The sequence below is a fragment of the Sprattus sprattus genome (assembly GCF_963457725.1).
Source record: "Sprattus sprattus genome assembly, chromosome: 3".
Taxonomy (NCBI): Eukaryota; Metazoa; Chordata; class Actinopteri; order Clupeiformes; family Clupeidae; genus Sprattus; species Sprattus sprattus.
In genome coordinates, this window is record NC_137922.1 from 38,035,991 (window position 1) to 38,093,490 (window position 57,500).

Here is a 57,500-nt window from a genome sequence, read left to right on the forward strand (position 1 = left end):
AGGCGAGGCCTCATGGGTGCAGAACATCGGAGATTCTCACAATCTCACGATCTCATCTTTACTTCCCTGTTCTTTAGATACTTGCTGTTCAACAAATTGTGAGAGTAGGGTGTGCCGTTGTTTATCTGTGTGCTCCATGCCTTTGAGGGTTTAATGATTTTGTGTTACAGCAGCACTTACTGGTAAACCACCACCCTAAAAAACATAAGGTTATGGGCTTGACTCTCATTGAGTACAGGGCTGTGAACCTCACCTTTACTGTGCTTGGGTAAAATCAGCTGCTCAATGAATAAAAGTGTATTTCAAGATACTACAGCAAAACAGAAAAACAAAGAGTAGATGTGGTCTTTTGATTAGATTAGATTAGATTCAACTTTATTGTCATTATACAGAGTACAAGTACTGAGATAACGAAATGCAGTTTAGCATCTAACCAGTAAGTGCAAATAGCAATAAAAGTGCAGAGTATGTGTAAATGTAGGGTGGACTAAGTGAATAAATATGATATGTACAGTAAGAGTTAGAATATGACACAGAAATGTAATATTGTAATATAAACAGAAATTAAATAGCAGCAATTGAGCTAAGAGTGAGGTATGATAAGTATATAAAGTGCAGGTGAAAGTAAACTGATGGTAACAAGTGAAATCAAGAGAATGAGGTAGTAAAGTACAATCTATACAGGTAATACAGTGAAGTGGATACAGTTTTAAAAAGACATTAAGGTGCAAATGTTCAATGGCTGGAGGAGGGTGTGTGGCAGTCAAGCCAGGTATAGGGGGGGAGGAATGAGGTGTAGTGCAAATGTTCAGTGGCTGGAGGAGGGTGTGTGGCAGTCAAGCCAGGGGGGAGGAGTGAAGTTAAGTATAGTGCAAATGTTCAATGGCTAGAGGAGGGTGAGTGGCAGTCAGCCAGGGTGGGGGGGGGGGGGGGGGAAGTAGGTATAGTGCAAAGTTCAGTTGTTGGAGGGGGGGGGGGAGAACAGTGACAGGGGGAGGTGTGAGAAGGGGTGGGGGGGCTACCCCCGTGGAGCAGAGTTCAGCAGGGTGACAGCCGCAGGGATGAAGCTGTTCTTAAACCTGCTGGTACGGGAACGGAGGACCCTGTAGCGCCTCCCAGTTGAGTTGCTAAGGCAGTTGTTTCGCTTGTAAACCCACCGGGGCTCTGTCAGGATTGTGCCTTTTGTCTTGTGCTTTTACTTTGTATCCTTTCTGTGCTCTTGTGTTACTTCCTGTGTTAAGTCCTTTGGGCTTCCTTGTTCCTGCCATGTGCTCCAGTGATTATCCTTGCCTTGTGTCCCTGTTCTGTGTACCTGTATCTCCACTCCTCACCTGTTCCCAATTATTAGTCTGCTTAATTCCCTTGTTAAGTTCACCTGTGTCTTATTTTCTGTTTCCCCCTCTGCAATTTAAGTTCAGTCTGTCCTGTGTACCCTGTTGGTAGTTTAATGTCTGGTAGGAGATTCAGAGTTATGTTTGTCTGTGAATGCCTGTTTCACTTCTCTGTCCTATTTCTGTGCTTTCCCTGTTTGGATTCTTTAGTTCGAATCTTCTGTGAATAAATCCTGAGTTATTAGTTTGCATCTGGTCTGCAATTGGGTCTTTCCTGCCATACCCTGACAGGTTCAGGAGGTGTGCCCATGATCTATATTCCATGCTGACTGCATGGGCTGAGTCAGCAGGTTGAAGGAGAAGGAGAAGGCCAGCCATGCTTGCTATCATACATCTCCGGCGTCTCACAATTAATGATGAGATCGCTCACTGTCAGCTACTGTGTGCTCACCATTGTTCTCTCTCTCTCTTTGGCTCTTTTTCTCTCTCTGTCTCTCCCTTTCTCTCTCTCTCCTCTACTGCTTCTCCTCCTCCCTTTGTTGATCTTTGTTTCTTTATTTTTCAATATCTCTATCTCACACTTACTTTTCCGTCTCTCTCTCTCTCTCTCTTTAACTCTGCCTTTAACTGTCCCTTTCACTCTTTCCCTGTTTCCCACGCTTACTTTTCTCTATCATTATTTTCTGTCTCCCTTTCTCTCTCTCTCTCTCTCTTCTTCTCATTGCCTCTGTCTGTCTCCCTCTCTCCCTCTCAGATGTGCGTAACCCCTTCAGTGTGAGTGTGTTTGAGGGCCACGTGTACTGGAGCACGCAGGAGAAGGGTGAGGTGTTCCGCCAAGAGAAGTTCGGCAAGGGCCCCAAGAGCCTCCTGTTCACAGCAGGCCCCTGGCTCACCCAAGTCAGCGTCTACCAGCAGCAGAGATACAACGGCATCAACAGTGAGTGCGCACGCTGAAGACCAGTGGATTAAGAGTCAAAACACGTATACTCTCCGGTAGTTACTCTACCGGTGTTACATCTGTTTCAAAAACGAATCTACACTACCATTGAAAAGTTTGGGGTCTCTTAGAAATGTCCTTGTTTTCCATGAAAACGTATGTGAAATTAGTTTGAATAGGAAATATAGTCATTGACATGGTTAGAAATAATGATTTTTGTGTGATTGTGTCCTTTAGACTAAAATCCTGTATTGACGTTTTCATGGAAAACATGGACCTTTCTAAATTACCCCAAACTTTTGAACTGCCAGTGGACCAGATCATTACTGGCCCAGCAGAGGATCACCTGATGATGCTTTAGATTAGCTGTAACTCTGGCTGCACACGGATGGGCCTCTGATAATCACTGTAATGAATCTTCTAGAAAACACTGACCTTAGGATACATTGATTCCTGTCTTCTCTTCTCTCTCTCCCTCTTTCTCTCCCTCTTTCTGTATCCTCCTCTTTCTTTCTCTTCCTCTCTCTCTGTTACCCAGTGAAAACCCCCTGTAAGGGTGTGTGTAGTCACCTGTGTCTGCTAAGGCCAGGGGGATACACCTGCGCCTGCCCAGAGGGGACCAACTTCAGCCCTGGCAGCAGCACAGTGTGTGATGCCGGTAAGACGCCTCCATTAGACTCAGAAACGCACAACGAAACTTCTTATCCGCACATAATGTATATATACTTGAGGTATCAAGTGGCTATATTTGAGAGCAGACAGGAACATTTGGATCTTTTCTTGCCAATAGAGATATTTCCAAAGGAAATGTCTTGAGATGTGTGAACTTTTGATAAAATGGCGGTGGAATTACAGATACTGTGATAGTGCTGTGGCGGCTGGGTGTGTCTGTGTGCGTATATGTATATTTTTTGGGTGCATATATATGTGTGTGTGTGTGTGTGTGTGTGTGTGTCTTTTTACCACATCTGCAGTCGTTTTTTGTAAGCATGTGATTTGTGTGTGTATTTGTGTGTGTGAATGTGACAGGCTTTGACCCTCCCCCCACCATGCCTCCTCCATGTCTCTGTCAGAATGGAGGAACCTGCTACTTTGACGACAACAAGGCCCTCTGCAAGTATGGCTGTTCCCATAAATGCCTGTCCACAATATCACAGACCATGACTGTCTGAATGTGTCTGTCTATGACTGTCTGTATGAACAACTCATTTTCAGTATAGCCAAACAAGTGAGCAGTAAGTACTGGATATTATTATACAATATACATTATGTATATACAACTTATTTTCAGTATAGCCAAACAAGTTGGCTATTAGCACTGGATATTATTTCATGTGTAATGCTGATGTCATATCCAGCAATTTAAATGGAACTTTTTTTGTACTAAAAAGACATAAACACAGCTTTAACTAACTGGTTTCTTCATATAGGACGTTGTAAGGAGACAAAGACAGACACAGTCCTTATCTTTGGATGATCATGATGCCGTTGTCTTCAAACATTCAGAGTGTTTTTACAATAAATGTTTAGATGTATTCATAGGTTTCAGAAAAAGACAGGGGGGGGGGGGGAGTACTTATAAAACAACACCAATGTGAAGATGGATGAACAGATGGATTGAGGGAATAGTGAATCGATGGCTAGATGAGTAGACAGACGGTGGATGTTTGGCCAGAGAGATTGATCTTTTCTTTGACATCTGGGTGGGTGTGGCTGTGTGTGGGTGGATGCAAGCAAACAGATGAACAGATGGGGGGGATGTATGGCACTGATAGAACTAAAAACCGAATGTACGTACAGTATGTGTAGATTGTTGGACAGATTAATTAGAACGTTTAGATTACAAAGAATGGATAAGTACATTTATTGATGGATGGATGGATACATGGGAGATAGATAAAGAGATGAATACATTAATTGGATGGAGGGACTGATTATATCGATGGATGGATAAATGAACTGGATGGATGGATAGTTTGACAGAGTGCCGTCACTATGGCTGAGTATGTGCCCTGACTGCCATACCAACGAGCCGGGAGGTGGACTGAAAGGCTACATGCAGATGTGAGATGTGTGTGTGTGTGTAGTGTTGTCTGAGAGGTGTGTATGTATGTGTAGTGTTGTCTGAGAGGTGTGTGTGTGTGTGTGTATTGTTGTCTGAGGGGTGTGTATGTGTGTGTGCTGTGTTGCAGATGTCCGATCGAGTGGGAGGGAGATAACTGCGAAAGGAATATCTTTGGCATAACAGCCTCAGGTGAGCAAAGTTGTCATGGAAACCATCGAATTATACACAAATATCGTTTGCCACAGTCCCCTCACATGATCTCTCTCTCTCTATCTCTTTTTCTCTCTCTTTTCTCTCTCTATCTGCCTCTTTCCCCCCTCTCTCTCTATCTCTTTGTCTTACACTCTCTCCTTGCTTCTGTCTCTCTCTCTCTCTCTCTCTCTCTCTCTCTCTCTCTAGCTGTTGCCTTAGCTCTTGGGGTAACAGCAGTAGTTGCCATTTTCCTGAGCGGACTGGTCTTTGCCGCTCACAAAAAGGCCAAGATTATAGAGATGATGCACAGCGTCAACATACCAACCCTCACTATGCCCAACTTCAGGTGAGACACAGGAGAACGACAGAAAAGACTGAACAGCTGAGTGCAAGTACATTGAACCTAGACGTTCTCAATGCATTCAGTTGTATACTGTACTCATAGCCAGTTAGCAAGTCAATCTCATCTAAACTATGAGAATCAGATCTAAAGTTGTGTTAGCTTTGATTGTCAACCCAAAATGTGGGGTCAATGCTGGATTGTAGACCAACTTATGGCTCTGGGGCCGTATTCACAAAGAATCTTAGGGCTAAAAGTAGCTCATAAGTGGCGAATTTAGGAGAAACTCCTAAAAATAATGGGCGTGTCAGTCTTAAATGTAGGACTCCTAATTTTTTTTACTAAGAGCAATTCACAAAATATTTTATCCCTAAAAGTAGCACCTAAGTCTAGGACAGCTTAAAACTCCTCATGAGGACTCCTAAATCACTAAGACCTATTCACAAAATATCGTAAGATGGCTGCAGCCGACTTGGAATTGATAAAAGACATTGCTTAAACCGTGAAGGTATTAATATTGTCGTAGAATTAGCGCGGGATGCAATGACGCCTTTAAACAACGATGTGTCCCGAAGTAAAATGTTTGGAAACATAAAGATAACCTATTTGGCTTCGGGAAAACGCAAATGACGACACTGGGAATCATAAGTCAGCCGTTTAATTCATCAAACTATCAACGCACTGTAGACCCCACATCATCCAACAGTTTATCCAGTTGCCTTTGGACAATAGCCAATTACACAAGATCAAAGTAAATTCCATGGCGATCGCAGGAATGTCCAGTGACGGGACACACATTACAATAATTCGTCCACCGTGGCCTGGATGTACCGATGACTCGTACATTTCAACGGAGAGCGGTCGCAGGTTTTTGAGAACTTACCAGCTGGATGCCGCTGGGGTGACAGTGGCTATTGGTCCTGGGACCAGTAGGCTTTCGCCTAGGCTACGGTTCACGTTCGTTTCGCTTTGATCAATTAAGATTGGAGGGCTTGAAGGGCCGTATGTGCTGATATTTGAAGTGGTCAAGGGCTGGAAATATAATATCCTAACAGTTTGCTGGGTGCTTTAATTATTACTGCCTTGATTACATGCAATTGCCATATTTTATATTGATCGCTTTATATTTCTCTTAACGTGCTAAGTGTCATTCCCGTTGGATGCACAAACTTGTCATCATGCGTGTGCATTCTGCTAACTGCACTGTCCATAACTATTTAATATGACTTAATTTGAAGCCTAGGTTATTCTCTTATTTTCAGTCGATATAGTGGGATTGTTAGAGAGACGTCACGAATGAGTTTTTAATGAGAGAGCCTGTCAACAACCAATCACCGTCCTCACCCCTTCTAAACTCGTGCATGAGAAGCGACGTCATCCATAGCAACAGAGTTTTTATCTTAAGCTTAGGAGTTGGTATTATCCTTAGTATGAGTAGGTCTCAGAGCCGTTGTGAATCACTTTTAAGAAATTACTCCTACGTAAAAGGTTTTAGCGCGAGTTAGGAGCACTCCTAGTGGTAAGATAAAAGGCTTTGTGAATACGGCCCCTGATTTATTTACATTTGGAAAGAGATTTTCATTCCGGGAGAGTCGGAGCCCCTCTTGCTTTATTAATGGAGGTTCCCTCCCCACTGTCCTCATAAGCCCAGGGAGATGGGCCATTTGGCCTGAGGGTAGAGCTTGCCGTCTGCACTGAAGAGTAAACACATTGAGTTGTTGGGAATTGTAAGCAAAGTGATGAATGTGTCCTTGTTGTTTTCAGGAGGTCGGCTCCTAGTCGGTTTGGTGAGGAAGGAGAGGAGCCACGCTCAGGCCCCAAAGTGGTCAGTGTCACCTCCACTGAGTTACACAAAGTTACCAATAAACACATTGACCGAGTAAGCTATTGACATTGACTAAGCAAATCTGCATTAGGGCTTAGCAACCTGGTATCCAGTTAATCAGAACCAAGCAATACCACCTGACATCCATAGAGTCAGTTAGCACTAAGCACCACTCATCCAGTTAGTCAGCACTAGGCAACACCGCATCCACATAATAGGTTAGCTATTAGCAACACCGCATCCACATATTAGGTTAGCTGTAAGCAGTACTGCATCCACATAGTCATTACTAGGCAACAAGGCATCCACATAATTATCCACATGAAAATACAGTTAATTCCAAGAAACATTGTATCCACATAATCAGTCGGTACTTAGCAACCATAGCAGCTTTGATCCTCTAACCACTTGTATACACCTCACCTCTCCCTCTTATCCTAAACCCGCCACAGGAGCCCTGTGCCTCTGTCGAAGTGGGTGACATGGGGAACAATTTTGAGAATCCTGCCTACCATTCGGAGAATGAAGGTGGAAGCTCCGCCCCCAGTGCTGTTGCCACGGCGATCCCCACCTACAGTCTTCCCCAGGCATGCGTGTGAAATGTTTCTAATGCCACAGTACACCATGATGGCACATGCTGCCTTTATTTTGTGATCCTTTCAATAATGATTGTAAGAATAAGTGAATTGCCAATGGGCCATAATTGATTCTTTTGTATGTCTAGGATAACATTGAGAATCCAGTCTACGCCACTGACAACAACATAATTGCTGAGCTGACATCACCTGACAGTTTGTCTCCCATGCCTGCCAACGGCAGTGCCATACATGCCAACGGCAAAGCAGTCCCTGTCAATACATTGTCTACTGAGGTAGGGATTTATACACGGCAGATATGACGGTTGGGAGTCAATACATTTATAAAAAAGTGTAAACGCATTAAAGTGTATTAAAATGCAAATTCATTAAAGTGAATATTCATCACATTTACTGGTGTGTTTTCCAGCCTGCCTTTGAGAACCCAGCTTACTCCTCAGACCAAGAGTGGACACCACAGGAGACCAGCAGTGGGGCCCAGAAGGGAGAGGAGGTGAAGGAGAAGGAGGAAGAGGAGGAGGAGGAGGAGGAGGAGGTAGGCAGACAGACAGAATTTATTTTCCTCAAGTCGGTCAGTCCTCAAGCAGCTCTGGGATGAAGACTTTCAAAAACTGGGAGAAGTAGACAGATGGGGGGCCCAAAAGAAAGTAACTGATGAGAGGAAGGGAGGGAAAAAAGGAGCGAGAGAGAGGGAACGGTAGTTTCAGTGGTTGTATGTGGGTCAGAGCGAGAGAGAGGGAAAGAAAGATGGAGGGATATTTTATCAGCCAAGTACATTTTTTGCCAAACTCCTTCATCCTCCAAAATAAGCGTTCCCTGCTGAGCGTATTCTAATCCAGAGTTGGAGTTACCTAACTGTCTCTCTCTCTCTCTATCTCTCTCTCTCTGTGCTGTACTGTTCGTTACTGTACTGCACCACACCGCAACTTACATCTGGGTGGCTACAATTCCCTCATCTGACTCATTATATTACAGCAGAAACTGTTCTTTCTTGCCCACATTTCTCACCCCCCCTCCTCTCTCTCATTCCCCCTAACTTTTCTCACTATCTATCCTCTTTTTACCTTTTCACCCTTTATCCCTCTCTCCTCTCTCTTTCCTGTCTCCCTCTTTCTTTCTCACTTTATATATACGTCCTCTCCTCCTCTCCCTTTCTCTATCTATGCATCCTCTCGATTTCTCCCTCCCTCCTTTCTTTCTCTCCCACTCCATTTCTCTCTATCTACCTTCTCTTTTGTGCTCTCTATTTCCCTCTCTCTCTCTCTCTCTCTCTCTCTCTCTCTCTCTGCAGGATCTCGATGTTCCCCGGCCTGAAGAGGATTCTGATGCAGTGTTCTCTAACCCCATGTACACAGTGAGTCGTAAAAATAAAACTCAAAAGAGAATGGCCATGTAACACCACCTCAGGGTCGTGCTTACCTGTAGTCACACACTCACTCTCTCTCTCTCACACACACACACACGCACACACAGACACAAACGAAAACTATTCAAACACATACACTTCATATTGTTCACCTGCTTCTATATTAATTATGTGTGTTTAAATTGCCCTCTCATTCACTCATCTACTCCCTCCTTAAGAGCAGTAGTGCCCTTCAGAAGAGCTAAGTGCACACGGGATCCATTTAGAACCTTTCCAGCCCTTCCTGGGTGATGGAGAGGTGTGATGGATGGATGGGATTGTTGGGGGGGGGACCTTGCAGGCATGCAGAGGTGCGGAGGGGACACAGGGCGGGGGGAGCTGGTGGAGGGTGCTCTGTGCAAAGGGAGTAAATAAGAAAGCACAATGACCTTGCCGTGTCCTTGAAGGTGTGGCGCTTAGCAGCTTCCCGTTGCTTTAGGCTGACTGAAGCTGAATCACGACGCAGAATCCCAGAGGGACACAACAGTGCCATGTTTTTTAATGAGCTTTTATCTTTTCCAAATTAAAATTACATTAGCATACCTGACTTTCTAATAAGCTCCAGTCACAGTGCAGATGACAGTGCCTAAAACATTCTCATGCTCTTTCATGAAATAAATCAAATAAAAAATCCCATTGAAAGTGGGATGTTTGTTCATCAAATACTGGATAAGTGGCTCACTGAGGTTCATTACCAGCAACAGCCTTTGTCATGAAAGATTTTAAAATTTTCATTAAACCTGACAAGCAAACAGAAGGTTAAATGTGAGCTTAAATAATTGGAATGATAATTAGGTTTGATGTGAGCAAACGTATCTTAGGCTAGAGACTAGTTCAGTAATGCTAAGTATATGTGCACTGATGAAATCCACATCAGATAGCTACCCCCAGAAGACAGAGCAGTCAAATATAGTTTAATCTCTGAGACAAATATAGTTTAATCCGAGTCTTTCTAGTTTACCACTGTCTAGAAAAAAAGTTTGACTGCAGAAACTGCAAAAACAGACTAATCCGTCTGGGCGTGCTGTCTTAAACTGTGGCGATAAATAAAACAATTCTGCCAAGGTGTGAATTTTGGAAATAGATGTGGCGCCATATTAGTCTCTGGCAGGGAAAATGTATATGTGCCAATCATAAACCATCAATGCCAAAATCTGATTTATTTATCTGGCAAATAAATATCACGTTTCCTTTATTGGAAGAGTTTCACATTGTGCCTACATATTTCTGTATTATCAAGGAAGCAGGAGCTAATCTATGTTATGTTTAATGCTGTAAATATATCTCGGATATCATCTGAGTGAACACATCCTGGTAGACTTTAAAAAGAATAAAAATGCTTTTTTTTAAAGGTTGAACCCCTTTAAAGACCTGGAAGAGGCAGTCTAATTTGTCTGGCTTGAATTAAATGTCAGGACTAAACGAATGTCATCCATTATGTAAAAACACAATAATGACTTATTGTTATTTTTGTTCATATGTTGTAATGTAGACTAAGGCCACATGAGCAGATTTTGAGTACACCGAACAGTCCCAACATTACCAAAATAATTCCAAGTAAAAAACTTGCAAAGATTACAATTTTAATCGTATTAATGTCGAATGCCATAGATACCTGAGACGAACCTAACATGCTGTCACAGAAGATGCTCAAGTCGCATCACCACACCGTGCATATCCTTTTGTAGATGATTCAATTGAATGTGTATCACATGTTTTGCATGTTTTGACATTTGACATGCTAGGCCTAAATAAATGTAATGTGTGCATATATGGAACAGGCTATAATGATCTCGACAAAAAAAGTTGTCAGGGAAACTATAGGCTAACAGCAATAACAGGCTCAGCATTCACATACCCCAATTAACAAAAAGCTGTCAACTCGAAGCAATGTGGCCTGGGCATTTTAAAGCATGTTTATAATGCCATCTTCTTACATAGGAATCTCGTGAGCTTAAAGGGATTGGTCGACAGTACTACTGGTCATCTTTAACTAAACCTTGATTAACCTGGGCCTGACTCTGCCCACTTAGTGCCCATGACCACACCTTTGCCTCTCTCTCTTCAGTGTTTCGTTTTTTCCCCCGGCCGTTTTCGCTGTCAATCTAGGGCCAGTAGTGTCTTTGTTTGTCTATGCGGCGTATCGCGCTCAGACTATGCGGTGTGGTTTGACGGCTCTGTGTTCTTTGGGCGATAAAACTAGAGCCGTGACAGGAAGCTAAAACATTTATCACCTCGGCATCCTCATCACCTCATCAGACCTAATAAACTCCCAGAGCGCACCTCTCCAGACTTCTGATGAGTCTCCCATGATGATGTCGTAGGGCCTTGAAAAACCTCTGAGAGCCTTTGAAGTAGCTCTGCCCATCTGTCCTCCTCACAATGTCAGTGACACTTCTCACACACACACATATTTATACACTGACACTGACACACACACACACACACACTTATTTATACACTGACACTAACACACACACACACATCCTTAACATAAATCTCAGCCTGTCCATAGGAATAGTGTCCGCTAGCCATTCCACTCGGGCTGTTAGCCATAGCTTAGCCACACAATGCCAGTCACTCAGTGTAACAGACATTTATTGTAAAGCAAAATTCATTGGGTTGCAGTGTAACCCAGGAGCTTTCATATCATCACACCTTCATCTATCTGTCTGTCTGTCTGTTTGTTTTTTCAAACAGAACCAAGTGCACCTACCCATCCCTGAAGATTCCTCCATTTAAATGGAGCCAGTAGACCTCATCAGCAGCACACACACACATGCCACGGCAGACGGTTACTACACCTGACGTGCCAAAATTCACACCTCCGACAACTGTTTATGCCATTCCTCTCGTGGTGGTTTGCTTCCCTGTTGCAGAGGCTCACCTCACACTACAAGTACAGTGTGGTGTTTGTAGAGACAGACATATCAACATGCTGCTCACTGTGGGGTGTGAAGAAGGAATGTGATGTTTTCTACTGTATGTGTGCCAAATGTATTGATTTTCAATCAAATTTCTATTCTTTCACTGATCACTTTATGTAATATAATGGAAATATGAAAAATATTCCTGTATTTAGAGTTAAATAAAATGTAGTTCTGGTAATCTGGTATTTTTTGGGAAGTCAAAGCACAGATATTTCTTTCTTTCTTTTCACTACCTCTCTCTCTCTCTCTCTCTCCCTCTCTATCTCGGCTCAATCATAGACTTACACAGTTCTGTGTTGTGAGGGTCTTTTGTCAGTGTGCTGTACAGTTAATGGATGCAAGACTTCATAAGAAAGAGCTTTGAGGGTTATTGACCCGTCCAGCCAAACATTCATCACTGTGGCATGACCCCAATACACACACACACACTCTCCCCCTCTCCTTTTCTCTCTCTAACTCTCCTTCTCTCTCTGCTTCCCTCTCTCTCACACACTCACACACATACATACATACACACACACAGGTCTACTGGAACTCCCTCTCCTTCTCTCCCTCTATCGTTCTCTCTCACTCTTTCTCACACTCTCTCTCACACACACACACAAACACAAACGTATACATACACACACCCAAAGCAAGCAAGCTAGTCCCAGTCGTGACCTGAACTCCCTCCCTCTCCTTCTCTCCCTCTGTCTTTCTCTCTCTCTCTCTCACACACACACACACACATATACATACACACCCACAGAGCAATCATGCTAGACCCAGTGACCTGAACTCCCTCACTCTCCTTCTCTCTTTCTCTCTCTCTCTCCATCACTCAGCTGTGATGATGATGGCAGCAGTGCAGTTATGCTCCTGTGTGAAGTCATTAAAGGGAACTGGTTTACTAGTGTAGCGAGAGAGCCACAAAAAGAACAAGGATTAAAGCCGCCCAAGACATACATACACGCACACACACTCACACTCCCTTTCCTTCGCTCACATACAAACAATCAGATGGACACACACACTATCTCTATCTATTTCTCTCTCTCTCCCTCTATCTCTGACACACATGCACACACACACTCTTCCTCTCTCACACATACACACACACACGCATATACACACACATTCTATCTATCTCTGTCAGGCACACACACACACACACACACACACTTTATCTCTCTCAGGCACACACACTCACTCGATCTCTCTCTCAGGCGCACACACACACACTCTAACACACACTCACATACACACACACTCTATCGCTCTCTCTCAGGCACATACACATACACTGCTCTTTCCCCTCCCCTCACCCCGTCTCATTATGTCTCGGCTCTCTCCGTGATTGAGGTTAAGCAGGGCACAGAAAGATGAAGGAGGGAGCGGGATGAGTGAGAGACAGAGAGAGATGGAGGAGAAGAGGGATGATTGACAGCCATTTGATGGAGGGATTGCAAAGGCAGAGACTGGAGAGATGGAGAGAGAGGGTGGGTTTCAGGGAATGACAAATGGGGGTCTTTTAATAGTAACTACCCCCAACACACCAGCACAAGCACATAGCAGGTCTGACAAGCCACCGTAGGCATCACTAGTGTGGAGAGAGAGAGAGAGGGGGGGGGAGGGGGGGGGTGGTGGAGGACCCAAGGGGGAGGGGAAAGATGGCAAGGGAGGACTGAAGATTGTGTGTGTGTGTGTGAGAGGGAGAGAGAGAGAGGGAGGGAGGGACGGACGGAGAGAGGGAGGAGGGAAGGGGGAGTAGCAACAGCAGTAGAGTGAGCTTCCACGACAAGCTCACACTGAACCAGACACACACCCACACGCTCGCTCTCCCTCTCTCTCTCACACACACACACACACATTCAGACACTGAACGGTGCAACAGAAGGGGAGGGGGGTCTTCCATCACCGGAGGAAATACCCTCACACACACCACACTCACACACATGCACATTCAAGGTAAGGCATCGGTGTGGGCGTTTTCCCTTTTGTGCGGACATAATCCCCTCCATAGACGCAGACACAGCAGGAGGGAAAGAAGGGGATATTAACAGGATCAGCGAGTGGCTCTTTTTTCGTGGCATGGGTTCAGGATTGTCGCCGGAACGCTAACCAAACCTCCGCCGCTGGAATGCTGATTGTTGAGGTAGTGTTGAGGCTTGGAACGCTCCCCTGCTCGTTTCTTTTCAACACTAAATGATGCTCTGCCGGTCGTCTTAGTCTAGTGATTAGTGTGTGTGTGAAAGGATTTACAGTGACAAAGATAATGTGTTTGTTTCTTTATAATAGCTGTGTGAAATGTGTTCTGCTAGAGTTCGAGTGTGTTTTGTGTTTACAGCAGCAGGTACATTCATGTGTGTACAGGTTCAGGGGTGTGTATTCATTGAGATGAGAGTATTCATTTGCATGCAAAGTGAACTGCTGTTTCAAATTAAATGTGTAGTTGTGTGTTTATTCTTTGTACTATTAGTCTTTTTCTGTGTGTAAATGACCATACATTTTATTATTTGTGTGTGTGTATGTTTAGTACTTGTGCACAGAAGCATGAGTTTGTGGGTGTGTGTGAGTACAGTGGCGCTTTTATGTGAGTATCATCACGTGTACACAAGCTTGTTCATCAGTTGTGGGTTCCCTGTCTGGCTGGAGGTTAGCCGGATTTCTGTATGTGTGATCCAGAACCATTGGCCTCTGTGGCGCAAGCAGGGACTACTCGTGGGACCGGGAATTGATTGAGCTTATCAGTGCAGAGGTCTGATCAGTGTAGGCTACAAAAGAGATGAGTAATGGATGCAGAACAAGCAGCCAGGTCTCGAGGGAGGGTTCCTGGTCTGTTAATATGCCCAAGGCCACTTGCTCTTGAAACAGCATGAAGCATGTTTGTGCCAGTTTACGCAGACAGACACAAAGACATCCAAACAAATGCAGATCTTACATACACATGCATATCCAGATACCAATGCACAGATATTTGGAATCACATTTTTACAGACATTCTGAAAATACATTCTCAGGCTAGCATGTACTGCAAACATGCACACATACACAAAAACACAAAATCTACACTACATGCATGCTTTAAAAAAATATACACATATACATACACACACAAAAATACAAAGTGCTCTACACACAAGCAAGTGCACTCACACTCACAAAATTCACTACAGTCATGCAACTGCATGCATACTAACACACACACACAAGATAATGGCGTATGGCGAGTATGTTTACCACACACACACACACACAAGATGAAATTGTAATGACGAGTGTGTTTACCACTTGGGCACTAAGGGATGCATTCATACACACACTCACACATACACACACACACACACGCAAAAGATGAAATTGTAATAGTGAGTATGTTTACCACACACACACACACACACACACACATAAAATGAAATTGTCATGGCGAGTGTGTTTACCACTTGGGCACTAAGGGACAGATGGTGGCAGACGGGTCTCAGGGTGACCTTGTGGCCTTACGGGCATCACAATCAGGACGGGATGAGTCATTGGACGCAGGCTGGCATTGTGTGTGTGTGTGTGTGTGTGTGTGTGTCTGTGTGTGATCATGTATGTTGTTCGTGACAGAGATACACTGGCAGACCAGATTATGGCTTGTATTAACTGTGCTGAGCCGTCCGGTAGGTTTCTGAACTCAGACACTCAGTAGTATGCTCATAGCTGGGCTAGGAGGGTGGATGAAGATGGCTACCTTACAGATAACACACACACATACACACATCTGTTGCTCTTGTGCTAGGCTATTCAGAAGGTGGATGAGGATGGCTACCTCACAGATCACACACACACACACACACACACACACACACACACACACACACACCTCTGGTGCGGTTGTCTGCCCATGGAAGACTGGAAGGGTGGATTCACCCATGAGGGTGTTGGAAGCAGACTGTCTTTCTTGTGCGTCTGTGTCGTGTAATTGCCTGAGGTACTGGATGTGGTATGTGTGTGTTTGTATGTCAGTGAGTGCACTGTGTGAGTGTGTATGTGTGTGTTTGTGTATGTGTGTGTGTGTGTGTGTGTGTGTGTGTGTGTGTGTTTGTTTGTGTTTTTAGATTTTTGTTTTTGTGTGTGAGAGAGAGAGAGTTGCTATTTTCCTCTTCTAGGCCGCAAGGTGAAGCACGAAAAGTGCTTTAGAAAATGAATCCCGTTCCACTCACTGGCATCTACACAATCTTTAGCTTATAAAAAAGAACGAGTCGTGGTTAGTTACCAAAAAAAAGTTCGTCGCTGATTTTCCAGTCGATTGTCTATATGGCTTTGTTTTATGCAGAACTAGAGACTTCAGAGCGTAATAAGATTTTTGTCGGGAGCCGTGCCACGGTTCGACACGTGATCATGCTACACCAATGAGAAGGCTGCTTTTTGACAACAGAATGGAAAAATGGCGGCTCCCGTGCGGTTAGAAACATCGTTAAAGATAGAGGAAAACACTTGAACATCCTCAAAATTGGGCTAAATTAATTCTATTTAGTGCTGTATACATAGCCGCGTCCAAGAAGAACAATGAAGCAAATATACGATAATGTTATTTTTATGTTAAGTCATTTAGATCAAGTTTGACATACATGGGCATACACATTACTGACGATCTTACATGGACTGTGAACACCCAGCACACCGAAAAAATCAAGGCAAAGACTGTACTTCCTACGTCAGCTAAGGTGATCTTAACTAAGAGAAATCATAGGCTTAGATGATACACAAACAATTCCATGCAACATTGTAAGAAGTCATTACAGAAATACAATAATCATCCCAACTTTAGAAATCCAGCGAGGGGGTTGACTTTTCCTCATTGATCTGGAGCACTCACACCTTATTGTAAGCCCTGTCAGACCCTTGTTTGTAATTGTGATTAACATTAAATAAGGGTTAAATACATTATATCAGTAAGACACAGCACAAAATACAGTAGTAATAAGGATAAGTGCAACGGCCCAGTGGTTGAGAAACACTGCACTAGGACATCAAGTCTGACATGCCATCAGCGGTTGCGCAGTGAAGAAAAGCCATGTAAATGCTTGAATTCTGAAGTGTGAAGTTTGCCCTTCTCAAATGCATATGTTGATACTCATGCCAATGTGGAAAAACTTCTAAACAAGCTGGGTCTTTAAAACGTCACCTGATAGTACATGGCAGGGAAGGTCCACATAAATGTGCCTGACCTTTTATATGTTTACAATATGTAAAGGCATTTTCACTGGCATTTTCATATGCAAAAACATACTATGTGGGAAAACATTTACAAGGTCTTCAACTCTGTTTGTGTGTGTGTGTGTGTGTGTGGAAGAGAAGACTGGAGAGAAGCATCGTGAAGGTGCCCAGTGTGTGCACACTCACACTCACACACATGCACATCATATAGGCTGTAAGGTGAACCCTGTTTCCGTTTCAACCCGCTACACTGTCTGGCATCTACAGATGTGGCAGTCATTGCTGTAAGTGTGCAGACAGATTTGCCATGCACTTTATATGTTTTCACAGGGACTGGCAACAGGACATGTATCATTGACATTACCAAGGTGTCATCAGCTCTTGGAACCAGTGTTCAGCCTTGATCGGAATTCAAACATTTTCTGGGTGTGACTCCACAAGTGCCTTTAATGGCAAAGGGAAAAAAAAGAAATGTTCTGTTGCATGTAAGAAAGATGAGTACCTAAAGGCTTTTAAAAGTTTAGGTACTAACTTAAACTTGGAGCAGTCAACATTTGCATTTCTTTGCCAGTATGTATGCCACTTATATGATCAGTCGGCTGCTGATAATGTAAATAAAGCTAGGTTCAAGGCTTTCTGTATGACATCATCAGCCTTGCCAGAATTATCCATTCCCCCTACCACTGATGCCCTCCATCAGCACTGCAAAAGGGCAAACTACCAGGCTGCAATAATGAGGTCCTGTCTCAAACATAATATAAGTGCTCCATCACCTGCTGGATATGGTTGGCAAATAGAGGATGAGAAACTTGCACGTCACCTGGATGACTAGAAATCCGGCCCCGGACAGTGTTTTGCATGTGATACACTGTGGCTGCAAAGGTGCCTGTGAGACAGACAGATGTTTTTCTGCAGGATTGTGTTGCATAGTTGACCTATGTCGTTGCTGTAGGAAATGGAAGGTAACTGTCCTGACACTGACACTAACAGTGAGGACTGAGTGTCCCTAATCTGTTACTTCTTATTCAGTTTTGTACAGTTTTATATATCATATTTCATGTTTCATAAAGAGTGTTTTTATGGTTCATTAGTGTTGTTTTCATTTGTGGAAGAATGAATGAATGAATGAACAAACAGATGGTCATTGGTATTTACAATTACTGCCTTTTATTGATACATGGAGGTTTATTTGTCACATACATAAAAATACTACTGTTTTTTCTGTGCGAGTGTGAAGAAAGAAAGATCAAAAAAATATTTTTCATAAATAGCAAGAGGGAGTTTAAAGAGCAGTGTGTGAAAAAAGGTGTAATTGATGTTTTATAGTCATTGTGTGTGTTCAGGATAAGGAATGCTTGAGGAAAGAAGCTCCTCCTCAGTCTCTGTTCTGGTCTTGTAGCAGCAGAGAAGTTTGCCTGACCTCAGTGTTTTGAAAAGTCCATGGTCAGGATGTTAGGAATCCTTTACAATACCTTGGGCGCTGGTAGGTAGGTCTTTTCTTGTAGGTCTCCTGCAGAATATGGAGAGATGCTCTGATGATTCGGTGCTGCAGTCACAGGCTGTACAGTTCCCATACCAAGTGATGCTGTCAGGACACACAGCTGATGGTGCTGAACTTCCTCAGCTGATGTAGGAAGTACAGTCTTTGCCTTGATTTCTTCGGTGGGTGTTCACAGTCCATGTAAGATCCACAGGTATTCCCATGTATGTTAAACTTGATGTAAATGACTTAACATAAAAATAACATTATCGTATATTTGCCTCATTGTTATTCTTGGACGCGGCTATCTATACAGCAATAATTAGAATTCATTTAGCCCACTTTTGAGGATGTTCGGATGTTTTCCTCTATCTTTAACGATGTTTCTAACCACACGGGAGCCGCCATTTTTCCATTCTGTTGACAAATGCAGCCTTCTCATTGGTGTAGCATGATCACGTGTCGAACCGTGGCACGGCTCCCGACAAAAATCTTATTACGCTCTGAAGTCTCTAGTTCTGCATAAAACAAAGCCATATAGACAATCGACTGGAAAATCAGCGACGAACTTTTTTTTGGTAACTAACCACGACTCGTTCTTTTTTATAAGCTAAAGATTGTGTAGATGCCAGTGAGTGGAACGGGCTGAAACGAAAACCGTGTTCACCTTACGGCCTATTCTTCAAACACACCTTTTTGCTATCCTCTGGAGATATACACAGAGGGGTAGAGAGAGCACTAAGAAACATATTGGAGTGAGACAAGGAGAGAGAGAGAAAGAAAAAAGAGAGTGAAAGAGAGAGTGTCTAGGCCACATGGATCAGAGAGGTGGTTCCTAAAGATTGTATCCTTCTGCAGCTCAGCCATCGCTAGTAGAGGTGGTTGATGCTGCCGTTGCTAAGCCCTCCCGGGGTCTGCTGTAGCGTTTGTTTGTGTCTGATTGATTTCATACTTGGAGGTCAACTGGAGCAATTTGGTCAAACCTGTAGACAGAGAGAGTGAAGGAGAAAAAGAGTATTATGTGGAAAAGGGAGAGGAAGAGAGAGAGAGAAAGAGTATATGTGAAAGAGGGAGGGAGAGATAGAGCAAGAGTATATGTGACAGAGGGAGAGAGAAAATGACTTTATGTGAGATAGAGAGAGTGAGAGAGAGAAAGAACATATGTGTGTGTGTGTGTGTGTGTGAGAGAGAGAGAGAGAGAGAGAGAGAGAGAGAGAGAGAGAGAGAGAGAGGGTGTGCACATGTGTATGTACGTATGTGTGAGCGTGCTTGTGTGTGTGTTTGTGCACATTTGAGATGGAGGCATTTAGGGATTTGAAGTGACTGTTGTTTTGGCTGCATTCCTCCATTACCTGTTTCTTATAAAACTCAGTGCTTGGTATGTGATTAGAAGCCTTGTGGCTTCCCTGCTGTTCCCTTGAAACACGGCTTCATTCCCTCATTGATTTGTTGTAGTGTTCACTGCAAGCTCATTGTGTGAGTTCGCAACACACACATTAATGTTAAAAAGGGCTAATGCTTTAGCAGGTTAGCTGTGGTTTGTTTTCTCTATTAAACACGTCATGATTCTTTAGTTGACAAAGATTTTTATGGAACAGAACTTCATTTGAGTGCAATTTTGTCTGTGTGTGTGTGTGTGTTGTGTGTGTGTGTGTGTGTGTGTGTGTGTGTGTGTGTGTGTGTGTGTGTGTGTGTGTGTGTGTGTGCGTGCGTGCGTGCGTGCGTGCGTGCGTGCGTGCGTGCGTGCGTGCGTGCGTGCGTGCGTGTGTGTGTGTGTGTGTGTATTCGGTGGTCATACATTTGCTGATTTCTCCTTATAAAACCAGTGGTGCTTGTAAGCCACTTTTTCCATCCATTCTCCATAGATGCTCCAAGACTTATACTCATTACAACTCTGGCCAGTATGTACAGCATACACTCTGCTAGGATAACCCTTCATTTCATACCCCATGTTAGCCAACACACCGGGGGACTTGTACACAGTGACTCAGAGCAGATAGATCACAGTTTCATACTGAGGAGAAGTGACCACCATTACTTACCAGTAGAGAATAAATATGCTAGGGAACTATAATAAATTACATAGTATTTGCATATAGTACATACAGTATCTCTTTTTATAGTACGTCTCTCTTTTTCAAGTAGCCACTGGGGTTTGTTAATTTAAAGACCTCCAAGAATGGAGGTTTTTTGTTATGATTCCTTGTTTAGTTGTTGTTTTTTTGTTCAATTTTATAGAGACAAAAATGATCTCAGACTACAGTGGTTCATGCGTATTTCTGTCTGTCAATGTGTGTGATGTAATAATTATTTTCTTTAAGTGATTTGAAATTGGCTTTGTATTCAGAGTGGATCTATTTTGCTGGGCAGATTACCCTGCCATATCAGTGCCTGGGAGCTTGGCCCTTGAATGTGTTTGACTGCGCACAGGCAGCTGTGAGGATGATGCGGTATCGACTGGCGTTGCCGTGGGGACAGCACTCAGCTGGAGTCTTTCTTGACTTAAGTAATCAGATTGCCCGACTTCACACGTCTGACGGCTGTAGATGTTCCAGAGGAGGCTTTAGAGATGAACAGATGTGGTTGGGCTGGTTGGGCTGAGAGCTCACAGCAGCTGATTCATAGACTGGCAGCACGATGCTGACATGGAGACTGGGGTGCCGACACAAGCACACAGCCCTCCTGCAGCTAAAGGCTTCTATGCCTGTACCCCTATAAACCCTGTGGGGATGACCATGCATTGAAGTTGCAGACACCTACGACTCCAATTACTTTCGTAATACATTGAGGCCTCCCACAGCAGCAGATTTATAGACCGGCGGTTTGAGGCCAGGGATATGGAAGGAGGACAGCACTTCTGCAGCTAAGGGTCTGAAGCTCTATGGCCATTGCTACATTTCTGTGTTATCAAAGAAACCACACACAGTGTGGAGTATGGAGCTACCCATATCAACTATGACTCCTTTATCAACTGGTAAACATGGGCAAATTTGTTTTGCAAATGGAGATTATGCATCGAGGAAATATTTTGCAATCGATTCATCTCCATGAAATACAGTATACATCTATTTCCATCCATATGTGATGCATCTGTACACGTAGATCAACCATCATTACAAGGGATAACGCACAGATATGACTCGAATAGAGGCTGTGTCTGTACAACACAGAGAAGAGAAGAATAAGCATGTGGTGGTAACCTGAAATATATTATCCGCTACAATATTACTCATCTGAACCAATGCCCCACATGACTGCTAGGCAGATGCTGACACAGTGCTAAGTATGCCTATTTAGCATATGCTTTTATCCACAGTGACTCATATTATCTTTAGTATGTGAACTACCTGGGAAGCAATTGCACGACACCAGTTGTAATAAAAACTCATCTGACCAATTGATGCAATTTGAAAAGGAATTTGTCGATTTGATTGACAGGTGTTATGTTGTGGGTGATTGCAGATTTGATTGACAGGTGTTGTATGATTGGTGACTTGCAGATTTGGCCGTTCACTCCCGGAAGGATCATTTTTGGCAAAGGCTGTTTTAGTTTTAATGGCTCTTGAATGAGGTTGATTGCTGAGATCGATGGAGCTGGATGTAGATTGATTGCTTGTGGCTTCAGCCGCTAATGATTTTTCATGAGGGACTCAGGACTTTACCCTCTCTAGATCTGTGTGTGTGTGTGTGTGTGTGTGTGTGTGTGTGTGTGTGTGTGTGTGTGTGTGTGTGTGTGTGTGTGTGTGTGTGTGTGTGTGTGTGTGTGTGTGTGTGTGTGTGTGTGTGTGTGTGTGTGTGTGTGTGTGTGTGTGTGAGTCTCTCGAGGACTGTGCTGTCCGTGCGTGCTTGGATGTGTGATCGTGACTATCTACCTCTTGACACAGCTGGATATGTAAAGACCGCCCCACCTCACCCCCCCCCCCCCCCCCCCCTCTCTCTCTCTCTCTCTCTCGCTCTCGCTCTCTCTCTCTCTCTCTCTCTCTCTCTCTCTCTCTCGCTCTCTCTCTCATGCAGTGCTAAATGAGCTGACCCACGGATCCAGGAAAAGGAGAAAACGAGAGGGGCAGAGAGAAAGGGAGAGGGAAAGAAAGAACTACAAGCCCTGTTCCTGTCTTTCTTAAATTTGAAAATCAGAAGCGATGCCTGTCCTCTCTCCAACCACAGGTAAGATCCTGCACACCGACATCTCTTAAAGTCTTAAACACCTTTCTCCAATATAACTTGTCCCTCCTTTTGAGCCCATAACAAGTACATTGTGTGTATTTACATTCTCTTTACCTGACTGTCCCTAATACAGAGGTCCGTGACCTTTTTACTTTTTGATTCAGTAGTGTTGATAATTTTACTCTTTGATTCAGTAGTATTGGTCAATTTACTCTTTGATTCAGTGGTGTTGGTCATTTTACTTTTTGATTCAGTAGTGTTGGTCATTTTACTTTTTGATTCAGTGTCGTTGGTTAGCCTGGAAAGCAAGACTAAGCATGTCTTACCTCCTAAAGTGCTGAATATCTATCAGTGAACACAAACACCTCTTCTTGGTGGATGACTGCGCCAAACAGGCCACATCAATAAGAAAGCAATTCCTTTCTGTCCTGTTGTTAGCGAAATAAAATGATTGATTCCAACAAATGACTTCAAACCACAGCTTACAGAAAAGCAGATTTCAATATTGTGTTAGTACCAGTAAATTGTCTGTGCCCTGTATCATGTTATTGCTGACACTGCCATCAGTTTGAGGAGGATTCATTACTTGAAGACACAAAAATCAATCAGTTTCGGTGAGACTTAGCCTACTGTACTGTTTGCCCAATGCAGGTGAGACTTAGCCTACTATACTGTTATACCAGTGCAGATGACACTGCACTGAATGTCTTTTCATCTCCTGCGGGTTCAAGGTTTGTGAATAACGAGGTGTGGAGAGAGAAATAAATACCATTAATTACTTAATACCATTAATGGTAGGCTTGTATTTGGACGGTGATGTAGGCTGATTGGATTTTGTTGTTTTTTGTGTCCTGCAGGGCTCCATGAGCTGTTGGCTCTGCTCACCTCCACGCTACACCCAGATGCCAACCAGAAAGAGGACCTGGTCTTCCTCAAGGAAGTCTTCAGCGAGAGGAGTCTGGGTTTCCTGATGAAGGTACGTTGAGAAACTTCTTGTCCCCAAATCTATCCACAGCCCTCTTACTCACAGGGTTGATAAGAATTTAGATCTCATACTGTCGTAAATTGCACTGCAGAAAGGCTACACTGGTGTTTTTTTTTTTTTTACTTTAAATGGATACATTATGATGTTTCTTGCATTATTTTCAATGCGCTTTTTTTTTTACTGATTATTTCCAATGTTTTTTCTAATGTTGGACAAAAGACTAAACACTGCAAGGCTACTAAAGGCACTAAAAGGCTAAACATCACACATATATCTATAACTGTTAGTCGTGCGGGTCGAAGAAGGTTGCTAGGTATGCTAAACTTTTGTATTTCTGTAGTACAACTGGTAGAAATAGTTTATATTAAGACCAAGGTCATGGGTTCAATACCTAAGGAGCACAAATACTGATCTGTACTGTGTTGTAAGTGACATTAGATTCAAGTGTCTGCTAAATAAAGGTGAATGAATTGTCCTCCCAGGATGGTCTGAATGTTAAAGCGGTGCTTGTTGTAACCATAGACATATTTATATTTAGGTTGTAACCAGCAGATGTGTTTGTCTTGTGTTGTGTAGATCCATGAGAGGCTGAGGTTATATCAGCGTCAGAGTCCAACACCTGTGCTCCACAGCGCCTCCTGTCTGGCTGAAGATGTAAGTGTAACAGCTTTCCCACTTTTACACCACAACCAGGGACTTTCTGTTTCAACAGCTCAATGGGTTCTATCTGTTCGACTGCAAAGAGCTGGACAAACCTATCTCTTGGAACTTTTCTAGCGTTGGCCCCAAACCATCATCAACCTGGAGAAATTAGAAATATTTAAAAATTCCAAAGCTAGATGGAGAAAAGAGAATGATGTTATTATGCTGATACATTTTATTATGCTGATATGCTTTTCCCTGTACAAATACTGTTAAAGAGTATGAAACAAAGCTATTTGTGATCCCTTTCACTCCACTGAGAAATACTGGTATAAGGATGTGGTACACAATCAGATCTCTTTTTCATTAGCTTTTCAGATTTTGAGAGTCTTTGAGATTAGTTCAGAACCAAAGTTCCGGGCCTCTTTTAGTAAGGGTGCCTCCAATCGACAGAAATAAAGAACCTTTTTTATAAGCGCGCTAGGAACATCTCCTGGCCAGCTCCCTCCAACCACCCCCAAGTGTTTCATCATCTGAACCAATAGGAATATTGATCCTATATTGATCCTGGTGGAGCAGTCAGAAATTAACCTCTGGCTTACGACTCTGGAGCCAGTCACAGGAAATACCTCATTGGCCCTCAGATAGAAGTCAAACATGTTGCTGAATTTATCGCTTAATAAGCCTGTCCAGATTCAACATCATTCTGCTGATTTATTCTTTATCCATTTCGTCTGAATCAATCAGCACACGGCCATCTGGGAAAGTAAGCATCTGGGACCATAAAGGTGCTTGGCTATTCGTCTAGGGCACCACGGCACAACCAATGCTGGGCACTTTTGGAGGGATAGGGAGAAAAACACAAGCTAGTGCCGTTAACATATGCTCTTCTAGTCTTACACCAGAACACTAGGGGGAGATGCTGTGTGTTGGCTAGGGCCCCTTTAGTTTTATGACTGCTTTGATGATGATGAAGGTTGCTGCTAAAGAAGAATATGATGAAGATTGTTGTTGTTGTTGAAGATGATGATGATGATGATTGTGCTGTTATTATTGTTATTGTTCCTGATGATGATGGTGTTGATGGTTGTGGTTGTGGTATTGTACCTAACCCATGATGATCCTGTGATTGACAGGTGGTGGATGAGCTGCAGGCAGGGGCGTTGGCTGGAGATGAGCGGGAGCTGTTTCTCCTGCTGACTGCCCCTCATGTGAAGGTATGACTGCAGTCTCACTGTCTCTCTCTCTCGCCTCTCTCTCTCTCTTGCTCTCTGTCTCTTTCCCTCTCTCTCTCTCTCTCTCTCTCTCTCTTTCTCTATCTCTCTATATCTCTCTCTTTCTCTCTCTCTCTATACAATGCCTGACAAAAGTCATGTCACTTATCCAAGTTGTAGGAACAACAGATAATAACTTGACTTGTAGTTGATCAATTGGAATCAGAAATGGCTCATATGAAAGGCAAAGGCCTCTAGATTATGCTTATTATACCAACATAAAGTTGTGTATCATTAATTGAGTTTTATCATGTAATAAGGACAGACAGGTCAGATTGGGTTTGGACAAAAGTCTTGTCGCATACACAAAAATATTTTTTTAATTTCGAATTTTACTTTGATAACACAAGAATGCTACAATAGCATCAGAGCATAAAGTCATGGTGCCCTGGGGAAAAAAAACAATATCATATATGACTCAGATGAGCTTGGAGGACTGCATCCATACTGCATCCACTTTGATGTGGAGGCCGAAATATGAGAAGAAGCGCCATCCTGCTGAAGAATTTGCCGTCTCCTGTGGTTTGGAATGTAATCGCCATCAAGAATCCCTTGATATTTCAGGCTGCTGATGTTGCCATCCTCTCTGCAGATCTTTTGCACACCCCCATACAAACCATGATTTTTCCTCCACCAAACTTGACTGAATCTTGGGTCCATGCGGGTTCCAACAGGTCTTCTGCAGTATTCGTAGCGATCGTAATGCAGTTTAATGGATGATTCATCAGAAAAAAAATCAACCTTCTGACACTTTTCCACTGTCTATCGTTTTGGCAAAAAAATGGTTTGGGGTTACAACCAGTATGGGTGTGCAGAGTGGATGGCAACATCAACAGCCTGAAGTATCAAGAGATTATTGCTGCCTATTACATCCCAAACCACAAGAGAATGTAAATTCTTCAGCAGGATGACGCTCCTTCTCATACTTCAGCCTCCACATCAAAGTTCCTGAAACCAAAGAAAGTCAAGGTGCTCCGGGATTGGCCAGCCCATCACCAGACAAGAACATTATTGAGCATGTCTGAAGTAGGATGAAGGAGGAGGCTTGGAAGATGAAACCAGTCCTGCAAGACTGCTTTCTTTGCCATTCCATACTTCATCAATTAGTTATTTGAGTAATTGCCGAGACATATGGATGCAGTCCTCCAAGCTCATGGGAGTCATACACAATATTATTTGTTTTTTCCAAGGCACCATGACTTTATGCTCTGATGTTATTGTAGCATTTTTGTGTTATCAAAGTAAAATTAAAAATTAAAAAAAATATTTTTGTGTATGCGACGAGACTTTTGTCCAAACCCAATCTGACCTGTCTGTCCTTATTACATGATAAAACTCAATTAATGATACACAACTTTATGTTGGTATAATAAGCATAATCTAAAGGCCTTCGCCTTTCATAGAAGCCATTTCTGATTCCAATTGATCAACTACAAGTCAAGTTATCATCTGTTGTGCCTACAACTTGGATAGGTGACAAGACTTTTGTCAGGCACTGTATATAAAGCTCTCTTCATAACTCAAACACACAAAGCACAGACATATAAGCAGGGTACACCCCCCTCTGTTTAAAACATATATATACTATATAGTAAAGCCCTTACCATGAGACCAGTCTATAGTGCAAACAACAATAACATAAATAATAACATCAAAGATGGAGTGACCCCGCGGCTGTGATGAACCTGGTTCCATTGGCTTGTCTCACTGCTTTTCAGAGTGTCAACAAGCACAAATAGTCAAAGATGCTGTTTAACACATTAGTGAGTAGAATAGGGCTGATTCCTGTTTGCTGCTCCAAGTGTTTAAAGTCAATGGTTGGAATATCTGACATCTGCTGTAACCAAATCGGAAAGATTGATAAATACTAGTTGCTGTCTAGTGAGCTACCTGGTTAACAGTTTGTGGAGGACAAAAATAAAGCACTCTTTTGATCATTCAGTTCAGCCAACAGTGCAGAAAATATATTTTAATAATCACATAAACAAACAGCTGGATAGAGCTTACAATGCACCTGGCCTTTATGTTCTCTGTTTAATCCAGCAGATGCTTTAACAACTAAAAAGCTTAAATAGCCCCCTGTAGTTCATGATTGATTTTCATGGGGACAAAAAACGCCATTTTAAAAACACCCCCCCCTCTGATTCCTTCACAAATCGCACCCCGGCTGTAACAATGTTGTGTGCAAGCCTTCAGCCTGACACACACACACAAAAACACACACACACACACACACACACACAAAAACACACACACACACACTGGTTCTATAAGGAGAAATCAGCAAATGTATGACCATCGAATACACACACACACACACACACACACACACACACACACACACACACACACACACACACACACACACACACACACACACACACACACACACACACACACACTCAAGCACCACTGGTTTTATAAGGAGAAATCAGCAAATGTATGACAATCGAATACACACACACACACACACACACACACACACACACACACACACACACACACACAAACACACACACACACACACACACACACACACACACACAAGCACCACTGGTTCTATAAGGAGAAATCAGCAAATGTATGACCATCGAATAGACACACACACACACACACACACACACACACACACACACACACACACACACACACACACACACACACACACACTCAAGCACCACTGGTTTTATAAGGAGAAATCAGCAAATGTATGACAATCGAATACACACACACACACACACACACACACACACACACACACACACACACAGAGCACACACACACACAAAGCACAGACAAACATGCACCCGTGTACTCTCTTATCAGTTCCAGGCAGACAAATAAGCACACGCCACTTTACATTCATTACTCCACTGATAATTAATTTCACCAAAAGCGTTTTATTGAAAAGACATGAGCACAGTTAAACATGGAGACCCAGACAATCCTGTTTGATAGTGGTAATTATGTAAGCCCAAGATCAATTACTCCAAATCAGACACACACACACACACACACACACACACACACACACACACACACACACACACACACACACACACACACACACAGACACACACACACACACACACACACACACATACACACACACACACACACACACACACACACACAGAGAGATAGAGACAGGGAGAAAGAGGGAGGGAGAGAGAGAATGCACTAAACAGAAATGCCATCAGATGACATTTTTTATAGCCTCACTTCATCACATTTACTCTCTTATTCTCTGAACCCTCAGGCAAGTCTTTCTCTCACTTACTTCTTCTCCCTTTCTTTCCTCCCATCCTTTCCTGTTTACCTCTCGGTCTGTAACTCACCACTGTCCTGACTGTCCTCCTCACCCTCTACTTTCCCCTTAATGAAAAAATGTCAACACGCACACACACACACACACACACACACACACACACACACACACACACACACACACACACACACACACACACACACACACACACACACACACACACACATACACACACGCACGCACACACACGTACACACAAACACACACACACACACACGTAAACACACACACACACACACCACTTTTACACACTTTCTTTGCATTTGCCTCATCTCCGTTTCTTTTCCATAAACAATATCAGCTTTACGGTACTCTCTCCTTGCATCCATCATGCACCATATCTCCTTTTGCCTTTAACCAAAAAGCAATATCATTATGTCGTCTCTCCCTCTCTTCCACTCTCTCTCTCCCTCTCTCTTTCTTTCTCTCTCTCTCTTTCTCTCTCTCTCTCTCTATCTCTCCCTCTCTCTCTTTCTCTCTGTCCCTCTCTCCCTCTCTGCCTTTGCTTAAAACAGATATAAAACATCTAATATAGTCAGATGACATTTTTGTGGCCCCTCTTCCTAACGCTTACACTACATCTCTGTACCGTAAGGCAATTCTGTCTCACACTGTTTCATAACACATTTATTTGCCTTCCTTTCTATCAATCCCTCCTTTATCTCTTTCGGTCTTAACTATACCTCTCTTTCTCTCAATGCACCCTCTGAGAAAAACTGTCAACATGGTAGATTTCTCTCTCTCCCCCTCTCTCTGTCGGTCTCTATCTGTATCTTTGCAAAAGCACTAGCAGCATGTCATGTCTCACTTTGCCCCTGTCTCTGCAACTCTTTCTTTCTGCAAGCTTGTCACATCTCACTTTGTTAGCTGCCTCTCCCTTTCTCTATCCCTCCCTCTCTTTTGCCCTCTCTCTCTCTCATCTTCCCCTTTCTCTCTCTCTCTTTCTCTATCTATCTATCTATATATCCCCTCTTTCCCTCCCGCTCCCCCTGCCCTACGGTTCTCTCTCTGTCAGCACATCACATCTCACTCACTCCTCGTCTCTCTCCTCCTCACCCCTGCAGGCGGTCCTGGCTGTGCATGACACGGTGGCCCAGAAGAACTTTGACCCGGTCCTGCCCCCCGTGCCGGAGGACCTTGACGACGAGCTGGAGGAAGAGTCTGTGAAGATTGTGCGACTGGTGAAGAACAAGGAGCCCCTCGTGAGTCAAAAGACAGAAAATATGACTCACAGACCCAACACACACACCTTACATAACCTGCTGTACATCCACACCCACAGTAGATAGAGTTACACTTTTAAAGTGTATATTTCGTTATATAAGTGTTTATGTCATTTACATAGTGTTCCTCTTATGTAAGAATATGTTCTTATAAAAGATGCCCTTAAAGCTAAGGTGAGAGTTTAGGAAAGGCTAGTCATACGTAACATGTATTTACATCGGAAATAGATCGTATTATTATTGTATGCGAATAACTGGGTACATTGCACCTTAGGCTGTTTTAAATAAAGCACCAGAATCATTAAAAATCATTGATGATCTTAACCTTCATTGATTGAATTGTTTTGCCTGTGTATGTGTATGTGTTGGCTGCATGGTGGTTTTGCGTACATCCATAATATAATATGTGTGTGGCATGTCAAATGTGATTTAACTAAAAGCCTTGGCTTTGAGCCCGAAGGTGTTGAAAGCGTGAAGCTGAATTGGAACCATTTATCTGAATCTGTGTGTCTATAAAGATACTTCTACTTGGGAATTGTAAAGATTGTGAAAGTTTGTGTGTATGTGTGTGTGTGTGTGTGTGTGTGTGTGTGTGTGTGTGTGTGTGTGTGTGTGTGTGTGTGTGTGTGTGTGTGTGTGTGTGTGTGTGTGTGTGTGTAGGGCGCCACTATTCGTAGGGATGACATGACGGGTGCTGTAGTGGTGGCCAGGATCATGAGAGGAGGGGCAGCTGACCGTAGTGGTAAGTTTGTGTTCAAGCAGGCACACACACACACACACACACACACACACACACACACACAATGTAATTCCAATTGAGCTGATCGAAAAGAAACAATGATGTTACTTGGTTTTGAAACAGTGCACACACACATACACACACACACGCATACGCACATTAACACACACACACACACGTACATGCACATAAACAGAAACCCAAAATTCAGTCTGACCACTCAGTCATCTAAATTAAAATGCCACAATTAACTCCTTGCCTGTCTGTCAGTGAATCAGTGAATCCCTAATCCCTGGTCATTCCACTGGAAACAAGGCTAAATTAAAAGTAGTGTTTACATCTGACAGCATGGAGGAGGTATAGCAAACCTCCGCTCTGGAATGCCTCATGAGTTGCGTCAAAAACATGTGAATTCTGAGTGCTGGAATGACTTTAATGATGGAGTAGCCAAAATATTAAACAAAATCCAGAGATTATGTCCAGACCCATGATTACATGTTACAGATTACAGAACTGAGAAAAGATGTTGCTATGGAAATTATGCTCATCTGGATGAAACAGGATTTGTTCCGTGGGTGTATTCTGCATGCATGGGAAAACGTGTGTGTGAATGCTTGTGTGTGTTTTCCAGCTTTTGTTTGTATTCATTCTCTGATCAGTTTATATGCATTTAGAATATGCGTGTGTGTGTGTGCCTGTTCAGATAAGTATGTAAGAAGATTTACCTTTCCATGTATTATTGCAATGTAATCATCTGATTACTGTTTCTGCGTGTGTGTGTGTGGGCGTGTGTGCGTGCATGCGTGTTTGTGTGTGTGTGTGTGTGTGCATGCACGCGTGTGCGCGCGCGCGCGTGTGTGTGTGTGTGCGTGTGTTTATATGATCACACAGGTCTCGTGCATGTAGGGGATGAGCTTAGGGAGGTGAATGGAAACCTCATCATCCACAAACGACCGGATGAGATCAGCCAGCTATTGGTAAGTACTTACACACTACCTCCCCTTCTACCAGTATAAGTATATATTGCATTTACAGTATAGGACAGTATTGCCATCAAAAACATTTAATATACTTTTAAGCTGACCAATTCAAACTGACCAATGGACTTTCATGATCTTTAAAAACTTCTTGTTTTAATTCTGCATTTGCCAATTAATGTAAATGTGTAGTCCCAGTCTCAGGGTTCCATTACACTGAAGATCATCCCAGCCATTAAGGAGGAAGACAATCCTAATGAAAGCAAGGTGTGTGTCTTGCTCAGGTTTCCGAAAAAATGAAAATATAAAGATGTTCACCCGGCCTTTAGATGTACATGTAAATAAATTATATTAATCTGATGTATTATGTAAGGGATAATATGTCTGCCAGTCAGTATAGAAAAATAAGTCCCAATGGGACAAACTCTGCTACGCGTCGGGTTCTTTTTCGTCCTGAAGGGATTTATTTTTTGCACTAAATAATTTTTTTGCCGTTTTGTGGCTTCTGCTAAGAAAAATGTCTTCACGCAAAAAAACAACTTTAAAGTTTCAGGTGTTTGTTGCGTAGAAACCCATTACTTGCTGACTTCAAGTTACAATGACTTTCCGTTTAGTTAAATGAACATACTACTTGCAGAATGATATGAAATTTGTGAATTAGAAGCACAAAACTAGTTGCCAATGAGAATACATTTTCGCAGCGGTCAATGTAAGAAATATCAGACCTCTGAACGTTGGGGTGGCCCATACAAATCAGCGTAACTTTTTCGAACATTCTGAGGAGCCGTATAATAAAAATAAATATCAGACCTTCGAACGTTGTGATAGCCTGTTCAATTCAATGTAACTTTTTGCAACATTCTGAGGAACCATATAATTATAATAAAATAAAGTGTATGTATAAATAAATAATGAGAGAATGAAACAAAGTTTACAATAATAATGTAACAATACAACAAAAAATATCTAAAATGCTCCTGTTCTTGCACCAGGTCTATCTGAGGTCCCTGTTCGACTACATCCCATTCGAGGACAAGGCCACTCCCTGCCAGGAGGCGGGACTTCCTTTCCAGCGAGGGGACATCCTGCAGGTGGTGAGCCAGGACGACCAGACCTGGTGGCAGGCCAAGCGCGTGGGCGACAGCAACCTGCGCGCCGGTCTCATCCCCTCCAGACAGTTCCAGGAGAAGTAAGACTAATGCCAGAATTAATACTGTAGGAGTTGGAGTTAGACACTGCAATATTTGGGGAGTTCCTGTTGTTATGCTGCTGCTAGTTCTTGAGGCGAGAGAGTGCGGCTTTGATGTTTGGCTTTGTTCAGGATGGTATTGAATGCCTTACTGTGTCAGTAGAGACTTCCAAGCTGGCAAAAAAAGGACAGGAAGGACATAAAGGAGGGAAACATAGCACAGCTACCTCCCATAGGGAATAATTATCTCTCACCAGCATCTTTACAGTAATTTGTGTAGGCATGAGATTGTCTATAAAAAGTAACTGCAAAGCATGCATGTGCGCTGTGTCACTGCGGTACTAGTTCTTTCCGGGATGTAGCTGATTAGTTTGGATTTCAGTGTTTGCATCTTGTTTGGTGTGTTTTTAAGTGGTTACTAAAACTGTAACTTAATCTATATGTAAATCAATTACATTTTCATCCCTCCAGGCGACTCAGGCACAGAATGAAGACGGGTACGTTCCAGGGCTCCAAATCTCCCAGTGCCCCACCATGTGAGTCTCATTTGCCATCACGCCTCACCTCATGGCCACGCCCACCTCGTGGCCACGCTTCATAAATCATGAACATTAAAGGGTGACAGGAGCAAACTGTAAATCTACCTGATAAGAAGAATGGATACATATTCTCTCTCTCTCTCTCTCTCTCTCTCTCTCTCTCTTTCTTTTACTCTCTTTCACTCTCGCTCTCTCTCTCTCGCTCTCACACACACACAGCCATACAGTCACACATATACACACAGACAACTTACAACACACACAAACACATAAATAAATGTGCACACACACACACACACACACACACACACACACACACACACACACACACACACACACACACACACACACACACACAAAGAGACACACACACACGTACTCTCTCTCTCTCTCTCTCTCTCTCTCACTCACACACACAACACACTTTTGCTCTCTTTCTCTCATACATATAAACATTCTGCCTCTTCTTTTTCTGAGAAAAAAAATATTGGAAGGGATAGTTTTGTTGAACAGAAGCCATTTGGTGTTGTTTTAATCCCAAAGACATTCAATTACAGAGAGTCACTGTGAAAATAACCGGGTTTAACTTTTTGAGTTTATGTATGTGTTGTGAGTGTGTTTAGTGCCTCATTGCAGGCCAACCAGTGTGTGTATTTTTGTGTGAGTTTTGTGTGAGCATGTGTGTGTGTGTGTGTGTGTACGTGTGTCTGCTTGTGTACTTCTGCACAGATCTGTGTGTTTGTGTGTGTGTGTGTTTGTGCATGAGTGCATGTCTATGTCTGTGCCTGCATTAGCGTCTGTGAGTGTGTGTTTTGGGGGTAGACAGATGCAACATATTCCAGAATATTCTCCCAGATTAATCCCCTGATGTTGAACTCTAGCCTGTTGTCTGTTGCACAAGCACATTTTGACCAATCTTACAGTGACCCAGATTCTTCCCCGAGTCCTTCTCTTTTTCATTCTCTCACTGATAATTCAGCTCTGAGATCAAATGAGCGTCAGTGTGTTAATGCTCTTACTGGACGCTTGTTTGGACGATATGACAACAGGACCTGATTCTAAGCTTTTTTTAATGTGTGGTCTCGAATTAAATGACACCATATTTTTTTATTTGTAATGGTATCTATTCATTTTATAATGAATGTTTTAGGTATGAATTATGGGTGGATATGATTTGATGATATGATGATTTGATATCTTCTCTCTCCTTAATGCACTCAGATGATCAGACTAGCGAGAGAGGTAGGTTTGTGTTTGAAAGAAAATCCAAGTGGTACCAACTGACTCAGAATCCCCTTCAAAACGTTGCTGATGTTGTTTTTGCTGCTGTTGTTATTTTGGTAAAATCTGTTGAGGACACTTCACCCCTTTTCACCCCTCAAATGTCATGGCTGTGGGTTTCACAGTTACAACAGCAGCAAATGCAATCAGTACATCCACAGTGAATGGAGTAGTGTATTGAATGGGTATCAGTGCTGCTCCAACTCCAGATATTTTACTGTGGTCTATCAGAGGTTGGGACACAAAGACAGTTAGACGGACACAAAGACAGTTAGACAGACAGTTAGACAGACAGTTAGACAGGTTCCTGCTCTCCCAGCCTTACTTCCCTGTTGCTGCCACATTCACTTCTAGACTGTCTCGCACACATTTGCCCCCATGCCTTTACCAAGATTATCCCTGCTCTTTGCAGCTATACCTGGTTACTATAGCAACGTAACCCTCCTTTCCCTGAGTTACCTATCCCCCCCCTCTTCTTCCCCTCCTCTCATCCTCATCTCTCCCTGCTTGCCCCCCCCCACCCCCCCCCTACAGAAGACTGCGACAGTGAGGCGGGCAGCAGCGGCCAGCACATAGGTGAGACCACTCTCGGTATGGCACACAGCAAAGAAAAAGGAAAATAGCTAAATGCAAATTGCTTATGCTGCAACACCATACTTTCTGTACTAGCTGAGGCTTGGTTGCTTATTTGTGCTTAAAGCTTTTGAGGTTAGGGGGCATTTCCATTCGTTCCTGTCGTCCTGTACACACTACATGGCTGAACTGCGATTGCCAAAGGGGCTGTGTCACATTTTCATTCAATGGTCTTTTAATTTTGTGAGGGCTGCATAGAGGTCCTCACAATGCGGCTATGGCTTTATGGGTACTTGAATACACAGTTGGTGTCTGTCTGGCTCTGGGCACTTCTCTGTCTGCCTCACTGGAAATTCAGCAGTGTTTGTGTGTGCGTGTTTGTGTGTACTTCCTGGCGATTTTGGGTGTGTGTGTGTGATGGTGTGTACTTCCTGGCGATTCACAGCCTATTTGGTTTGCTTTCATAGCTGACTGTCCTTTGTGGCCAGGGGCAATGTTTCATGCGTGCTGTCATGCGGACACATACACACACACAGACCCACACACACTCACACACACACAACTAAAACATACAAAAAAACGAAACCACATGTATGTTCACAAACACACAGATATACTCTCACACTCACAGGCTGGCATTATACATGAAAATGAGTGGACACACACATTCACAAACACACACACACACACACACACACACACACACACACACACACACACACACACACACTCACACACAGCATGGCGTCATCTATGCACTGGCCTGTGAGGCTTGAGGCTGCGGTATATGTCCGTGGATGTACAGTGTGTGTGTGTGTGTGTGTGTGTGTGTGTGTGTGTGTGTGTGTGTGCGTCTGTGTGTGTATACAAGCATGTGTGCGTACGTTTCCTCTGTGATGGTCTAACATTAGCTGTAGTTTCTCCGAAGTGTAAGGCGGTGGCGCCCTCCTGTGGTCAGGCCTTTTCCTGGGAGTTTTACTCAGGTACTTCTCCCTGTCCATCTCTACACGCTTTGCTGTGTACACTCAGTGAAACAGTATGTGTGTGGATCCCCCCTCATCTCACTAACAGTTTCCCCTAATCTGCCTGTAACTGAAACACTGAAGACCCAGCTGAAAGGTAGAACTCTGTTTATGTAACTGTCTCTATGATAGAGTTACTTTTTCTGCCATAGGCCACATTTCGCACTGTTGGCTCAGTACACTTGACAAGACACTTTGTTGCTGTACATTTGTATAAATCTCTGTCCAGATGAGTGAATGTTTATCTTTACAAGCAGCAGGGTTGAAAAAGCTGTGCTTTGCCTCCACTTTGCAATGGATGCAAAGATGTCAGTTTCAATATTGTCTATCTATCAACGTCATACTATTATGTCTAGGCTATAACACAGATCAGATACATGTTCTTAAATGCACTTATCTATGTGTGTGTTTGTGTGTAGTAATTGTATATGTGTTTGTAGTTTTGTAGTTGTGTACGTGTGTGTGAGTGTTCGTATGTGTGTGTGTTTGTGGGTGCACATATATCTTTTTAAATGACACAGTTCTGTCTCTGCTCCTTAGCTGGACTGCGTAGAAGTTTCCGGCTCAGCCGAAAAGATCGCCAGGGGTCGGGAGAGAATCGGCCACCGGACGAGTTTGAGTTCCAGATCTATGAGGAGGTGACCCTGTACCAGCAGAGGCCTACAGATCAACGCAGACTAGTGGTGCTGATCGGTGAGAGACTTGGGACATAGAAAAGTGTAGAGAAAGGGGATTGGAGTTTGTGTGTTTGTGTGTGTGTGTGTGTGTGTGTGTGTGTGTGTGTGTGTGTGTGCGCGAGTGCGTGTGCGTGTGTGGGGTGGGTTGTTAAGAAAGTTTGCCCTAAATGTGTGTCAGACACTTCTTGGTAGCTGTGTAGTAAATGTGTTGATGGTGATATTGCTATTGCTATCTCATGACTCCCATCTCCCATCCTATATTTCTGTCCAAACCCTCACCCCCTCTCTCCCTCTCATACACAACCCTCACCCCCTCTCTCCCTCTCATACACAACCCTCCTCTCTCTCTCTCTCTCTCTCTCTCTCTCCCCCTCTCTCTCTCTCTCGCACTCTCTCTCCCTCTCATACACAACCATCCCCCTCTCTCTCTCTCTCTCTCTCTCTCTTTCTCTCTCTCTCACTCATACTTAAGGCTCCCTTGGAGCACGGATCAATGAGCTCAAGCAGAGGGTGATTGCTGAGAACCCTCACCGTTACGGCGTGGCAGTGCCTCGTGAGTGTTTTGGGTCCCCACAACATCTCACTGAAACGACAGCAAACTGAAACACAGAACAAAGCTGTTTCACATTCACATTTAATGACTTAACAGACAATTTTATTCAATGTGACTTACAGTACTGTTCAGATTTACATGTATATGTGTGCATCCGTGCTCTTTCGGTAGAGCTACACATACACTAGATGCTAAAGGAAACGCTGGACGCTACACACACAGCCCCACATCCTTGTGTGTTCCCTGCTCGTTAGAGTTCCATTGTCTGTGTTGCAGACACCACTCGAGCCCGCAAGAGCCACGAGAAGGAGGGGGTGGAGTACCACTTCATCTCCAAGCAGGCCTTCGACGCCGACATCCAGAATAACAAGTGAGCTTGCCCCTACTGAACTGTGACGGAGAGAAGACTCGGCCAGATAATGATCTGCATGCTGATAATTAATCACTGTGATAGTGCTAATGTTTTTACTAGTGTTACTGATTTTATCGTTTCAACATTTCTATAATTAAGTTTGAAATTGTTATTGAGTATGTTAAATCTCCATAATTAATTGACTTGGCCATTGGCATTGGCTCCTGTCTCTTTGTATTCCATGTTTTTTTACCACCTAGGTTTATTGAGTACGGAGAGTACAAGGAAAACCAGTACGGCACTAGTCTGGAGTCCATTCGCTGCGTGTTAGCCAGGAATAAGTTGTGTCTGGTGGACGTTCAGCCTGAGGTGAGTCTCTCCCTGACAGCAGAGGTCACAGAGTGTCAGAAAGTTAATTAGTGAGGTCGGCTTCATGTCGTTACACCTCTGCTACTGCATAGAACACTGCGTTTAAACAAGCAACTGAGTCCCTAAATCATTCTGGGTTTGCATATGAGATTTCTATGAGAATTATTTGTAAGGTTTTGTAAACGAGGACTTTATTCACACTTTCGTTCGATCCAGGTTATTTGTCCTTGATGCAGACATTATTATTTGTCACCGTTGACTTGTACACTTCTCCTATTGCTTTCACTACAAAATGCATAATAGCTGCACAAAGCATGTGTTGAGACAGAGGTCATGGATGTAAGCCTTGGAATGTATTTATGCACGTTTTCCCCAGGCTCTGAAGATCCTGCGCACAGCTGAGTTTAAGCCCTACGTGATCTTTGTGAGGCCGCGCATCTCTGAGACCCTCCTGAGACGCAGTGCCTCCACCTCACCGGGCAGGGGTGACAGCGGACACATCACAGTGAGTGTCCATGGCAACCTTTAGGACTCATTAGGCACTGAGTGTGGCATCTTTTTTATTATGTTAATTATTGTTGTGTTTTATGTAATTAATGTCAAGTTGTTACTCTGGACATTCATAAAGTATAACACATTTGCGTGAACTGTGTGTTTTCAACTTAACTCAACTGAACTACAGTCGTATGCAAAAGTTTAGGCACCCCTGATAATCTTTATTACTTTCATTTATGAATTGTTGGGCGTTTGGATCAGGAACTTCTTTGTCACATATATAATACTACATGGACACAGTGATATTTTAGAAGTGAAATAAGGTTAATTAGATAAACAGAGAATATTCCAAATGTATAATAACAGAATTAGACAGGTGCATAAATTTGGGCACCCCAACAGAAAAATCACAATAATATTTACGAGAGCCTCCTTTTGCCAAAATAACAGCCTCTAGACGCTTCTTATAGCCTCTGATGAGTGTCTGGATTCTGGATGAAGGTATTTTGGACCATTCTTTCTTATAATACAGCTCCAGCTCTGTAAGGTTTGATGGGTGCCTAGCGTGGACAGCCTGCTTCAAGACATCCCATGTATTTTCAATTATATTCAAGTCTGTGGACTGGGATGGCCATTCTAGAACATTGTAGTTGTCCCTCTGCATAAATGGCTTAGTGGATTTGGAGCAATATTTCATGTTATTGTCCTGCTGGAACACCCAACTCCGCCGTAACTTCAGCTTTGTTACAGATTCTTGAACATTATTGTCAAGAATTTGCTAGTACTGAGTTGAATCCATGCGACCATCAACTTTAAATAGATTTCCAGTTCCTGTACTAGCCACACAGTCCCACAGCATGATGGACCCCCCACCTAATTTTACTGTGGGCAGCAAGTGTTTTTCTAGGAATGCTGTATTAATTTGCCTCCATGCGTAACGCCTCTTGTTGTGACCAAATATCTCTATCTTTGTTCCAAAATGAGCCTGGCTTGTTCAAATGTAGTTTGGCAAACCTCAAGCGAGCTTGTTTGTGGCGTGTGTGCGGAAAAGGCTTCTTCTGCATCACTCTCCCATACAGCTGTTTTCTGTGCAATGTGCGCTGAATGGTTGAGCAATGCACAGTGACACCATCTGCAGCAAGATGACCTTGCAGATCTTTGGAGGTGATCTGAGGGTTATTCTTGACCATTCTGACCATTATTCGCCTTTGCCTCTTTGTTATTTTTCTAGCCTTAGCAAGAACTGTGCCTGTTGCCTTCCACTTCATAATAAAATTCATCACAGTGGAAACTGATAGCTGAAACCTCCAGGATAACTTTTTGTAGCCTTCCCCTAAACAAAACTGCTGAACAATCTTTGTTTTCAGATCATTTGATAGCTGTTTTGATGCCCCAATGTTGCCACTGTTCAGAGGTGAATCAAAGAGAAGCACAACTTGCAATTGGCTACCTTAAATACCTTTTTTAATGGTTGGATGCACCTTTCTATGGAATTGAAGGCTTGACGAGCTAACCAGACTAATTCTGTGTTGCATTTTATCAGCATTGAGTAGGTACAGGTATTCAAATCAACACAATTATCAGGGTGCCCAAACTTTTGCACAGCCTATTTTTCACATTTGATTTAATTTCACACCAATAAATACTGCTACTCTAAATATCTTTGTCTGGAAAACACCCTAGCACTCAGTGATAACTACAAAATAAATTTTTGACCACTGTGATTTTTTTTGGTGAAGACAGAGTAAATTATCATGCAGCATTAGAGGGGTGCCTAAACTTTTGCATACGACTGTATATTGCAGTAAAGAAAAAAGATACACAGTATTTTTGAAAATTGTTGTAAACAGTTGGAAAAACCCTCTCTCTCTGTTCCGTCCTGTCTCGCTTTCTTGCTCTCTCATACCCACAATCTCTCTTTCCCTCTGCCCCCCCCCCCCCCCCCCCCCCCCTCTGTCTGTATGTCTGTCTGTCTGTCCTTCTCTCTCTCTCTCTCTCTCTCTCTCTCTCTCTCTCTCTCTGCTCTCTCTCGCTCTCTCTTTCTCTCGGCTTGAAGGATGAAGACCTGCAGGAAATGATGCACTCAGCTGAACAGATGGACCAGCAGTACGGCCACCTGGTGGACCGGGTCCACGTGAAGGAGGACTTGGCCAGTGCCTGCATGGAACTGCGGAACATTCTAGAACGCCTGGATAGAGAACCTCACTGGGTGCCAGTCAACTGGGTCCGGAGTTAGCCCCAACCCCCCTGTCACACACCCCTCCCCCCTCCCCTGCCCCAGCATCCGACCCACCTCCACTTTTCCGCAAATGAATGTGTAATGTTTTAAACTATCCTATCAGAGGGGTGGCCATCTGCCAAGGCAAGGCCGGCCCCCTGTAGCCGTGATCCTCTACCTCTCTATATTCCATTCTATTACTGTAAGTGTTCTACTCTGCCAATGAAAGGTAATCTGTGAAGTGTCCTGGGATTCTGAGACAGATTGCTGTAGTAGGGTAGGTCATTCTGACATGCCCCTCTAGAAAATTCCGGAAATACAGAAGGGAAGAACTAAGCTGTTCAGAATGAGTGATTAGTGTTTTTGTAAATATGAATCACAAAGGTTATGAGTCATGAAAATGTGGGTGTGTTTCAATGTGGGTGTGGGTGTATGTGTGTGTGTCTGAGAGGGAGAGGAGGAGGAGTGTGTGTGTTTGTGTGTGTGTGTGTGTGTGTGTTGTTCTGTCACCACAAGAAGCCATTGGCAAAACTATAGATTGGCTACACGTGTGACTGCTGTGTCCTTTACAAACAGAAGCATTCCATTTTGTGCGTGAACTTTTACCTTGTATAAAAGGGAGAAAAAAAAAGTCTTTTGTCAGCACATTCTGAAACATTATGCAAACTATCTATGCTAACTGCGTTTGACACAAAACATCCTGTTTACGATTTATGTCAAAATGAATATCCAATTGAGTGTATTATGAAGAATGAATGTATTAAGAATGTTACTTATATGATGTGCCAGAAATATTATACTTGCTATTATGCTCTATGTCTAGAAAATAATTGCTGGAATGAGGTGAACATACAGAATATGCATTTACGCACAGATTCTTAGGTTACCTGTACTGTTTGATCATATGCTGTGAGGTGTGTTCTAACCGTAAAAGCATAACTAATGTATTTGTCTGGATGAATTGAATAACGTAACTAAGAAGGTATTGCTCTTACCTGTGTGTGTGTATGTGTGTGTGTGGTGTGTGTGTGTGTGTGTGTGTGTGTGTGTGTGTGTGTGTGTGTGTGTGTGTGTGTGTGTGTGTGTGTGTGTGTGTGTGTGTGTGTGTGTGTGTGTGTGTTTGTGTGTGTGTGATGACTGGAATCCTTTTATTTTTGTATTAGTCTGTAAAGTTATTAGAAACATAATGGAATAGGAATGAAATCAATAAAATAGGAATGAAAATGACTAACACTGAGTTGTCTTCATCATTATATTCAAGCAAATTAAGAAAGAAAGAGAGAAAGAAAGAAGGAGAGAGTGATTTAGAAAGAACGAAATGAAGGAAAGGAATAAGGAATTAAAGGAAAAAAGAAAGACAGAATAACTAACCATACTTAACGTACAAGAAAATACCTAAACTGGCCAGACTTAGCACAGTCCACCACAGTCTGCTAACACAGGTATGAGCTCAACAGTGGAGCAGTGGGGGTGGTCTACACCGCACATTAGAGAAGATTGGGGAGGGAAGAGACAAGCAGGTCAACTTCCACTCAACTCCTTTCCAGTCCAACCTGATAAACCTGCAGTCTTTCAGTCTCCAGCTGTCTGCTTTAGCTGCAGGCCTGCTGTGGTTACATGACCAAATCGTCATTAATGTAAATGGAAGAACTGTGATTTAATTTAGTTAAAATCTGTAATATGTTTGAAGGTTCACGTCAATAGTCTATATTTGATGTTTATACTACAACTTACTGATAATATTAATTGTGGTAAAACTATTTGATATTATTTCCCCAGAAACTGAAGGGCTGATTAAAAACCCAAATTTACATATTTGCTTAACCATAAATCGTTTATCCAATTATTCATAACTGAGTGACTTACAACAGTAACATTTAACTTCAGATCTACCAGATGGCACCACAGTACACTAGAGGGTAGTATTGCTCAGGTTTTTGTTAAACTCTGAATCAAACATCTGGACAGTTTGAGTGAAGATGAACCAAAAAGCTTTTGGCAACTAAAAATATCTGCACTTGCATCTGTGCACGTAGCATTGGCAGCAGTCTGCAACAGGCATGTGAGTACTTCATAGTTTATTGAATGGAATATTGAGATAGGAAAAGCACACTGCAGGACACTTTACACTCGAGACTTTAGTGAGAAAATAACTTTGTCCACTGTCATTATCAATGCCTGTTAGCTGAGCATGGAACATGGAACCGAGTAGTGGCCCGGTTCCCAGATGGCAGTCAACATTGAGCCAGAACCAAGCCGGACTTAGGCCAGAACGAGCACAGCCCCCTACTGCCTAGAGCGGAAATATGCATGTATAAGCAGGACTATATGAAAGTTCAAATCCAGCCTTGGCTGCCTTGATGCAATTCTTTTACAGCTGCCCCCTCATGGCTCCTGTCCAATGTAATCCACAAGTTTATTTTTAAATGTGGGCTCGTCCTCGCAATAGCTGTGCAAATATTGTCTTAGGCTGCAATAGTGACAGTATTTCAGCAACCTGTGGCAGGCAGCAGACCTTCACCTGATCCACCGCAGGTCACTTAAAACTGTCACTGACCACTCAAAACTTCTCGTTTTCTAGTGTATTTGACTAGTATATCATATCTGTGAACGAAAAATGATAATTAAGAGGTCACAAACCACATTCTAATTCGGTTTTCTTCAGTAGACTTGTGATCTGACGAGGTTGTTCCAACATCATACTAGATAGAAGAGAAAAGACCAAGGTCCAGTCAGTTAGCTGCAAAGACAACTGTCTTAGCTCATGGCTTGACTGAATGTAAAATGTAACACGCTTTCAGATAAAAGATTCTAGGAGCTCCAACTGGTTTTCTCTGTGCAACCTGTCCCTGTTGAATAAAAAAACAAAACGTACCCTGATTTTCTTTTCTTTATTAATTTGCACAGCAAAACAATGACAGTGCCTCTCTCCAAAGTCACTGTTAGAGGCAGTATTGCACAACACCTCCTTGGACAGAAGGGACAGGAGATAGACACTCTCACTAGCACCGATAAAAATAACCCTTCATCTCACAGCTTCGAGCGTCTCATTTTCGCCTCAGCACGAGCTTGTGTTAGATCCTTCAGGCAGACTCTGTCTACAAAGGCCCGATGACTCCAGAGCTCATTTCATGCAAGAGTGCAACAGCTTGCGGAACATTAAACATGAGGTGACAAAGTTAATTAGCATCTCTCCTGCTAGATTAATTACCCATGACATTCATTTGAAGCATCATGAGGAGTTCTAAGTAACTCTGTGGTCTGATATTGTTTTTTGGTATCATACTGACTGGAGTATCGCCAATATGGTTGAGCTTGGGTTGAGCGTGGGTTCTGTTTGCCACACCAACCAGCCTGACTCTTTGGCATTGAGGTCAGGGTGCAGGGTTTGTGACCAGGGGACCGAGGTCAGATGTCAAGTGATGTGACTTTTCTTTTCCTTTGCTATATAGACCCCAAGGTTCACCTGAATGTCACGATAAGGCATTTTCTCAGATATCCAAGTGCGTCTGCCTGCCAGGGTGAAACAAAACGGGAAATATGGAAGATTGCGGATATTATGGAGCTTCCATGGGAGGCTGCCTCCACCCACTGCCAGGCCCCCGCCAAAGCACATCTTGCTAAAGCAAAGTTGACAGCCTGTGCTCACACCTGGATGCTTGGCAAGCACGAGCTTGCTGCGTCACGTCATGTTGTGTGTGTGTTTACTGTTCCAGTGGACTGATACGACTTGAAGGCGTTCCCTCCCTCTATTGTTCTGTCTTAAATAGGCTGTAGTCGATAGCTCAACATGCTGTCACTGAAAACAATAGCCAATTGTGTTCCAATCAAATGTAAATTTGTTCATTTACAGCAAGTCTGAGGTGTAACAATTATTCTTTATTAACAGAGTAATACATGTTGTGTTCAGACATAGTCATAAAATAATTAGCTATTGTTTGATACAGTCTAGCACTGATATCAATCTCTTAGGGATTCACTTTTGGTGAAGCAAATGCCTACCCTCTTCTAACTCTTGCACTCATAACTTGCACTTACAGTAGTTACATTCCTGCACTTTTTTCTGTTTCTTATGTAAAATAGTTTTTATTGTTACACTAGTTCTTTTTTGCTTGTAGCTTGATTGTTCTCTCCCTTGTACATTGCTTTGGATAAAAGCGTCTGCTAAAAGACTAAATGTAAATGTACTCATCAAACAGAGGAATGCTCTTAACCCCATGTTCGACCTAGTCTGTTCATAGCATGATAGATAGCGTAAGAGGGCTGGCCTAGGGGAGAACTTCCTGTTTTGGTCTGCAGTTGTCCAATAACATAGTCTTCCTGGCTGGTCGACAGAATTTGGTGCACTGAACTTCAGCAAGTATATCTGTTTGGCTGAGGACCATCAAGAGGACAAGAGGGGATATTAAGGGAAACTCTGGCATTGAGAGGTAACGCAATTGTCGTTTTATCATAAACCATGCTATGCGTTGTTCAATAGTTTCCATTACATGGGAGAGTAATCTCACTTGTGATGCCTAAAACTTGATTGTTCCTGATAACATGTTAATGTTTACTGAATGCAAGGCTCAGATGTTTATGCTGTCATCATATGCTTTCACTGAGAGTGACGCACTTACCTTGAGCTGTTAGATACAACGTATAAAAACAACGATATTTTTTTATCACATATTGGAACAGTTTAAAGCAATATTTATTTAGAACATGTCTGAGCAGTGCAGATGTGGAGATTTAAAAACAATAATCTATCAGCAGATAATTTTTTTTTTTTTGCTTATTGTATGTCATATTTTGCACTGTCACTGCAGATGTAAATAATTCTGTAAATGACTGCATCTTGTTTAACATTTTAAAATGTAAAAAACTAGTATGCAAAGCTCTGCAAAACAGACAAATCCAAAATCACCTTTACTTTCAACTGTGGTAATTTTAGTGTATTCATTCAACTCATATGCATATAATTCCTTATATACCATAATGTGGAAACTGTCAGGCTATGCATATATGGATGTGAACTGCTTGTGAGGTAGAAGAAAGACCTTTTAATGACCCCTCTCTTTCTCTCTCTCTCTTTCTCTCTCTCTCTCTCTCTCTCTCTCTCACACTTTATCTATCTCTCTCACACGTAATGTCTCTCACTCTAAGGGGTATTAGGCATAGTCACAGTCATTTAAGAGAATCTTACCTGTGGTTGGAGGAAGTCTTTACATCCTCTCTCTTACCACAAACCATGTGATGGCTGACAATGCAGGCTACGTGACGCAGAGCCACGGTCCCCATGGCGTCTGCTCTTGCTCTGCTCTTCTGATGGAGAGGAGTTTGTGTGTGTTATAGCATGGACCACTTCAAACTTTGATAAAAATAGCCGACCTACAGTTTAACAATGATGTGGTTTAGCGGCATGATAGGGTCAGTTAAGTATGATGCACTGTTTGATAACAGAAGTGATGTATGCAGTTTCTGTATGTTATAATCTCAGAGGAAAAAACGCAACACATGTGGTTGACATGATGAATGATAATGCCGCATATTGACCTACATTTCACTTCCCTGAAAACTAGTCATCCAGGAGATCAAATGCTGTAGGTCTATATACATTAGAGTTAGTGTTTGGGTAGTTTTTTATATGGTTATTGACCATTAATTAACTTTTACATACAATACAATTAATGCAAATATAGGCTTCATAGTTTTACTCATGAACATTTTTGAAAACACTCAAGTAAAACAAAGAAAGAGTGTGAGAAAGAGGGAGAGACAGGTGAAGGCTGAAATGGTTGAATACAGTAGCCAGCAGACACCTCTATCTCCCGACAGGGGTCTACATTGAATTTCAGTATAGTCTTCTCTTTCTCCCTCTTTCTCCTCACCGTTCAAACTTCCTGGTCACTGAAACTGTGGGCTGCATTACTTCACCATGCGCACCAGGAGTGATGTGAGGCTGTGTGCTGATTGGCTCGAACTGAAACTTTTCAGTATTCTCATTGGCTGTCGCGGCTCTCGTGTGAAGCAATACGCAAATAGATTTGATGTGCTGTGTGAAAGCGACCCCGTCATTGCCAGTGCAGCCGAGCTGAGTCGAGAAGGGGGTGTGTCGCAGGACCCAAGGCATTCATTGTCCAAAACCGGTCTTATTTTATAATGCTTTTATTTAATTACTTAGCTGGTAACTGAAGCAGTATTCTTAGAGTCTTAAGTTTTTTTTATTTCAACCAATATTATTTCATTTTTACCGAGGACAAAGTAACATTTTACAATGAATTGCACCAGGTAAGATGGCAAAGTGCGTCAGACTGGCTGTAACGCTTAAAAGAAGTAGGCTGAACTAAACGTATCTAAACGAGTATGTAACAGTAGTCATCGCGACTAAACGGCTTTGTGGATGTATAAAAGACATTTGAAACGGGAACACTGTGTGCCTTATGAGGCTCACGTTAGCCCAAGTGATAGAAATATTTGAATTTTTGCCTCAGCCTTTTGGAATGTCTCTGTCTCTTAGACTACCGTTTACTTTCATGCAAATGTAATTGAATAAATTGTAAATGTAAGTACAATTGAGCCTCTAACCACATTTATCTAAAGAGGGGTAAAGAAAAAGAAACTTGTTTGGATTAAAATAGGAATGTGATTGATTTATTTACTGTATGCTAAGTTTAGCGTGTTAAAGTAATAAATGAAACATCACTATTGAAACTCGATATCATACATATAGTGAACTGTAAGAATTGTAATTTTTGTGTAGTGCTTCTTGTAATTTGACTGCATTCGTACTTTGTAGCCTAGGCTACTGGGAGACAACACTGTTGAGATTAAAATCTAAAACAAATGTCCATGCAACATTCTGGCACTCCAAATATATGCTTTAGTTATGACTAATGGCCCAAAGCCAGTGGCCAGTAGGCTAGTAGTTTAATATTGGTGTTCTGTCACATCACTGCTGTATCCTAATCGTTATGCAGAGTCCCTTGTCTACTAGTCTGCCTGTTGGTAAATGAGGTGTCTAATGTCGGCTGTTTTTCCTCCACCACAGGGTCCTGCAGATATTAAACCCTAGGCCGATGCCAAGTCCAATCATGCCGGTCGACATGGCCATGCGGATCTGCCTGGCGCAGTCACCGCCAGTGTGCAGTTTCCTGGGATCCTACGAGGCACGGAGGCTTGCCTGCCAGTACAAGCCACTGCGCCCCTGCATCAGCTCCAAGGCAGAGGTCGAGACCCCCACCGTGGGTTGGAAGAGTCCCAAGACCAAGCGCAAGAAGAGGGTGGTGTTCGCTGATTCTAAGGGCAAGTCGCTGACCGCCATCCACGTATTCAAAGAATTCGAAGAGGACCCCCTGGCGGATCTGCAGTTCGAGCTATCAGACCTGGAGAACGCCATCGTGGGCCTGAAGGTGGCGAAAGAGAGGAGCATGGTGTTGGCCTTTAACCAGCCTGCTGCAGACTACCTTGACTTCCGGAACCGGTTGAAGAAGAACCTCGTCAGCCTGGAGAACTGTGTGCTCCAAGACAAGTCCCTCAGCGGAACCATCAAAGTCAGCAACATCAGCTTCCAGAAATCAGTAGACCTCCGGATAACGTTCGATTCGTGGAAAAACTACACAGACGTTTCTTGCCTGTACATGAATAACGTGTATGGATGCTTGGACATTGACACGTTCTCGTTTGCCATCGACCTGCCAAGCGTCATTCCCCAAGATAAAAGCCTGGAGTTTTGCATCTGCTATAAAACCCTGGACCAGGAGTACTGGGACAACAACGACGGCAAGAACTACAAGCTGGTCCATTCGGAGCAAGAGCAGGACCAGCATCCGGGCACCATCCAGAAACCCCCGCAGGAGTTCAAGACCCAAGACAAGAAACCTGAGATGGAATTCGACCAGTTTGGTAGCCCAAGAACATCCAGCGGCTTCTTCCCCGAGTGGCAGAGCTGGGGCCGCATCGAGAGCAGCACCCCCTACTGGTGATATGACAAAAACATCCCCCACACGACTAACCCACGAGAAAATGTCCCATAGATGAAGCCTGTGGAGATTGGTCCTTGGATCAAGCCTAGAGGAGGCTTATTCCAGAACTGGAACCACAGAGAGAGCTGAAGCCATTCAGTTCCCGTCAACTTGAACTTCAATCACAGATGCTAACAGTTTGAACCCCATCGGATCTGAGAGATGTCCACATTATCTTCCTGCTTTGCCAACTCGAATATAATTGGGGGAAATGTTCTTGGGGAAATGGACACTATTGCAAATGTGGATGTGAAGAGAGTAACAGTTAGTGCTCGGCTGTCCCGGCCACTCTAATCCCAGTACAGAATAGTGAGATTAACCAATGTGGCTAATTGCTGTCGTCATGTCGTCTGACATGGCAGAATAAAATGGAGCAGGACGAAACTCACTTTGGCAGAACAGGATAATGTTCAGCTGAATCTTCTGGCAAATGGTTGTCCTTTTATTTGCAAGTATCCCATTTTTGCTGTGCACTTAAAGCATTTCTTCGATTTTTAAATTTAAAGTTTTTTTTAGTTTCATTGGGTTTTCTGTTTGTTTGTTTTCCTTGTATCATAAATGCCTTCCTCTGAAGTTGTCTCGGATTGTCAAAGTCAGTTCTATGGAGGTTGGTGGCATTACTTCAGACCTGTATTAAGGCAAGGTCTTTGCAAAGACAAGTTGAGTGCAGAAGTCTAGATCGTGTCTGTTAGTTTATGTAGTGCATGCTGCTGAGTTGTGCAGCACCCCCATGGCAGGTTCAGCGTATGTTTAGTTTAATGTTTTTGTTTTTTCTTTGGGTTTTTTTTTCATGAAGGGGAATGTTCTTCTGGATCACGTTGGATTTGAGTGTGACAATCTGATGCCAGCAACCTGAATGCAAGGGGTCCTTATTTAACCCCCACCTTCTCATCACCGCACGCACCCCCAGCCTTCGTCTCAGATGGTCCCCAGGCCTGAGTCACTGAGACTAGTGAAGTTTGCACTGATACGGAATGATGCCTTCTTTTTGAAATGCCAAAATGTGAAAGTGAAATGATTTGGTACAGCATGAATTTCCACTTCATATTGAAGTTTATGTATTTCTGTATCCATATTCATGGTACCACATAAATGATCACTTTCAGAGGCAAAAGTTGAAATATGCATACCGGTTAGGCCCCCCCCCCCCCCCCTTTTTTTTGCACAGAGTACAGTTAGTCATTAGGTGTTAAAGATGCACCATTTTTGCACATGAGCCAACTCTCCAAGTCCACTAACTTTAAGTAATTATATCCTCACACAATCAGTGTGCCTTCCCAACATCTTTCCCTTTTCTGTCTGTTTGCTGCTAAAGGTTGCTTTAGGCTGTTGTCTACGTAGCTTGATTTGTGGACCCAATGTATGTGAATTGTCTTTTTTCTATGTGAATAGAAGAAGCAGAGGGTGGGGGTTATGGTATTGCATTTAACGAGGGATGGAGAATGTAATTTAAGGGAAGTATTTTGTACGTAAGGGACGAGACATGCTTGCGTGTCTGCAATATGGAGGACAGGGGTGGAGGCGAAGACTAGTCATAGCTTTCTTTTTAGTGCTTTTGCTTTTTTCCCCTATCATCAGATGGAAAAACCTGTTCAGAACGTAAAAGGTCGATGACTTGGCAGCAGGATGTACGGTGTTGGCAAATGGCAGTTAGCCAGTGCAAGCCACAGAGATTACAGAGTTAAGTGTTATGGATTGAATGTAGAAGAACACACAGGCCTCAATGGTGGCCTGGTTTATTGTCTGTATGTGTGCGACTTTTTTTTCTACTGCAAAGAAAGGTGTCTGTCAGAAAGAATGGTCATATGTGTCATGTTCCTTTTAGAAATAAAACGCTACAAGTTTCTACTGAGAAAGACTCATGAGTTTTACATGTGCTCAATGTATGATTAGACATGCATCTCTTGCTTATGGTTTATCAGACATTCATCATATGTGCTAATTCATTCATCCTTTCAATAGTTTATTAATTGACTGATTGATGGGGCAATTATGAAATTATAACATCACAACAAAACAGTCCTCTGTTTAACCATCTGACACTAGTTTACAGTCTTATATTAACACTGGGAAATATAAGAGCCGGTATTTATGATAGGAGTATGTAGTACCGTAAATGGTCTGTTAACGCCAGTAAAGTAGGTTAAATGGCTTATTAACACATGTAGAGTAAAACACCCATTATAGAGAGAAAATGTCAGAGAAAATGTCACCAAAAGGAATGTGTCCAGAATTAGGTCAAGCTCCAATGAAATTACCAATTTAGAAAACAAAAGTATTTTATTTAAAAAAAAATGAAAGGCCACTGAGAAACTGAACAAGCGGAGACAAAATAGCTCATCTGCCCAGAAACAAACGAGAGGCGAAGAAGACCGTGCCAAACTAAAATATCCCCTCCCTTTGATCCATGGGCATCTATTGTAGGTCAGCTAACACAACACAGGAAGACAGGGACGGTTCAAGACAGTGGACCCTTTAATTTCTTCTTTCTCTGTCTTTTTAATTATATATCTTTTTTTTTAGAACTAAATTAAATTGGGTATTGGACCGAATTGTTAGACAGAGTCAACATCTAGTCTCTGCGTTGAACTGTGCCTTCTCAAAAATCGTGTCCACGCTGAGTGCTGCAGTTTCACACTTGGCTGAATGTCTGTGTTCATGACAGACTGCACGTCCTACAAAAAAACATGTTGTCAAACAGTGACGAAACAGGAAGCTTCTGCGTAATATTTACTGTCAGCGTTAAGACATCTTCCTGTGGTGTTCACCTCATTCACATGCGTCACCTGACGCGTCAGCCTTCACCATTTTACATCTTGTTAGCTTGTTTGCTAATTTAGCTCTTCTGTTAACTCCCACCATTTCAGCTGCTGGTCTTACTCTCCCTCTCTAAGGTCCATGGTTGCCTCTCACTCTTTGACCACTCTTTTCACTGTGTGCAGAAGGGAGAGAATACACCTTCCTTCACAATGTTTTCTTGTATCCCTGTGTGTTCTGCTCAATTGTACATCTGGAATTGAAAAGGTTGAGACATCTTCATAATGCATTCAAGCACATTGTATCTGCACAAGAGATGAAGCGAAACATTTCAAAGCACCCTTGATATTTCAACTGTGAAATGTGCATATATAATGTAGCAGGCTAGATAAGAGGCCTTGTCATCCCACAAAATTCTTTGTCATGTCCAATGTTCCCAATTATGTGAAGGATGATTTAATAAGGTCTCCAGGAGCCTGTCCAGTCCCGTCCATGGCAGCTATAACCCAGGCCCCCATGGGAAAGTATGTCAGGACGTCTGCTCGAACGGCGGTCTGGAAAAGCTTTTCATTTCAGCACAAAAGACATCTGTTGTTTTAGGTGTGACATTTCATACATCATTGTGAGTTTCTCCACAATCTTCACCAGTGGAAAACATCTGAGATGTTTTATCTTTATTCTATCTCACAAACAGAGAGAGAATTGCCAGATGAAGCATATGCAGTGCTAATTCTGAGACCAATTAACAATATATTGATTAATAGCAGTCTTTTTTGTCATTACTTCTCTCGCTTCCACAGACGATTGTTCATGTAGTGTTGTCTAATTGTTTCATATTGAGAGATACATACCTCAGTGTCGTGGAGCTATAATGACTGTCAGTGTGTAATACGACATGACAATCTGGCAAACAAAACACTGATTAAAATTCCTCCAATTATCAAAATGGCCTTGGCGACACAACACAACACGCTGGCAAGTAAACACTTGTTTCCCTCAACGAGCAGGGAAGCAGAGGGCAAAAATAGGCGGTTATGTTTTTTTTTTTGGGGGGGGGGGGGGGCTTGTTTTTCTGGGTCATTTTTCTAGTAGAGCCAAGGTTAGTCTAGGAGCCTTAATGTTCAGATAATTGTCTTATGATGGACCAGCTATTCTCAGAATGCAACAAATGAAAATGATCAATGATCATCGAATTTGTATTTCCCTAGTCTTATGGGATATGTAACAGCAAGAAAAAAACCCTGAAGTCTATAGTCTTATTTATGAATGCCCACCTATTTGAGAACGAACCCAACTTCGATTCCCCAAGTTGTTGTATGACAACTAGTTCCACAAAGCTATGAAACACACTTAAGCAATGAAACAAGTACTCCGTGGCCTATGAGTCCACATTGGAGTTCATGCTCATTTCCCCTGAGTCACCTCAGATATTTACATCACCCGAGTTGCTCTATGTCCGCCCCCAAGGCCACTGATGCAACTGATGCAACGTGTTGGATGCTCAGTATATCTAGAGGTCTAAGTTCTTGTCAACCGGTTCTATTCTCAGCACCGCGTGCCACAACCGACGCGCATGGAGGCATTGCACCCTCAAATGTCAGGCAGCACAAATATAGACTGGCAGGGGTTGAATGCGTAGACTGTGTTGCAGACTAGGCTAAGGGTGGTTAGGTGGGCGTGGGGGGGGGGGGTGAAAGATGTCTTTGCCCTGTCTCTGCCCTGTCTCTACTGGACATGTGAGATATTGGTTCAGTTGCCTTCATTAAAGTGGCATGTTATATTGATATGCGATCTCAGACAACATAAGATCTTCAGTTACCTCCCAATTGTGGTTTTTAGGAGTGGCAAGCCATGGGAGGGTATAAAAGAGTGAAGTGTAAATCAGAGTAAAGAAGGAGAAGAAAAAAACCTGCTAAAACGTGTGTCATTTTTGGGTGACTAAAAACCATGACTCCAGTCCTGTTTAAACATGAATTATAAATGAAGCATTCAGTCAGAAGAAAGTTCTCTCATAAAATATAACCACAAGAGGCAGCTGCAACTGACCAACATCAGCTGTCCTGACCAGAAAGTAAGATGACAGGAAGTTGCATCCAGTAGCGGCTCGTGGCCTGAGAAATACAAGGGGCAACCAGGTTTAATCAAACACAAGTTCTATATTTTGAAACGTGCTGCTCATACAAATGCGCTGTTTTGACAGAACACTATGTGTTCTTGCTTAATTTCACCATTAGGTGTTATTCAAATGATGATTGGCAGGTAACGAATATTTAATGTTCCAGTGTCGCCAATTGTTTTGTATTGTCAAAAGGCGTATTGTCAAAAGTTAATTGTTGTTTTTGTCAGATGTTTCCATCTGTTGATGTACTTATTTTTGTCCACCTTTTTTATTGTGGTTTGGCCCAGAGGCTCCTGCAGAATTACAGGCTAAATTGAATCGACAATTTTCACGTCACCCTTTTGGTATTAAATTAACTCACATGGAACCCCAACGGAGGGGGTACCAAAAAAACACAAAGGTCCCGATTCTAAGTACCCAGTTCGCCAAACGGAAAACCAAAAAAGGCGAGTCCTGTCCAGTTGAGCCGGTACCATGCAGTGGAAAAGCGGCTTTTGTGAGCTATGTGTAAGTGAACTTCAAACGCAAATATTGAAATCAATGTTTCGTGACTTAACACTTTAGAAAACATAACACTATAGAAAATGCTTCACTAAAGATCTAATGGAATACTTTAACAAAAAACAATTGATTAAATGTTTCTTTTAAGGATCTCTATTTTCTAGTGAATGAATTGTTGATGGTGTACCTGCCCATATGGATGTGCCACGGCTGGTTGCATAATAAGTGAGAAATCTGTGACATGTGTGGCAATGAGAGATGCTCTGTGTTGGTATTTAGGTGGAAGCGGGAAGGGCGTTATCTTCATTAAAACCTAAACAATTTTCTCACAGATGGGTCATGACTAACAGTGTCTGGGCCAACCTGATGACAGGTTCACTATGGACAGGTGCATCTCCCTTTTTTTGATGCTCTTTGGCCCAGGTGAGGCAGGCTGATATTGTGAGTCAGTCATGTATTCATACGTGCCTGTACATGTCACATACTGCACACTCACTCATCTGCACTGGGGAAGGGAGTTCCCACAGTTTGTATCATTATGGTGAAATTTAGGAAGTATGTGTGATTAAGCAATATGATATGGGTGATAGTGGGGTTGGTAAAGGAAGTCTTGCTTTGCATGAATGGAGTATTGACGTCATGCAATTCAACGAAATATTTAACACAAATTGATTACTACCAGTAAAGAATCCTAGTTAGGTTGTTCCAGAATAGCTTCACTCAATGTCTATTGTCCAATCAGAAATTAATAAAACGTTAGACCGGGGCTAAATGTTGTAAAATTATTAGGATTGGGAGTGCAACTTTTGTTTCAAAACATTTTGTTTGTTTGTTTACACACATGCATCAGCCATTTTCGTTTTAGTTCGTGTTTATTTGATTATTTCTGTGATGTCTGTGATGAAAAGTATTGCATTTTTCATGTTTAGGAAGCTCTTGACCTTCCACTAGAATTGCGTTAGTGTTGACAGATGTGGTTCTATGATACACGCTCACATATGTTTTTGTGGTCTTAGTATAACTTCCACAGCTATTCTGGCCCTCTCATGTAACCTGAGGTGTGTCACAATTAGGGAACTATCATCAGTAAACAACAATATGAAGCAATTATTGCACATGCCTTCAGGGAAGTTAAAGAAAGCCAACACATAGACAAACCAGTGATTTAGAAATTAGGAATGGGAATGGATACTCAAATACAAACACACACACACACACACACACACACACACAGACACACAGACACACAGACACACACACACACACACACACACACACACACACACACACACACACACACACACACACACACACACACACACACAAACAAACTCTCACACACGCACACACACACACACACACACACATTTTGGTCCCTGAAGTCCTGTTCGGTGGCATTTGAAGTGAACTGTAAGAATAGACTCCTCCTGGGGGATTAATGGTCTTCTGGATGGCCTGCTCAGCTGTTGGGAGCGCTAGCGGGAAAATAGGACACAATGGAGAGCAGAGAGATTACATCCACCCACGGGAATCTATCCCTGAGAGAGTCCCTTTTGTGTGGCCACTGTCACCACCGTCAGCAGGACTTAGTGAGAGAGAGAGAGTGAGAGAGAGAGAGAGAGAGAGAGAGAGTGTCAACAAAGATGATATTACTGCAAATGCCATACTTTAATTTGGTGTGTGAGTGTTTGTGTGTGTGTGTGAGAGAGAGAGAGAGAGAGAGAGAGAGAGAGAGAGAGAGAGAGAGAGAGAGATTGTGTGTGTCTATCAGTGTATATGTATGTTTTATGTCCCTTGAAAAATACAATTATACTATTTCTCTGATTAGATATGTGTGCTCGTGTGCCAAAGTTGAATTGTATCTGCACCTGAGAGTCAACATAACTTCAATTATGGAATAACACCAATTAATTATCCAATTGTCTAAATATTTAATACCAAAGTGCGCTGGACTGTCAGGAGGGGATGCACATGTAACTTTATTAATGCCTCTGCAACTTTCCAAAAGCCCAGCCAAAGAAGCTGTTATTGAGACGGATGGAGTTTCAGCCTATAAATCTATGTTGCTGATACACATGACCTTACCATTACCTTCTATATCCAGATGCATTTGCTTTAACTTTTCTGCTGATGTGCTATAGATGATGGTTCCTTGATGGCCCTGAAGGAACTCAACATATGGGATGTTTAAAGCCCTCTCATAACCCAGTTCCTATATTCTTAGGGTTGGATTTGGAAAGTAAGACATTGTAAATGTAAAGATATACATTCCCTCAGATCCACCATCAAACCCTTGTGTCATTTGATTACACAGAGCCAAGGGAGAACATTGCCGGATTTAAAAGGGATTTTGTAACACGGATTTTCAAATCCGAAAGAGATGCGTGGGTTATCTTCATATCTCTTGACCCACGCTTGCAAGGGTCAGTCTATCAGAAGAGTGGAGTCAATTTGCAATAAAAGGGCTGCCTCAGGAGATGAGAGGCATTCGAAGTATCTCGCGTGACCAAAACAAAAAGCGATGAGGAAAAAAAAAAAGAATAAAGGCTCAAGCTGCATAAAAAAGGCAGGGGATCTTCTCTTGAGGCGGCACGGAAATTGAAGAGCCGCTCGGACCGGACTCATTCCTCATGCTCTTTCATGCGGCACGCTCTGATGAAATCCTCAGATTTTCCATTTATGAAAATGCTGCGGTATAAACAAACAAACCAACACAAAAAAAGAAAGACAGAAAGTACACCCCTCTATTTGATCCTCATGGTTTAAGAGTAATGGAAGCAATGATGCTCTAATTATGTGTTCCTGAACATCCTTTGGTAACAAGGTGCTAGCAATACTGAGGTCAAGGGTTTAGTTGCCTGGTAGCATTGCAGACCAAATGGATTTCTTCAACAGACTGTGACACTAAGAGATGTGATAAATAAACAGTAATTTCCTTGAGATTGGAAATAGGCTGTATAATGTGTCTACATTGTTACAGTGTGGGACATTGCATAACTAAGATTCCTTATGCAAGATTTTTGGCAAGTTTTATAGCTGGTGCAGTTAGAACGATGGGAGATCCCATGAAAAAGATGCTGGATCATTGGAATGAGATCTGGATCTTTGGAATGAGATTTACTAATGTAAAGAATCATATTCTTTCATGAGTAAAAGCATGGTGGAGTAGGAAACAAATATGTAAGTTGAGGAAGAAGATGGAGAAGATGAAGATATTGATTGCACGCTATCACAACTT

The 57,500-nt window shown here is 42.7% G+C and overlaps 3 protein-coding genes across 3 annotated transcripts in view; all 3 read left to right on the plus strand.

Moving 5' to 3' along the window:
- Positions 1 to 11,433, plus strand: part of lrp2b (low density lipoprotein receptor-related protein 2b) — a gene marked incomplete at both ends in the record, with an annotated part of 66,875 nt that extends 55,442 nt beyond the window's left edge. The window contains 11 exons of the mRNA XM_080834605.1: positions 2,086 to 2,268; positions 2,807 to 2,926; positions 3,298 to 3,385; positions 4,461 to 4,522; positions 4,733 to 4,871; positions 6,630 to 6,690; positions 7,143 to 7,277; positions 7,415 to 7,561; positions 7,696 to 7,821; positions 8,578 to 8,640; positions 11,392 to 11,433. Coding sequence (XP_080690731.1) covers positions 2,086 to 2,268; positions 2,807 to 2,926; positions 3,298 to 3,385; positions 4,461 to 4,522; positions 4,733 to 4,871; positions 6,630 to 6,690; positions 7,143 to 7,277; positions 7,415 to 7,561; positions 7,696 to 7,821; positions 8,578 to 8,640; positions 11,392 to 11,433 — 1,166 coding nt within the window. The remainder of the gene's footprint in view (positions 1 to 2,085; positions 2,269 to 2,806; positions 2,927 to 3,297; positions 3,386 to 4,460; positions 4,523 to 4,732; positions 4,872 to 6,629; positions 6,691 to 7,142; positions 7,278 to 7,414; positions 7,562 to 7,695; positions 7,822 to 8,577; positions 8,641 to 11,391) is intronic.
- A 10,988-nt stretch (positions 11,434 to 22,421) lies between these two features.
- On the plus strand, positions 22,422 to 40,900 carry mpp3b (MAGUK p55 scaffold protein 3b; the record flags this gene model as incomplete). Its single annotated transcript, XM_080834126.1, has 19 exons — positions 22,422 to 22,446; positions 23,304 to 23,422; positions 24,008 to 24,085; positions 25,210 to 25,290; positions 29,740 to 29,877; positions 30,559 to 30,640; positions 31,529 to 31,614; positions 31,807 to 31,881; positions 32,607 to 32,803; positions 33,275 to 33,339; positions 34,564 to 34,584; positions 35,158 to 35,199; positions 36,108 to 36,179; positions 36,759 to 36,911; positions 37,368 to 37,448; positions 37,725 to 37,818; positions 38,061 to 38,169; positions 38,546 to 38,674; positions 40,721 to 40,900. 19 exons carry the CDS (start codon positions 22,422 to 22,424, stop codon positions 40,898 to 40,900), a joined length of 1,827 nt encoding a protein of 608 aa, XP_080690252.1.
- Positions 40,901 to 46,955: 6,055 nt separating this feature from the next.
- On the plus strand, positions 46,956 to 50,741 carry ppp1r3cb (protein phosphatase 1, regulatory subunit 3Cb). Its single transcript, XM_080834173.1, has 2 exons — positions 46,956 to 47,152; positions 47,913 to 50,741. The coding sequence occupies exons 1-2, from the start codon at positions 47,139 to 47,141 to the stop codon at positions 48,844 to 48,846; spliced, it is 948 nt and encodes a 315-aa protein (XP_080690299.1). The 5' UTR covers positions 46,956 to 47,138; the 3' UTR covers positions 48,847 to 50,741.
- Positions 50,742 to 57,500: the final 6,759 nt, after the last annotated feature.